General features: G+C 49.0%; 3 protein-coding genes across 4 annotated transcripts; all 3 read right to left on the bottom strand.

Moving 5' to 3' along the window:
* Nucleotides 1-2,406: 2,406 nt before the first annotated feature.
* Nucleotides 2,407-18,437, bottom strand: LOC144948772 (cysteinyl leukotriene receptor 1-like). Its single transcript, XM_078878420.1, has 3 exons — nt 18,401-18,437; nt 16,700-17,661; nt 2,407-2,627 (listed from the first exon to the last, which is right to left on the bottom strand). The coding sequence occupies exons 2-3, from the start codon at nt 17,623-17,625 to the stop codon at nt 2,462-2,464; spliced, it is 1,092 nt and encodes a 363-aa protein (XP_078734546.1). The 5' UTR covers nt 17,626-17,661; nt 18,401-18,437; the 3' UTR covers nt 2,407-2,461.
* A 6,960-nt stretch (nt 18,438-25,397) lies between these two features.
* LOC144948771 (cysteinyl leukotriene receptor 1-like) lies at nt 25,398-29,146 on the bottom strand. Of its 2 annotated transcripts, XM_078878419.1 has the most exons (3): nt 29,103-29,146; nt 27,432-28,396; nt 25,398-25,548 (listed from the first exon to the last, which is right to left on the bottom strand). In XM_078878419.1, exons 2-3 carry the CDS (start codon nt 28,358-28,360, stop codon nt 25,398-25,400), a joined length of 1,080 nt encoding a protein of 359 aa, XP_078734545.1. In that variant the 5' UTR covers nt 28,361-28,396; nt 29,103-29,146. The 2 variants fall into 2 exon arrangements, with proteins under 2 accessions (XP_078734545.1, XP_078734544.1); XM_078878418.1 differs by lacking the exon at nt 29,103-29,146 and having other exon boundaries at nt 27,432-28,443.
* Nucleotides 29,147-36,641: 7,495 nt separating this feature from the next.
* Nucleotides 36,642-69,695, bottom strand: LOC144948829 (uncharacterized). The gene is made up of 7 exons (XM_078878480.1): nt 69,464-69,695; nt 59,958-62,430; nt 51,487-51,596; nt 51,021-51,082; nt 40,750-41,519; nt 39,523-39,746; nt 36,642-37,537 (listed from the first exon to the last, which is right to left on the bottom strand). Exons 2-7 carry the CDS (start codon nt 61,092-61,094, stop codon nt 37,387-37,389), a joined length of 2,454 nt encoding a protein of 817 aa, XP_078734606.1. The 5' UTR covers nt 61,095-62,430; nt 69,464-69,695; the 3' UTR covers nt 36,642-37,386.
* Between the last annotated feature and the right edge of the window lie 1,837 nt (nt 69,696-71,532).

Below are 71,532 nucleotides of genomic sequence, written 5' to 3'. Positions count from 1 at the left end.
CGCAACTTGAGTACATCACTGAAACTGCGCACACTGAAATGCTACATCTGGTCAATTTTGCTGTACGGAGTAGAGACGTGGACACTGACAACAACAGTAACAAAAAGGCTCGAAGCTTTCGAAATGTGGCTGTATCTAAGAATGCTGAAAATCCCATGGACAGCCAAAACCACCAATACACAAGTTGTGCAAGATATGGGCACTGACAGGCAACTGCTGAAGACCATCATTAGCAGGAAGTGTTACTACCTAGGCCACATTGCCCGAAACGACCACAAATACCAGCTATTAAAGCAAATCCTGAAAGGAAAAATCGAAGGGAAAAAACGACCAGGACGGCCAAAAACGACATGGCTCAGTAACATCAAAACATGGCTACAATTAACAACAGCACAAACTCTACACGCCGTGCTAGACCGGGACCAATATCATCGTGAAGTCGCACACGCCGTTAGGCAGCACTAAAGAAGAAGTGTTTATATTTATTTAAAGTTGCGCATTTTGATGTGACGTCACATTTCTCACCACCCCCCCCCCCCGTCACACATCGTCACAAATGTCTGACCCCCCCCCCCCCCTGGGTGCTGGGTGCGTTACGTCATTTATGGACGGCCCCTCACGCCACTGGCTGGCGGAAGGCGCTCCACGAGAAGGAGCTTCAGAACCCCCCCACCCAAGAGGGAATATTTTCGCCGATTCCCCACACTCCACTTGAACACACGCCTGGTGTACCCATTGTATGCTTCTGGGTGAACAGTAGGCAGACGGGGGGGTGGGGGTGGGTTGGAGATCACCTTCACAACCACCGCGCTGGAAGAACGAATCAACCGACGCCGGTAATTGCTGGATTGCAGGCACATTGTGATCACCTTTTGCACTACGGCAGCATCCCCGAGTTCATACGATGGAGGTTTAAAAATATTGCTCATTTTTGTATTGTATTATTGGGCTTTCTGGACCGCAACGTCCATTATTATTTATATTGCTACTCAAAGGGTGCGTTTGGTTGTGGTCGTGCGAGACTGCCCCCACCCCCTAGCCCCCCTCGACACCACCCACCCCGACTACGACTGCTGCTCCTCCGCCACTCCCACAACACCCACCCCAACTTTATTTGTTATTTTATTTGAACCTATCTACGTGACTTTACCGAAAGACCCAAAGAATACCCATCCCAATCCTAATCAGAAAACAATGGGGGGGGGCCTAAATGATAAGGGACGTGGTCTAAATATGAGGGGGCGGGGCTTAAGCGATAAGAAGGCGGGGCCTGAAGAGGAAAGGCGCAGAGCGGAAAAGGGAAGAGACGGAGCCTAACTACAAAGGCCCAGGGACCTTAAAGGGGAAGGAGGAAGAGCAGAAAATCAAATATGTGCAGGAGGCAGCAGCAGCATTATCTTTAGTGTCGCAGATGCGGCCACAAGTCAAGTAGATTGAAATGAGTGCGCGTGGAGCTTGCGTTGATGACTACGTGTAGATGTGCAGAGCAACGCATTTCAATGTGAGCATGGGGCGGGGGGGGGAAATGTTGCTTGCACGTGGTGACGTGTGCATGCCTTAAACATCTATCGTGTTTTTAAATCGAAGCCCTTGTCACGCCTTTGTTGGCCGTAGGGGGTTTCTTGATCTCGCGTCACCACGCTGGCGGGTGCAGACCGGTTCGGATGTCGCCAACCACTGATTGTTATTGTCGTGGCCGAGAATCGGAAGGCGGATCGCAGGCTTCTCATTTCGCGTGCTGATTTCATAGATTTTTGCTATAGAAGGTTGCGACGTGAACGTTTGCTAAATTGCATTAAATTCGTAGATGATGCTTGCGTGATAGAGTGGAATGGCGCAATGGTTGGTGAGGTGCATTGTGAAACTAGCGACCCGAATTCAATTCGCGGCCACGGCTAAGATCAGTGAGTGATATCAAAACTGGTCCTGGGCACAACCCCATTCACCAGTTCCTGCTCCCACGTTGATGCTCACCGCTGTCACCAACCTGCACTGACCAGCGTGGTGAAGTATGGTTAAACGACCTGCACGGCATGGGGGAGGCAATCATCCAGAAAATTGACAAAAAAGGCTGTACACATGCAAGTGTACAACAGTAAACCTTCGTACAGCAATACAAAACAGCGACCCATATTTATTGAGTTCAATATTAAAAACAGTCAAGGATTCAGCATTAAGACGGCAATCGTTGCGTATATGCTCGTATGTGCTAGGTTCGCCGAGGAGATGCAGCGATGAAACCTGCTCCTGTGCATGTGTTATGTGGATAGGATGCCGAGATTATTACATAGCAGGATGGCTTGGGGAGCGCCTTCATCCAGCAGTGGATTGATCAAGGCTGCACGGTACAACAATCGACGCACGCCTGATATCGATGCGGTAAAACGCAATCATTCGTATCTATCGTTTCCCCAGCCAGCGTTGGGTATCCAGTCGCTGAACCCTGGCCGCGTGCGGAGTCTCACTCAGACGTCTGTCGCTCGTCGGTCTCCTCTTGCGGCTCCTCCTTCTGTTGAGGATCGCCCTCGAGTGGCTGCATGTGAAGCTTGGCGCCATCCCTGGCCGTGCTTCTGGCGAGGGGATCTTTGGAGCGGACGGAGCTGGTGGCGGAGCTGATTCGCGCGCGCCTGGTTGGTTCAGAGGGGGGGGGGGGGACATTTTTCCACGCATGAGCATGCGAGGGACACTCCATCCATCCGTTCATCCATCGGCCAACACAAGCAAGAGAGGGCACGGCGAGGTCATCATAAACATCATCGTAGAATATAGAAGTTAAGTCCTGCGCACGTGAGCATTGAGGCAGCGCGCATCACTCATTTTACGGTCCTATGCCAGCGGTGGCAATTCTACATTGATAGGGTGGTGGTGGGGCGGGGGGCGAGTCGATCGAGGGGTCAATCATTGTTGACTTCCCTGTTTTTTACGATCAGAGGAAACAAGAAGATGCTCGGTGTAGTCGGCACTCTGCTTCGTTCATCATTTCTTTTTTAAAAATCCTTTATATTAAGTTCACTTGCTTGCTTGCTTGCGTGCTTGCGTGCTTGCTTGCTTACGACCGTGCAAATCTTTCGGTCGTTTTTTAACCCACTTCCCGTGATCCAATCGAGCTGACATTTTGCACACAGACTCGTTGTGCGTGACAATTAATTTTCGTGAAAAAATGTTTCCAAAATTTTACACTGTTTAGGGAATTTTTTTAAAATATTTAATTACCAATTGCTTAATGGTGGCAGACAATCATCTGACCCATAGGTGGCAGCCATCTCAAGCCAGAGGACGAGAGGACTCTAGCCGCCCGTTTCAAAGACCAATGTGGGCTGGGTTGTGGCCCATTGAACACGCATATAAAGGATTTATAATGAAAAACTTTGTTTTTACGGGTTAATTTTTTAAAGCTTTCCTTTATGTACCCCCCCTCTCGCTCACTCTTGCTCACTCTCTCTCGTTCTCCCTCTCGCTCTCTTTTTTTTATAAACTACGACAAGTGCTGCATCTGCACGCAGCCCTTCTCGCAGTCCAACGGCCTCTGACGGGTAGCTCATATCTGCATGCAGAGCTCTCCGTCATCTGCCACCGAGCACACGGCCTCCTCCAGCGCCCACAACGCGGTACTTGGATGTATCGACCCCGGTGTGATGATGGGCCGAGTCGATTCCCAAGCAGGATTTCAACTCGCGGCATTCCGATTGTGAGCCACTGAGCCGCCTGGCCGGGCAATAATATATATATTTTTTCAAAGATACATTGGCCTCGTATTAACGTGGGCGGATACATCTTGATCCCACGTTTCGGGGTAGAACTCCAAAAAAGTGACATTGCACTCTCGAAGCTCGAGCAGAGAACAGCGTGCAAAGCGCGAGCGTTGGCTTTTTGCTAAACAAATGAGTTGGCGATGCTGCGTTGGCAGTGACGTAGAAACACGATACACAAATAACTTCAACACATTCGTCAACAACACTGCCTTCGTTGGAACGCAATACACGAAGGGGCTAAGTTTCACCGATTATCCATCTTATTCCCCCCCCCCCCCTCTCTGTAGAGTTGTTATTTGGCTTGCTGCTATAGCTGCTGCGTCTCTACGCTGCACGCTAACATCAGAATATGTATTTATCCGATGAACTATCCAAGCAGCCCCCAGTTGAGTCGCTACACAGTGACCACTGCGGTGTCCTGTAGCTACACAGTGACTACTGCAGTGTCCTGTAGCTACACGGTGACTACCGCAGCGTTGGATTGTTAATTCCAGAATTGCCCTTCAGAATACAAGTGGGTTTTTTGTTTAGTGGCGGTTTAAAATATGTATTTCGTCACGTTTTGTTGACCTGACAAACCTTACTTATTGGCTATGTGGTGGCGGGTTTAACGACACATATATTTACACAAGCTAACCCCCAAATAAACTCGTTAATTTTTTTTTTAAACAACGGTTTTATTAACAACTTTGTTTAGCTCACGGTCGAGAAGTACGTCAATTGCGCCTGAGACACGCGGCGCCTGCTTTTTGTGCAAGACGATTCCACAGTTTAGGGACCGTGGCGTTTTTGGCCTACACAAATATATATATATAAATAATAAGGATTCATACTCTTTGGTTCTTTTGGTAAAATCACATAGGTGAAAAAAATAGAAATAAATAAATTACGATGTTTCGATTGCAACGCGAGCAATCATCAGGTGTGACAACCTAAAATCGGTACTAGCCAGAGGGTTGAATTTTTCTGTCACCCCCAAACATATCCCAGTGGATGATATAATTTTCCAGGTTGATGTAGCCCAAAAAGGATTGGGACACATCCCGACAGATGTTGCTAAAGCTGAAATTTCTACCATCCTTAAAAATGCTAATAAACCCGTTAGTAATATCACCAAAGACGAACGCTTGGAACTGGCAAAATTGAAAAAGAGGGATGACATAGTCATCCTCTCAGCCGACAAGGGCAATGCCACTGTCATCATCGATAAAACCACATACAACAACAAAATCCAGGACCTTCTTATTGATGGTAGCTACTCCAAAATCAACAAAGATCCCACTAACAGCATGACGACAAAAAACAACAATATAATTACTAGTTCGACCTCTCTAATTGAACCAGCTAAACGGCTCTCCCTAAAACCTTCTGCTGCCAGACCACCATGATTCTATGGTCGTCCTAAGATCCATAAAGAAGGCACACCACTTCGGCCCATCATTTCCACTATCAACTCACCTACCTACAAGCTAGCCCGTTTTCTGTATGACACCTTGCTTCCATTCACTGGCAAGACTACCTCAGCAGTACTTAATTCAGCTCACCTTGTCTCTCTAATCAAGGGCATCTCATTGTCCCCAGATGATCTTCTAGTCAGCTTTGATGTGGTTTCTATGTTCACTAAATTTCCAGTGCCTGACACCTTAGCAATAATTGAAGATTTAGTCCAACATGGACTGAATCCTGATGTTCCTACTCCTGTTAGGCACTGCCTTACCAACACTTACTTCACCTGGAATGGTACTTTCTACAAACAAAATAAAGGTACACCCATAGGTTCCCCCTTATCTCCAGTGATAGCGAATGTTTTCATGAGGAAATTTGAAACTGATGCCATCCAGACATTCACCCAACGTCCTTCCTTGTGGAAGATATATGTAGATGACACTTTCGTCATTTGGCCACATGGCCTAACAGCACTGAACCAATTCCTCAACCACATCAATTCCGAACACCCATCCATCAAATTCACCATGGAAGTGAAGGATCGTAAGCTACCATTCCTGGATGTTTTGTTTGAGAAGAAGCTTGATGGCTCCTTGGGACATCCTTTCTACAGGAAGCCACCCACACAGATTCCTATCTTAAACCTGTATCCCACCACCATCCGGCACAGAAGATATTCCCTCATTAAAACCCTGCACCATAGGGCCCACTGCATTTATGACCAACACCACCTAACCAGTGAACTGGAATACGTACACCAGGCCCTCAAGATGAATGGATACTCGGACCATATTATCCGCAATGCTGTCTCTCCAACCATGGAGAAACAACCCCCTGAGACTCCGATCAAAACCATCACGTTACCATACATAGGCGTTACCAAAAAGATTGCCAAAATCTTAAACAAACACAAGATCCAGGCCCGATTCAGTACAGTACACAAAATCCGTGATCTAATCCCATCTGTAAAGGATGTCATTCCTGACTTGCAATTCCCTGGAGTCTACAAACTAAGTTGTATCTGTGGTGATTGTTACATTGGGGAAACGAAACGTCATTTCTCTGACCGAATCCGCGAGCACAAGTCAGATCTGAAACACGGCAGAACTAATTCCTCAGTCGTTGCTGATCATTGCTATGACGCTGTGGGCTCCCATGATATTGTTCTGCAAGCCGTCTGGCTACCATCAAAGATTTGTTCATGAAGCCATCCAGATATATAAAAATAGACGTAACTTCAACCGAGAGGACGGATATAAATTGAGCAATCATTGGAAAGATGTTATTAACCAAGTAAAATTTAACGTTTCATAGTTGTTCCATCTTAATTACCAGGTACTGGTCTATTTTACCGAGTTAATTGCATCCTCAGCACTATAAGACCTCCTTTACCAGTGGCAAATATAGTAATAGGTTTTAACCCTTTCAACTGGTACAAAAACTGACACCTTTATACAAGGCATCATGTTTGCAAAAACCACAACACAAGCAGTCAAAAAGCAAACAAAATGAAACAACTCTGATAATGATATGTGTCTTGCCTCACGGCAGATGGGGAGCGTACGTTCACAGGAAGTTCCTGTTTTTTGATGCTAATGTTGGTCACGTGACCAGGAAGTGACGATGTTAGATTTCCACTGTACCACGCGGGCGTCAGCCATTACACAGATAAGTTAAGATGGCGGCACGCATCGCATCTCAGTGAGACCACAGCCGCACTTGTCCATTGTGGGAGCTTAAGAAGCATTATCTGTAAGTTGTTTATATTCCTATAATATTGGAAATGTTGTTGTAATGTTGGAATGACCGTTATAGCAATGTAAATGCCTTTATGGTGCCGTTAAGTTGTTGTAGTAAATACGAGGCCTAGTTAGTAACGAAGCCTGTGACTTTCCTTATTGTGGATGTTACTTGTGATTTAGTAGGTCGAGTCAGACTTGTGCCTATGTTGTGATCCTGAGAGTGATGACGAAGTATCTCATCCACAGTTTAGTGTTAAGTGTAATGCTGTACATTTGGGGTGCAGTGGGATGAATACACTGTGTCTGTATGCAACGCACCAGCTTGTGCCTTTGTCTAGTTGTTCAGGCGTAATGTGGGGGCCTGGTCCTTCCAGGATCTATTGTTATCCGAGACAATGTTCTGATGCTGTGGTGTTCATTGTGTGGGTGTTTCCGAATTATAACAGATGCTGTATCTGTGTTTTCTCACCAGTTTTACCTGTTACAATCAATAAATGACGATCGGAGTTGGACGGTCATGCTGGCTCCGAGGGTTTATTGAACACATGGTTATCTACTCGACTAGCGGTGCAACGCAGCGCACGGCGAGGCCGAGATAGTAAAAATATACTCTTCTTAAAGCTCCCAAGAAGTCCTGCAGCCAGCTCTGCAGCCAGCTCTGCAGTCAGCTCTGCAGCCAGCTCTGCAGCCAGCTCTGCAACCAGCCCTGCAGCCAGCTCTGCAGTCAGCTCTGCAGTCAGCCCTGCAGCCAGCCCTGCAACCAGCTCTGCAGCCAGCTCTGCAGTCAGCTCTGCAGCCAGCCCTGCAGCCAGCTCTGCAGTCAGCTCTGCAGCCAGCCCTGCAGTCAACTCTGCAGCCAGCTCTGCAGCCAGCCCTGCAGTCAGCCTGCAACAAGCAAGGAGCTCTGCAACGAGTCTACATTAAAATCGTGCTGCAAGCATCGCAGCATGGAAAGCCACAATTCAGCAGGGAGAGATGCTGAAGAAGGTGAACCAAGCAATCCAGGATCTCCCATCCTGCCTCAAGAGGACCAAGGGAGTTCAAGGCCCCAGAGGGAGGTCAGGTTGACGCAACGGGCCTTGGAAAGCTATGAGGCTGAGAAACAGGACCTGGATGCCAGGATACAACGGGCATGGGACCGGGTCGAAGCAGATTTATCTGAAGCTTCAAACGCCTCAGACACAGTGGTCTCAATTCAGCGGGCCATCCAGCGAGTGGAGGTGAGCAGCTCAAGCTACAAGCTCCTGGCAAATAAATACATATCCCTCCTGACGAAGATGAAAACAGATGAGGGCATTGAGGGAGTGCGCACGCAGGAGCACTTCCTCGAACTGCTCGATGATAATGTGCAGGCAGTGATACAAGATGCAATGGACCGTGTGGATGGCTTAAGAGAGACAGGATCTCAGCACTCCGTCTCATCCAGGTCCACCACAAGATCTAAAGCCTCAGCACACTCAAAGACATCATCTATTAGTATGGCAGCAGCTCAGGCACGCACAGCAGCAGAAGCAGCAAACGCCCGTATTGCCTACATGGCTGAAGAGGAAGCCATGCTAATTGAAAAGGCTCGCATACAAGAAGAAGAGAGTACATTAGCAGCTACTGCCACACGGAAGAAAATTGAGCTGGATGCTAAGTTAAGCACCCTACAACTCAAAAGGGAAGCAGCTGCTGCAAGGGCCCAGGCAGAGGTGCTCGAAGCAGCAGCCAACCTGGATAAGGAAGAGAATTGGAGTGAGTTTGGCATGCAGATACCTGTCAAGGACCGTGATCAACTCACCAGAAAAAATATTTTGGACTGGTCTGAACAATGCATCAATGCTCCTCCACCAAACCATACTGAACAAAGGGTGGACGTTCAGGCATCGCCATCTCCACACCGAATGAACATGAATGCTGTCTACAGGAATGGTGGAAATGCATATCCCGCTCTGGCAGTTAGTCGCCAACTCATCGTCGCGCACGTGGGGTCAGACGTGGATGCACCAAGTCAGACCCACATTCCAGACAGTCACATAAGGGGATCCAACCAACGTGATCGAAACCCTTTGGGCCCACAGTCCAACGCCATCGCAAATGACGGCATGCTAGGCAATACAGCCAATAATGCCGCCTCACAAGCGCCAGTATGGACACACCCTGGATCAGCAGGACTAGGAGACTTTGCTAGGTACCTGGCTCACCGCGAACTAATCAACACAGGACTCGTTAAGTTTGATGACCACTCTGAGAACTATCGAGCCTGGAGATCTACCTTCAGGAATGCAATCCGAAATGCAGACATCTCTGCAAGTGAAGAACTCGACCTGTTGGTGAAATGGTTAGGAAATGAATCTGCAGAGTACGCAAAGAGGATCCGGTCAGCAAACATTGACGACCCCGCCTCAAGCCTGCATGCGGTGTGGGAGAGGCTCGAGGAGTGCTATGGTAGCCCAGAAACCATTGAGAAGGCTCTCTTCAAGAAGTTGCAGAACTTTCCAAAAATCTCTGGTCGAGACAATAAAAGGTTACGGGAGCTTGGAGATCTTTTGATGGAGCTTGAATCAGCCCAGGCTGATCCCTACTTACCAGGTCTCATTTTCTTGAATACCTACCATGGCGTGAACCCCATCGTAGAGAAATTGCCATTTGACGTGCAGGAAAAATGGAGAACAGCGGGTTCAAGATACAAGTCAGAACATCAGGTTGCATTCCCCCCATTCTCTTTTTTCTCAAAGTTTACCCGCAACCTGGCTAAGACTAGAAATGACCCGAGTTTCATGTTTGGCACCACGGGGATTTCCAGTCCAGATCTCCCAAAAATGGAAAGGACAACGGCGAAACGAGGAACAGCGAGAGTGCCAATTTCCGTACACAAGACTGAGGTCTCTCCTTCGACATTTGCAAACTCCGTCCAGGCAACCGCCACAAAGAAAAAGATAGAGGATCCAGAGAAGCAATGCCCATTGCATGATAAACCTCACTCCCTCCAGAAATGCCGTGAGTTCAGGAGGAAGCCATTGGAAGAGCGGAAGAACATGCTGAAAGGATTTGGAGTGTGCTTCAAATGCTGTGCTTCTACAAACCACCTTGCAAGGAATTGCAAGGCAGATATCAAGTGTGAGGAATGTGGCAGCGACAAACACGCAACTGCTCTGCACACATTTTACTCGAAACCCAGTAGCACTAAGGCTTCCGATCCCGAAGCAGAGCACGGCGGGGAGCAAGGCGAGACCGCCGCACTCACTTCGTCAATCACAACCAAATGCACAGAAGTCTGTGGAGAAGGCTTCAAAGGAAGATCTTGCTCAAAGATATGCCTCGTCCGAGTCTATCCCAAAGGACATCCTGAAAGGGCAGTAAGGATGTACGCCATAATGGACGACCAGAGCAACAGGTCTTTGGCAAGGTCAGAGTTCTTTGATCAGCTAAGTGTAGGTGGGAATTCCTTTCCATACACGCTCAGAACATGCTCAGGACTGATGGAGACAGCGGGAAGAAGAGCGAGCGGCCTCATGGTGGAAACCATAGATAGCACCATGAAGCTAGCCCTTCCTACGGTGACAGAGTGCAATGAGATACCGGACGACAGGAGTGAGATTCCCACGCCCGAAGTTGCACGTCACCACCCACACCTGAAACCCATAGCAGAGTTCATCCCGCCATTGGATCACGCGGCACAGATTTTACTTCTGCTCGGCAGGGACATGCTGAGAGTCCACAAGGTTCGTAATCAACGCAATGGACCTCACGACGCTCCCTATGCCCAGAGACTCGACCTAGGATGGGTCATCGTAGGTGACGTTTGTCTGAAGGGAATACACAAACCAGACCACATTAGCACATTCAGAACGAGTGTGCTCACGAATGGACGCACGTCGCTCTTCAAACCGTGCCCCAACCACTTCACGCTGAAAGAGGAACTCGGCGAGAGAAGTCAAGGCTGTACCGTGCAGACTTACGAAGAAACCACCATGACTTCGCTTGTGCATCCACCGTCTTCGTTGGAGTTTGTTCCTCCACGTTTCTCCAAGCCAGTCCTGACGGACGGGAAGAAGACTAAGGTGAAGCCGCTGCTTGTCGCTCTGCTGGTGGTCGTGGCGGTGGTCGCTGTGACCGTGGCCTCTCCGTTCCTCGACTCGGAGCTATCGTCCGAGTGGGAATTCTGGAAGGAGTTCCACGGCAAGGCCCCACAACCGGACCATACCATCCCAAGGCTTGAGCTGTGTGGAGCGGTTCTTGCTACAGAGGTGGCGGAACTGATCTTAGACGAATTTGACGTCAAACTGGACGCGGTCAAGTTCTACACGGACAGTAAGGTCGTACTAGGCTACATAAACAACCAAACCAGAAGGTTCTACACCTACATCAGCAACCGGGTGGAGCGCATCAGGAGATCGACGCAGCCGGAGCAATGGAATTACGTTCCAACTGACCAGAATCCAGCAGATCTCGCAACTAGGTCCGTCCCTGCATTTCTGCTGAATCAAACCATCTGGCTGACGGGTCCAGCGTTCCTGTTACGACGTGACGTTGGCCCATGTACTACCAAGGAGACCTTTGGACTCTTAGAGCCCGAGTCCGACAAGGAGATTCGTCCTCTAGTGACAACTTTCGTAACAAATGTGCGACCGAGAAGTCCACTGAGTCCACACCATTTTGAACATTTCTCGAAATGGACGACGCTCGTGCGAGCGATAGCACATTTAACGCATGTCGCAGACTGCTTCCATCGCCCGATGAGAGGCACCACTGGTAGCTGCAATGGATGGCATTACTGCACAGTGCCACGCACTGAAGACGAGCTTTCCAGAGCAAGGAAATCAATCTTCCGCTGTGTGCAACAGGCAGCTTATGCAAGTGAGATCAAGGCCATTAACAAGGGAGAAGACCTTCCTAGGGTCAGCACCCTCAGGAAGCTAAACCCCGGGATGGACAAAGACGACTTGCTCAGGATCGGTGGTCGGCTAGGGAATGCAAAATTAGATGAGAATGAACGAAACCCCCTCATAATCCCAATCCAGAGCCACATCGCAATCTTACTCGTGCGCCACTACCACGAGAAGGTCAAGCACCAAGGTCGGCACTTCACAGAAGGAGCAATCCGATCTGCAGGGCTGTGGATCGTTGGAGCAAAGAAGTGCATCGCCAGCACAATCCACAAGTGTATCCGGTGTCGCAAGCTACGTGGAAAACAGGAAGACTCAGTGTGGAACCTCCCTTCACCTCTGTAGGGATTGACGTGTTCGGACCGTGGACAGTCATCTCCCGCCGCACCAGAGGAGGGCTTGCGAACAGCAAACGTTGGGCAGTGCTGTTCACCTGTATGAGTACACGAGCAGTGCACATCGAAGTCATCGAGTCCATGGACTCTTCGAGCTTTATAAATGCACTCCGGAGGTTCTTCGCCATCAGAGGGCCAGCCAAGCAACTCCGTTCTGATTGTGGAACCAATTTCATAGGAGCATGTAAAGAGCTTAAGATCAATACGGAGAATGTCGAAGATTATTCTGTCAGGAAATACCTTAGTGACCAAGGCTGCACATGGATCTTCAATCCTCCCCACTCTTCGCACATGGGTGGAGCCTGGGAACGCATGATCGGGATTGCTCGACGCATTCTCGACTCCATGCTATGTGATGTCGGGTCCACACGGCTCTCTCACGAGGTCTTGACCACTCTCATGGCCGAGGTCTCAGCCATGATTAACTCAAGACCCCTGATCCCCGTCTCAACCGACCCGGAGTCACCATTCATCTTGACTCCTGCTACACTTCTTACCCAGAAGACAGATGTGCTCACAGCACCTACCGAGGAGGCCAGCACTGCAGACCTCTACAGACGTCAATGGAGACAAGTGCAGAGCTTCGCGAACACGTTCTGGCGTCGCTGGAAAAACGAGTACCTTACGACACTCCAAGTGCGCAACAAGTGTCAGTCTAATAGACCAGACATCCAAGAAGGCGACCTCGTCCTACTGAAGGACAACCAAGCCAAACGGAATGAGTAGCCAATGGGCCGCATCCTCAAGTCGATTCCAAGTGCCGATGGAAAAGTTCGAAAGGTCGAGGTTATGATTGCAAAGCAAGGAGTCGCAAGAACTTTCATCAGGCCCATAGTCGAGATAGTACTACTTCTCTCTCGCAAAGATATGGACAAATAAGTCGACCCGTTGAAGTTGTTATACACTTGTTTATGAGATAGGAAATAAATGGTGGTATCTCCTAGATACCAGACGGGGAGTGTCTTGCCACACGGCGGATGGGGAGCGTACGTTCACAGGAAGTTCCTGTTTTTTTATGCTAATGTTGGTCACGTGACCAGGAAGTGACGATGTTAGATTTCCACTGTACCACGCGGGCGTCAGCCATTACACAGATAAGTTAAGATGGCGGCACGCATCGCATCTCAGTGAGACCACAGCCGCACTTGTCCATTGTGGGAGCTTAAGAAGCATTATCTGTAAGTTGTTTATATTCCTATAATATTGGAAATGCTGTTGTAATGTTGGAATGACCGTTATAGCAATGTAAATGCCTTTATGGTGCCGTTAAGTTGTTGTAGTAAATACGAGGCCTAGTTAGTAACGAAGCCTGTGACTTTCCTTATTGTGGATGTTACTTGTGATTTAGTAGGTCGAGTCAGACTTGTGCCTATGTTGCGATCCTGAGAGTGATGACGAAGTATCTCATCCAGAGTTTAGTGTTAAGTGTAATGCTGTACATTTTGGGTGCAGTGGGATGAATACACTATGTGCCTGTATGCAACGCACCAGCTTGTGCCTTTGTCTAGTTGTTCAGGGGTAATGTGGGGGCCTGGTCCTTCCAGGATCTATTGTTATCTGAGACAATGTTCTGATGCTGTGGTGTTCATTGTGTGGGTGTTTCCGAATTATAACAGATGCTGTATCTGTGTTTTCTCACCAGTTTTACCTGTTACAATCAATAAATGACGATCGGAGTTGGACGGTCATCCTGGCTCCGAGGGTTTATTGAACACATGGTTATCTACTCGACTAGCGGTGCAACGCAGCGCATGGCGAGGCCGAGATAATATGCACTGTCCTTGAATTTGATTGGTCCACACCCGAGACAGCTTTTCTTAGAGCCTAGTCTCCATTGGTGTTTGAGTTGTACGCCTTTTGGCGTCATCTGGTCCAACACCAATGGAGACTAGGCTCTAAGAAAAGCTGTTCTAGGTGTGGACCAATCAACTTCAAGGACAGTGCATATCATTATCATTATCAGAGTTGTTTCTTTTTGTTTGCTTTTTGACTGCTTGTGTTGTGGTTTTTGCAAACATGATGCCTTGTATAAAGGTGTCAGTTTTTGTACCAGTTGAAAGGGTTAAAACCTATTACTTCATCCTCAGCGTTTAGCAGTGCGGCAATTTTGCTTTGGACGCCATCATCTATCTTGGCAGTAATCATGTTGCTGATTTGCTCTCAGCATCCATGCAGTGCTCGCACTCCTCTCCCCATCCACCCCCACCCTCCCCCTCTGACTTATTTAACTGCCCGAATCCTGGCATCTCTCCCACTTCAGTAAAAATGTCCTTGCTGTCGTTGTCACACCTGATGATGATTGCTTGTATTGCAATCGAAACGTCGTGATATATTTATTTCTTATTTTTCACCTACCTGACTTTACCGAAAGAACCAAAAAGTATGGATCCTTACAGTCACGAAAACTTCAAATCTAGAAAAAATAATAGGGCGTACATGCAAAATGTAAATTGCTTTAAAGTAGCGAATTAATTGATTAAATTATGCCGATTTTGATACAGGCATGCATTGTCACCGGATCTGAGTACGTGTGCAAAATTTGGAGTTGATTGGACAACGGGAAGTGGACGAAATTTGTATTACAAGATTTGACCCAGATAAACAGAGGAATCAAGTTAAGTAAAACCGTTGAAAAACCTCGACAGTTTTGTGAACCTTTCTTTAAATGTTTCCTTTTCTTTTCCCCACACTCTTGTAAAAAGCTCCTTTTTGCGGCAATTCTCTCACGCAGAGTGAACTACTCTGCGATACTTAGAATGGATGTTTAGTCTCGTGGTGTAATGCCGATGGCACAATTCAAATACATTGGGGGTGGGGGGAGAAGTAAACAAAAAACAAACCAAGAGACAATTCTGTTATGCACTCAAACGGGGTAATGTAATACATTAAACTGGTTGACAAACTCTGCACGATTGCTGCTGCTATGTCAACATTTCCCAGAAGGAAGCGTAATGCTGAGTTAAATATTTGCCAATCGCCTAGGCCCGAGTGCAATTTGCCCTTCCGGGAATAATAAAAGAAGGGAATTGCAGAGAACGAGAGGGACAGGACATTCATTATAAGAGCATGGGTGCTGAGTCGCACGCAATCGGACCAATTCACACGCTCACACGAAGACCACGTCCTGCTAAGAACTAAACTAAGCTAAATTTATTTAAAAACAGGTAAGGCCCACTGAGCTACATAGCTATTTTGCAGAGGCGACCTGGTCACAATTGAAAGCTCTAGGAAGTTGGCCTACCTTGTGGCAATGTATAGCAGCCAAATACTCTTAAACGCATGTTTCTAAAATGTGAAGGGGGAAAACCGAAGGACCCAGAAAAAAATCCACGCGACCAAGAGACACCGTATATAGGCGTCAGGGTCGAGATCGAACTCAGCGACTTCCTGCGCACTAGGCGAGGCAGTTGACATTTCTCCACCGTGGTGCCACCACCACCGACACACAACTTCCATCCCTTTCACCCAAGATGACACGCACACAACCTACCACTATGAACCTGGCACCCCGAGTTCGATTCACTGCCACGGCCAACATCAGTGGCGAGCGAAATCAGAACAGGTCCTGGGACTCCCTCCCTAGGTCTACCTAGCCTTACATGAGTACCCGGTGCAATGTTTAAATATGAGCACTGGAAAGACAAAGGTGGTTAGCAGATTTGTCTTGCCACACCACCTTCTCAATAGGTGCTCGAAATGTGTTTTTTTGCAGGGTTCCGCTACATGATAGGTGACGAACCGTTGGGTTAACTTTCCTCAGAGGTGGTTATAGAGAGGGGGGCCGTCCCACGTTTTTTATTGTTCAAACATAAATAATAATAAAATATTCACGTGTCTTCTATGGCAGGGGTCCCCAACCCCCAGGCCACGGACCGGTACCGGTCCGTGGCCTGTTAGGAACCGGGACGCACAGCAGGAGGTGAGAGCGTTGATTCCGCGCGTGGCCCGCCCCCATTATTTTATTATTTACCACTTCCGTCCGCGCCTCTTTCCCGCACTGCGCACTCGTCTCAGTCACAGTTTTGGTAAGCCCACAAGCTGTAACCCCTAGTAGCCAAAATGAGCAAAAAACAAACGTTGCTGGAGAGCTTCTTTGAAAAGAGAAAAAGACCCAATGATGACCCTCCCTCCCCCCCGGTCCGTGAAAAAATTGTCTTCAACAAAACCGGTCCCTGGTGCCAAAAAGGTTGGGGAGCGCTGTTCTATGGTATATAATAATAAAGCACCAGGTAGGGGGGGGGCACCAATTATCCCAAAATGACCCCTATTCCACCACTTTTAAGGCCACGTCTACAGCAGCATTCAAGGCCCCGTCCATTTTTGGCCCACTCCCATCAACTGAAACTGGATACTCAGTTCCTAAAGCAGCTCTCGGTACGTGGGGTGAAACGTCAGGGCATTATGCCGAAGGAAAAAAAAAACCTGAAAACACATTGGAGAGAGCTGTGCAGCGCCACCTCGAAAAACTTAGCAAGCCCAATTCTCGTCCATACCTCCGCACGGCGCTCATGAACCGGTCGCGGAATTTCTCGCCGACAAAGAAGTAGATGAGAGGGTCGAGGCAGCTGTTGAAGGCGGCGAAGCAGACGGTGGCCACCACCGACTTCTGCAGGTAGAGCTTCGTGTCGCAGCTGCTGTGGCGGCTGACCAGGTGGTGCAGCAGCAGCGTGCGCTGCACGTGGTACGGGATGAAACAGACCACGAACACCGTGAGCACCAGCACGATCATGCGCACCGCGCGCTTCCGCACGTTCGAGTCCCTGCGCTGGCCTTCCGGGATCTTCATCAGCGTCCGGGCGATGGCCGCGTAGCAGACGACGATGATCACGAACGGGATGAGGACTCCGACCACCAGGGCGAGGTAGTTCATGGCAAAAATCTTGTTCAGGCTGCCGCCCGAGCTCTCGAAGCACAGGGTCCTCCCGCTCGACGTGACGTGCTGACCGCTGAGAAGGAATGGGGAGGTGACCAGGGTCACGAAGACCCAGATGGACACGCAGGCGATGACCGCATGCCTCGCCGTGACGGCCTTGAGCGAGCGCACGGGGTGAACCACGGCCAGGTAGCGCGTCACGCTGAGGCCGGTGAGGAAGAAGATGCTGCTGTACAGGTTGGCGTAGAAGGCGAACGAGCTGATGCGGCACATCGCGTCCCCGAACGGCCAGTCGCCGTCGCGCACGTAGTAGACGACGCGCAGCGGCAGCGTCAGCACGAAGAACATGTCAGCGAGGGCCAGGTTGATGAGGTAGATGGTGCTGGCACTCTTGGTCCGCGTGAGGCACAGGAAGACGTAGAGCGCGATGGCGTTGCCCATCATCCCGATGATGCAGACGATGCCGTAGACCGCCGAGTAGATGGGGTACTTGTAGGAGTCGTCCGGGCAGGGATCGGTACCATTGCGAGCTGCGCTGGAGTTCATCGTCGCGATGCCTGCGCTTCTCTACCAGTTACACAGCTGAACAAACAATGCGGTGATGGATTATCAATGTGCTTATGGTCGCATTAGCAACTTTAGCAAATGTTTCGGTTTATATCACTCATTCCAACTCATGTGTTGAGGACTGAGTCTAATAGACTGTTACAACTCATCTGCACTGTGTTCAACCACCATGCTGCAGGCCACATAATCTCTCTGCTTCTTACATCGCACTGCTCCAACTATTTTCCCAATTTATTTTTTTATTTAACTTTTTGCTTAAACTATGTTCGACGGATAATCACATTAGAGGTAACTTGATGTTGCATATGCACGTTTGATAATTGAACATGTTCACTACTCGTACACTGCACAGTTTAATGTTGTCAATAATTCAGGACATATCAAATACGGTATTCAATTTTGCCGATAATTGAGGATTTCTTACATAAAGTTTTAAAACATAGTCGTAGATCTAACATATATAAGCGAACATAGCGGCAAATATGCCATGAAGGGCTGCATATTATACTGGTCTTGTACATTGTAACGCGTAAAAACAGGAACAATGACAGCCTGTCATGAGGAAGAATCAGGAGGCTGCTTTAAGAATGCACCGAGGAGGCTGTCGGCTGTGAAATAGCTTGGCGCGTCGAGGAAAAGGAAGCGATTGCGAGGTGCGATTGCATCGGAGACTCTGACAAGTCACTGCTTAATAGTCTTGAAGTGATTCTCTTGAAAAGCCATAAAATCATTCACCTGTGCTGCAAGCGCTTACCTTGTGAGAAGGCAGCACTCTGGGTCGGTCGGCTTGCATCTTCAGTGTGCATCGACTTGAGTGTCGAAACGGTAAATATATGTTGAGTGATTTATGGTGCAACCGGCGAAGAGGAAACGCATCTGTTTAAAGGAATGCCTGCCAAGTTGGCTCCTGCATGGAAATCGGCGCAGTGCGTGGATGTAAGTCAAAGATTGGGCCATGCAATTCCTCGCTCACGCCATTGCTGGTGGAATGGCCTTCACGAGGATGTCTAGAGCAGTATATTTCTTGAACTTTGTTTGGCCCACGGACCACCCAGCCCCCTGTCATAGTGTTGGGTCCATCAGCATCTGACGGAACCTCTTGTCAACCCCTCGTGAAGTAGTCCAGCCCACCTGAGCTGCCAGCGTACAGCCACTGCTCAGGGCAGCCCGACCGACATGAAGAACCACCAGACTCTTAGGAATAAAAATGTAGCAAAACGAAACGCAACTAAACAATCATACTCATAGCCTCCGTACTCGGCGGTACTGTAGACGTCGAACGCCCAAGGATTTTGTCTTCCAGAAATAATTTGTGCCTTGGGGACTCCCAATCTCCGTCATCGGCAGGGCTGTAGATGTCGTACGTCCAACACAGGTTGCAGAAATTTGGAGGCCTGGGAGGTTCATCAACAGTGAACTCCTCCTCCTGGAAGGCGCAAGATGGAGGCGGGACACGACCACCACCCAGACACGGAAAACCTGGCCATGCACTTACTGGATCAAACACTCTGCCTGTATGACTGAAACCCGTTCATACACTTCCTGTGTCACAATCTACCTGAATACTCAGCCCTAGGACTCTCTCTCTGCTTGAAGGACTCTGAAACGATCTATAAATATATTTTCTTCTGCCTGACAACTGAAATATGAAATAGGATCACACAAAATTATCCAGTAATGTACATTTACCATTAACATCCTCAGAAATCATGTATCTAAGACCTGTTGAAATTTGAAAAACACCCTAAAATAGTTAACCAAATTACCTGAAATATCACTCGTGCAAAGTAACTCTCTGCCCTGAAGTTGCATGTAATGAAATGCATTCAATGGCTATGGCCCCAAATCATGGCTCACGTGCACACCTGCATTACTCAATGAAGATGTTTTAAGCCTGCTCCTGGGTCCTTGTTTTTGTGTCCAAAATATCTGGAAACTTTATTCCACCTAAGCATAAAGACGACTTGGACGCACTTGTTCTTGAGATGTTGTCTTTATTAGGGAGCATGTGCTCACACTCTGACAGGCGGAGACCCCACTTCAGCAGCCCCGAGTCTCCCGCCTCTTCCCCTTATATACGGTGCATAGCCACGCCCCTGTCCCGTGGCCACAGCCCTATTCTCGAACCTTCTCGCTGGCCCTAGACCACTCGTTCTACTACTGTCCTCTTAATTCACCTGGCCATGCCCCTATTCTCGATAATTCTGGTGGCCACCGGTCCATTCGCACTGAAAGCTGACTCCCCTGTCATTACCTCCCATGGCCACTAGTACACTCACACCGTAGGTTGACTCCACTGTCATTACATCACTCCCCCCCTTTACAAATGTAGCTGTCACGGCTAATACTAAGAACTGCACAAATATATACAATTAGGGCAGAATGACAAAACACACGTGCATCCAAAAAAAATCCGCTGCGCGACTACAGCAATTGAACAACAACAACACAACTTCGTGGTTTGGAGAGCCTTCAACGCAGTTGTACACTTCTCGACCGGGTCCTTGACCCAAGTCCATCGCACGTAGCAGACTCAGAGGGTGGCAGTCTTTGGGCGGCACAATGCATTTTTCGGGTCGCACAGTTACTTTGGGCGGCTGCCCTACCACGTCGGACACTCCAGACCCCGGCCACCGGTCCATTCGCACTGAAAGCTGACTCCCCTGTCATTACCTCCCATGGCCACTAGTACACTCACACCGTAGGTTGACTCCACTGTCATTACATCACTCCCCCCCTTTACAAATGTAGCTGTCACGGCTAATACTAAGAACTGCACAAATATATACAATTAGGGCAGAATGACAAAACACACGTGCATCCAAAAAAAATCCGCTGCGCGACTACAGCAATTGAACAACAACAACACAACTTCGTGGTTTGGAGAGCCTTCAACGCAGTTGTACACTTCTCGACCGGGTCCTTGACCCAAGTCCATCGCACGTAGCAGACTCAGAGGGTGGCAGTCTTTGGGCGGCACAATGCATTTTTCGGGTCGCACAGTTACTTTGGGCGGCTGCCCTACCACGTCGGACACTCCAGACCCCGGCCGTACAGGACATGGAGATGAGATGTTTGGGCGAGGATGGACGTATGGTTTGAGGCGCGATGGGTGAATGAACCAACGGTGACGCCCCACCTGTACTCGTACGCACTGTGGCCAATTCACCTCTACAATCTCGACCGGCAATCACAACGGAGTTTAGGCGAGGTACGCAATGGCACCTGGAGGCATTGCAGCCATGCCTTATCGCGATGCCCTATGTTTCTCTCATGAGCAGGCTTGTGGCCTGGTGGTATTTTCCTTCGCCGCCGCATGTGCTTCCGTCACCCGCTTGAGCGTAACCTGCAGCGGCACGGTATTGGAGGCTTTACCCAGTTGAGCCTCTATGGGGGACTCCTGCTCCTGCTCGTACATCATAATAAACGAGGAGAACCCCGTAGAGGCGTGTGGAGTCATCCTATATGCCGCCAAAACCCATGGGACATGCAGGTTCCAAACCGTTTCGTTTGTGCCTCATTTACCACTTGACATAGCATGGATGATATCGTTCTGTTCAACCATTTTACCATTTTCTCTTCTTGGTTCTTTCGGTAATGTCACGTAGAAGGGAAATGATAAAATAATAATAAAACATAATAAAATAATTCTCACGACGTTTTGGCCACAACGCAAGCAGCCGTCATCAGGTGAAGAACAGGTCTGTCGGGAAGACAGCGTCATTTTACCATTCCTTCTGTCTGAGGATGGTATGTGGATGTCCTAACTTTATTAGGACCTTGGCCACTGAGCTGCTCTGGGGCACCCTTGTCCAAGACGTAACCGTGCAGGAACTGTTGTGTATATCCCCCCTTTTCCAAAATTTATATTAAGATAAATTCTGCCGATTTTTATTTAGTTGTAATAATCGATCGGGGTGTCGCTTGGCGCACAAATGGGGGTGATGGGAACCCCCTCCCCTCAAACAGCAGCTGCCTATCACAAGCCACACCAGGCAAGGAAGTAGCCATAAAAGGAAATTTAAAAAAACCCGGTGCAAAAGGGGGGGAGGGGGGGGGTTGCTAATTAGTGTCGGGGGAAATCTCTATCGGGCTTCAAAGGCTGCCACAAAACACGTACAAGCTGCAAGCGCCACGATTCTTCCCGGGCGGTGAGAACCGAACAGACAACTTTTTTTTGGTTTATTTTAGTACAACAGTAAAAGTTCGAAGCTTGGCTATGAGAATAAGTCGACATTATAGACTGCACTCAGATTAAGAACCAGGCTACAATCTACATTTAGTGGGTTATTATTTCTCGTATATTATTTTAATATTAATATTATTCACCTTTTTTTTTATTATTATTCTATCTACGCGACTTTACCGAAAGAACCGCTGACAACATGGGGAGTGCGGAATAACACCTCTACACTAAGATAAGGGGTGGGAAATAATGTTTCTTTTTCTCTTAACTTACAACCCATAAGAATGAATGGAAAATATGGTAACGGGAGGTCACACTTCAAGAGACGGCGCCCCTCTTTGTGAGCGACAAGAAAATGTCACACCTCCAACCGGCAGGGAAGAAGAGAACGCAGCCGGACAAAAGGAATCTCTCCTCCTTACAGATTAATTATTGCAGGAAGTTGAAAAACTAGTTAAACACACTTAGGGGCAATTGAAAGCATCTGTTTCCCCGGATGGCGAGATGGCTTGAGGAAGGGTACAGGAACCAGGCCTTGAGGTCAGTGCGGACCATAAAGTCCCTGCCGTAAAGGTAGGGCCTGTCCTGCTGCATGAAGCAGACCATTTCCAGCAGCTCCCGCCGGGTAACACAATATCGCTGCTCTGATTGTGACAAAGAAGCAACTACTATAGGCAATAACTACTTCGATCCCGTTATTCACCGTCTCTTGATCTCTCCCTCCTCTCTCCCGGCCCCTCCCCTACTGTCACTCTTCCCGGGGGCTCCTCCCTCTCCTGTGATTCTCCCCGTCCTGCCCATGAGACACCTCCCCCAACACTCAACACCAAACCGAGAGAGGGGCGGAACGAGGTGGGGGAGCTCGCAAGGGCTGCTACACCCGAAACCCCTTACCGACACAACGCAATCACTTATCTCGAAATGGCAGCACTTAATACAAAATTATTCATTTTATCGGAACATAAAAAGCACATTTTTTACACAACTATAGTGTGCTTTTTTTGCTGGAGGGTCATTTATATCTCAGGGTTAGGGTAGTTTAATCAGGGTAGTTTACCGAACTTTTTTTGTAATAAAATGCAAGTAAAACATAAATTAACGTCCGAAACAAAAGGCTTATCATTAATTACGGAACAGCCTGCACTTATTTCACTGCCCGCGGACCACCTGGAGGACAGTGGTGGACCACTCACTGGTGGTTCGCTTACCGAGCAATTTTCATGGAACCTATCTCACTCGTTAAGCGAGACACGCCCGTACTACACTGGTTAGCTGGTCCACTGTGTTTATATAGATACAGTATAGGTACATAGATTACAATTACCAATGAAAGGCCATTGAGTCAACTGTATTTTGATCAGCTTTTATTTAAATGTACATCTTTATTCTAGATTCATAATGTTTATTGGATTACATATTTAAATGTACACCGATGCCTATTCTATTGGGGGTCATATTGGCACGTAAAAATATAGATTTTTTGTTTTAGATACACAAAAGCAGTACAACAAATGTTTAAAGTAAAATTTAAATTTTCTCCTCACAGAAATCGTATTTGAAACGTAGAAAAGCGCGCAGTAATGCAAATGATTAAAAAGCTAAGTTTTTATTTTTGCAAAATACATACACTGTACAATCCATGCCATGGAGTCCACACGAGTTGTCTTGGTAAGGGGAATTTATAGTTTCAGTAACGTACACTAAGAATGTATCAGATGAAGATGTTGGTGAAATGCCCTTTATGTTAGGAAAATTGATGGAATGATGCATGAGCAGAGATGGGCAGGGATAAAACCAAATCTAAAAGCAGCGAATTGATCAAATATGCCACGACGAACATTCGTGGTGAGTGATATCAGAATTGGTCATGGGTACACACAATTTACCAATCCACACTCCCACGTCTATGATCACCACTGTCACCAACCTGCACTGATCAGCGTGGGGAAGTATGGTAAAACGATCCGCACGACCCGAACGACGTACAGAGGAAATCATCCAGATGTGGATTGACAAGACTGTCCACATGGACGCAAGAAATGTACAATAGAATACATTTGTACAGCAATAGAAAATGGTCACCCATATTTATTAAGTTCAATATAAAAAAGTCAGGGGTTCAGCTTTAAGACATTAATCCTTTAATAAGGAGATGGAGCGATGAAATCAGCTCTTGTGCGGGTGCTATGTGGATCATTATATCGCAGCATGCTGAGAGTTAGCAGTGGCTTGGGGAGCGCCTTCATCCAGCAGTATAATACCGTATTGTCCCGCATATAACCCGCGGGGTATACCACTTTTTACAAACAAAACAAGATCCTGCAGGGTATATGGAGGTGCGGGCTATCCCAAACATATTTTACACGTTTTGTGACATGTCATGACTCGTTTTATTTTTTCATGGTAGGACTATCCACTATGCAACACTTACCTTTGACTAAAGCACTGTTGAATAAACCACTCACACTAAAATTGTTATCACGTTTTATATTATTCGAATTGTTTGTACAATTAAACGACAATGTTTGAAGTGGGCGCACTTTGTTTACCGGCGACGGGAGAGATGGGGGGAGAGAGAGGTGGGGGGGGCGAAGCAACGGCGTTACCATAGTGCTGCTATTGTCTGCGCTGTGCGCAATCTACCAGTGCAAAAACTGTACTTATCTACCAGTTGTGTTACTTTTAGTCTTTTTCGGTAAAGCCACGTAGGTAAAAAAATAGAAATCACGACGTTTAGAAGCAACACAAGCCTCCGTCATCAGGTGTACAGCAATTTTACTGGAGCAGTTACACCTGATGACGGAGGCTTGTGTTGCTTCCGAAACGTCGTGATTTAATTTATTTTAATTTTTTACCTACGTGACTTTACCGAAAAAACGAAAGAGTATGAATCCTTGCAGTCACGAAAACTTCAAATCTATAATTATGTGTTACTTATTTATTGGATATTTACTTGTGGTGGTGATCTCTGTGGTGGTGACGTGAGAGCTGGGGGGAGAGAGAGGTGGGGGGGGGCGAGGCAACGGCGTTACTGTAGTGCCGCTATTGTCTGCGCAGTGCTCAAATTATAAGTGCTAAAAATGTACTTACTTATCTACCAGTTATGTGTTACTTATTTATTGGATATTTACTTTTGTTAGTTATTTACTGTTTTAAGTTCACTCGTTTATGGTTAGTTTGTTTTCTTTGTGCACGTTATTATTTTAATGTTAACAATTTATAGTGGAATGTATTACAAATGTAAACTTCGTATTAATATGATGGAATTAAGCTGCGGTAACGACGTTAAAGATATGAATGCATGCGGGGTAAATGGAGGTGCAAGGGCTATCTGAAATTTGTTTTACGCAAAACGCTATTTTTGCCCGGTATATGCGTCTGTGGGTTCTATGCATATGCGGGCTATATGCGAGAAAATACGGTAATCATAGCTGCACGGTACAAAAATCATCACACGCGTGGTATCGATATGGTAAAAGACAATTATCATCCATTGTTTCCCCAGCCAGCGTTGGGCATCCATCGCTAAACACTCGTCTGGTGCGGAGTCTCACTTAGACGCCTATCACTCGTCGGTCTCCTCTTGCGGCTCCTCCTTCTGTAGAGGATCGCCCTCGAGTGGCTGCATGTGAAGCTTGGTGGCATCCCTGGTCGTGCTTCTGGCGAGGGATTCTTTGGTGCGGATGGAGCTGGTGGCGGAGGAGATTCGTGAGCGCCTGTGGGAGGGAAATATTTTTCACGCGCGAACATGGGAGGGACACTCCATCCATCCATCCATCAGCAATACAAGCAATGGAAGGCGTGAAGAGGGCATGATGATACTATTATATGTAAAAAAAAAGTTTGGCTGGCTGGCCATGCGCTGCACAGCATGCAGAGAGGAGGGAGACACCCGAATGGCCGGCACGTTGGTGCTGCTCCTTTCCCAGAAGACTTTGCAACTCGGGGCAAAAGCAACGTTGACTTGAGTGAGAGACATCGTGAGTGGGAAGCAGATGAACTCGGCATCCTTATTTCGATTCACCGCTATGGCTAATTTCAGTGGCGAGTGATATCAGAACAGGTGTTGATCCTCTCTTCCTATGTCAACCTAGCTTTACATGAGTACCCGGTGCAGTGATTAACAGAACTAGGAAGATAAAGGTGGTTGGGCAAGGTATTGGCCACACCACCTCCGCAATGTGTCCAATGTGTGTGTATTTTTTGCAGGAATCTGCCGCATGATGTCAAATAAAACGTGGTGACCATTCCTCAGAGATAGATCTCCAAACTTCCTAGGGATGGGTAGAAAGGAAGGGTTGGTCCTTAAATGTCAAACTTTTTAAATAGGGCCCTATTTAACGTTATTTGATGGCTGGATTCCTGCCTGCGTAGCCAAATTCCTTGCGTGCGGTGGTTGAAGTCACCACACACATCTGGAACAAAGAGGAGAGCGGTGGGGAGAGAGTGAAAGGGCATGAATCGGAGAGGAAAGAGAGATAGAAATGGGAAGGGGAGAGCAAGGGAAAGCGACAAGCAGTGGGAGGAAAGGGAGAGGTGGGAATAAGGAGAGCAAGGGTGAGAGGTGAGAGAAACAGGGAGATAGGGGGAGGGAAGCCCTGCGGTGGCGAGATGTTAACTACATCGCCTGGTATGCAGGAGGTTTTGAGTTTGATCCCGACCCTGACACACATATTTGGAGTTTGCGTGCTCTCCCTGTGGTTGCGTGGATTTTTCTCCGTGTTCTCTGGTTTTTTCCTCCACATCTAGAATCAATATGCGTTGAAGAATATTTTGGCTGCTATAAATTTTCACGTGATAAACCACTTCGTTGAGCTATCATTTGTGGCCAGGTCGCTTGTGAAAAACGAGCTATATAGCTCAGTGGCCCTTACCTGCTAAAATAAAATAAGTCATATTAAAAAAAAACTTTTTTTAAAACACGCTTTAATGAAATTTATCGTACTAGCAATGGGATAACTCCACGACTCCAGAAAGTGGCCCCGAAGCTTGGCATAACGTAAGGGGCCGTCGTGATTTACAGCCAACGTCAGTTGAGCGTGGACAAGTTGCAGTCGATACCACATTGGGAAATGGGTTAAAATTGAGTTACAAGATTTGAGGAAACAACAGACAGAGTGAGTTAATAAAAAGCGTGTAAAAAAAGTTTGAGTTCATAGTTTAAGTAGGTCAAATAGAGTGGACGGAGAAGAGCGAGGGAGAGGTAGAAGAGGGTACAAAGGAATAGACTGATGGTCATGGACAAATGACGTGTGGGTTGCTAGTTATACAATAAACGGCATCTGGTAAATTTCAACAAAATTCCAATGTTCTGGTCTCAAGGGAGAGAGGAGATACCATATGTCATGCTATGACCCCCACGGCGCCACTTTCAACGTCACGCCCAAAGCAGCATTCTAGCCCCCGTCCACTTTTGAGGCCACTCCATCAGTCCAACTCAAACTAGATACTCAGTTACTGGAGCAGCTCTCGGCACGTGCAATGAAACATCGCGGTATTATTCGGAAGGACAAAAAAGAAACGCGACAACACATGGGAGAGAGCTGTGCAGCACGCCACCTCCAAAAACACCCGAGCAAGTCCAAATCTCGTTGCGTACCTCCGCACGGCGCTCATGAACCGTTCGCGGAACTTCTCGCCGACGAAGAAGTAGATGAGCGGGTCGAGACAGCTGTTGAAGGCGGCGAAGCAGACGGTGGCCACCACCGACTTCTGCAGGTAGAGCTTCGTGTCGCAGCTGCTGTGGCGGTTGATGAGCTTGTGAAGCAGCAGTGTGCGCTGCACGTGGTACGGGATGAAGCAGACCACGAACACCGTGAGCACCAGCACGATCATGCGCACCGCGCGCTTCCGCATGTTCGAGTCCCTGCGCTGGCCTTCCGGGGTCTTCATCAGCGTCCGGGCAATGGCCGCGTAGCAGACGACGATGATCACGAACGGGATGAGGACTCCGACCACCAGGGCGAGGTAGTTCATGGCAAAAATCATTTTCAGGCTGCTGCCCGAGCTCTCGAAGCACAGGGTCCTCCCGCTCGATAAGACGTTCTGGCCGCTGAGAAGGAATGGTGAGGTGATCAGGGTCACGAAGACCCAAATGGACACGCAGGCAATGACCGCATGCCTCGCCGTGACGGCCTTGAGCGAGCGCACGGGGTGAACCACGGCCAGGTAGCGTGTCACGCTGAGGCCGGTGAGGAAGAAGATGCTGCTGTACAGGTTGGCGTAGAAGGTGAACGAGCTGATGCGGCACATCGCGTCCCCGAACGGCCAGTCGCCGTCGCGCACATAGTAGACGACGCGCAGCGGCAGCGTCAGCACGAAGAACATGTCGGCGAGGGCCAGGTTGATGAGGTAGATGGTGCTGGCACTCTTGGTCCGCGTGAGACACAGGAAGACGTAGAGCGCGATGGCGTTGCCCATCATCCCGATGATGCAGACGATGCCGTAGACCGCCGAGTAGATGGGGTACTTGTAGGAGTCATCCATTGAGCAGGAACCTGACCCATTGGGAGCTGCGCTTGGGTTCATCGTCACGATCGTCGGGCTTCTCTACCAGTTGCACAGCTGAACAAACAATGCGGTGATGGGTTATCAATGTGCTTATGGTCGCATTAGCAACTTTAGCAAATGTTTCGGTTTATATCACTCATTCCAACTCATGTGTTGAGGACTGAGTCTAACAGACTGTTACAACTCATCTGCACTGTGTTCAACCACCATGCTGCAGGCTACAGCATCTCTCTGCTTCTTCCATTGCAGTGCTCCAAATTTGTATTCCCTCCACTTGTCTATTTACCCAAGTTCTTTTTTTTTTTCATTAAACTATGTTGTATAAATAATCACTTAAAATTGAACTTATTGTGGCATATGTAAATGTTTGATAATGGAACGTATCAACTACCCGTACACCATACGGTTTAATTTCAGTTATTGAGGATTCATAACATTAGTTTTTTAAACATATTGTCGGAGATCTAACATATATAATCAAACAAAGCGACAGATATTGTCATATGATAGTTTTGTACATTGTTACGTGTCAAAACGGGATTAATGACAGCCGAACATTAGGAACAATCGGGAAATTGGAGGCTGCTTTAAGAACGCAACGAGGAGGCTGTCGGCTGTGAAATAGCTTGGTGCGTCGAGGAAAAGGAAGCGATTGCGAGGTGCGATTGCATCGGAGACTCTGGCAAGTCACTGCTTAATAGTCTTAAAGTGCTTCTCTTGAAAAGCAATCAAATCATTCACCTGTGATACAAGTGCTTACCTTGTGAGAAGACAGCACTCTGGGTCGGTCGGCTTGCGTCTTCCGTGTGCGTCGACTTGAGTGTTGAAACAGTAAATATATGCCGAGTAATTTATGGTGCAACCGGCAAAGAGGAAACACGTAGTTGAACCTACCCACCTTGGTCATCTGTTCAAAGGAATGCCTGCCAAGTTGGCTCCTGCGCGGATTAGGAAAGCAGCACAGTAAGCGGATGTCAGTCAAATATTGGGCCATGCAGTTCCTCGCTCACGCCATTGCTGGTGGAATGGCCTTCACGATAATGTCTAGAGCAGTATATTTCTTGAACTTTGTTGGCCCACGGACCACCCAGCCACCTGTCATAGTGTTGGGTCCATCAGCGTCTGAAATAACCTCTTTTCAACCCCTCGTGAAGCAGTCCAGCCCACCCAGCTGCCAGGGTACAGCCACTGCTCAGCGCAGCCCGACCGAAATGAACACCGGACTTTTAGGAATGGAAATGTAGCAAAACGAAACACAACTAAACATTCACAAAACAATCAACCCACTCGCGTCTCCCCAGAAAAGTCACCCCCACCACACATTGGGGGTCTCAACTCTAGAAACTCCTCCGGGGCCTCGTGCCAGATCAGGTTACTGCCTCGGACTCCTGAGCTCTGATGTAGGAGCCGCTTGCAGCCTCAAACTCCCGGGCTCTGATTCAGTGAGAACACGTCTGTCACTAGTTGCAGCAGCGTGAATGCCTGTGAGACTCATAGCCTCCGTTCTCGGCGGTACTGTAGAAGTCGAACTCCCAAGGATTTCGTCTTCCAGAAATCATTCGTGCCTTCGGGACTCCCAACCTCCGTCATCGGCAGGGCTGTAGATGTCGTACGCCCATTGGTCACAGGTTGCAGCAATGTGGAGTCCGGGGAGGTTCATCAACGGTGAACTCTCCCTCCTGGAAGGCACACAATGAAAGCGGGGTACGACCATCACCCAGAGACACGGCATTTTGGGTGACCACGCAGTTGTGCCACAGGGCCGCATCACGGTGCCACTGACCGCCCATCGGCCACTTCCCTCCTGTCACTCTCCACGGGGCTCCTCCCCCTCCCGTGAGTCTCCCGTTCTGCCCATGAGACACCTCCCCCAACACTCAGCACCGAACCGAGAAAGGGGCGGAAAGAGTTGGGGGAGCTCGCAAGGGCCGCTACAGCCGCAACCCCTTACCGACACAACGCAATCACTTATCTCTAAATGGCCGCACTTATTGTATTTTCCTGCATATACCCCGCATACGCATATACCCCGCAAAAATTGCCTTTTGTGTAAAACAAATTTCAGATAACCCGCACCTCCATATATCCCGCATGCATTCATATATTTAATGTCGTTACCGCAGCTTAATTCCATCATATTAATACGAAGTTTACATTTGTAATACATTCCACTATCAATTGTTAACATTAAAATCATAACGTGCACAAAGAAAACAAACTAACTGGAAACGAGTGAACTTAAAACAGTAAATAAGTAACAAAAGTAAATATCCAATAAATAAGTAACACATAACTGGTATATAAGTAAACATGAAAACATTTAACGAGTCATGAAATGTCACACGTGTAAAATACTTTTGGGATAGCCCGCACTTCCATATACCCCGCAGGGTCTTGTTTTGTTTGTTAAAAGTGGTATACCCTGCGGGTTATATGCGGGAAAATACGGTGATACAAAATTATTCATATTACCGTAACATGAAGAAAAAAAAATTACGCAGCTATAATGTGTTAATTTATATCTCATGTTCTTAAGTTTTTTCGGTAAAGTCACGTACGTAAAAAAATAAAATTAATGAAAGTAAAATAAAAATAAAATAAAAATCACGACGTTTCGGAGGCAACACAAGCTTCCGTCTTCAGGTGGAACCGTCACAGCACGATAGCTGTATCAAGTGAGAGAAATTGCAAGAACGCAGTATTTGTATATATACTGGTTGAGGGTGGGCGGAGCCAAGTTAGGCCCTGAATATTATTTTTGTGAGGTTCGGTGCGGCTGAAACATGCTGTTAGGAATGGGCCTTTGTTGTGTAAACTAGGTGCGGATGATGTAAAGGTGCGTGTAAAAGGGACTGAGCCTTTTTTGTTATGTAGAGATGATGCGGCTCAAATCTCTGCCAGGAAATGAGTCTTTGTTGTGTAGAATGGTTGACTGAGCCTATTATTATGTAGAGGTGGTGCGGCTTAACTCGCTGTCAGGAAATGAGTCTTTGTTGTGTAGAATGGTTGACTGAGCCTATTATTATGTAGAGGTGGTGCGGCTTAACTCGCTGCCAAGAAATGAGTCTTTGTTGTGTAGAATGGTTGACTGAGCCTATTATTATGTAGGGGTGGTGCGGCTGAAATCGCTGCCAGGAATGCTCCAAATGTGTAGTTAAATCTTTTTTGCATGATTAATAACATATTTCCAATGATTACTAAGTTTGTACCCATCATCATGGTTGAAATGATGTCTGTGTTTGTATATTTGGATGGCATCGTGTAGAAACCTTTGATGGTAGCCAGGAGGCTTGCAGAGCACCTTAGCCAGGAGGCGTGCTCTACTTGAAAAATCTACCAAGGAGCCTCAACAAACATGAAAAATTGACAACTCACATTCAAAGCCAAATTGCTTTAAGACTTTTGGAACTTCAAGGACAGATCTGGCTTTGAATGAACAGCGGATATTAAATATTAGCATCCACAATGCTAAAGTAAAGGAAAACCGTGAGATTTTAAAAGACCTTCGTGTTGCGATCGAAACATCGTGATCTATTAATTTTCTATCTACGTTACTTTACCGAAAGAGCCAAAGAATATGGATTCCTGCAGTCATGAAAGCTTTAAATGAAGATTTAAAAGACCTTATTAATGCAACCTGCTTCCTCGCCAAACAGGAATTAGCATTTCGTGGTAACGATGAGAGGTGCAAGCTCTTCTAATCGTGGCAACTATGTGGAGCTATTACATGCTTTTGCTGAGAAAGATTCAAAGTTAGCTCGACATTTGGAGACATCCACTGTGTTTTCTGGCTTATCAAACAGAATACAGAACTATTTAATCGAAGCAATCGGTGATGCAATTAGAAATGATAACAAAGAGGAGATTAATGCAGCCCCATTTGTTGCATCCGAAGTAGACGAGACAACGGATGTCACAAACAAAGCCCAGGTCTCTGTAATGTTGCGTTATGTGGATAAAAGTGAGGTGACTTGTGAGGTGAGGGAAGCGTTCTTGGGATTTAATAATGTGAGTGATGACAGACGAGCACCGGCTATTGCTGATTATGTTTTGGGAGTGTTTGGGAAACACAATTGCGTTGAAAAGTTGGTAGCTCAGACTTATGGCGGAGCCTCAGTGATGGCATCAGATCTTAATGCGGTGCAGGCCAAGATTAAAGAAAAGGTACACGAAGCCACGTGTATGCACACAAATTGAACCTGGTGCTCTCGCATTCAGCAAAATGTATGCTTGAGTGTAAAAGTTTTTTTAAACAGTTGAGGGACTTGCGACGTTTTTCAATAAGTCGACCATCACACCCACCTACTGGATGATGTTGTGAAGCAACATTTACTAAGAGCAGCGTCCACAAGATGGAGCTCAAATTCTGTACACGTGCAGATGATCAGCGTGTACCAATCTGATCTGCGTGCTGTGTTCCGAATTATGAGCGAAAATCCCGATGATTGGGACAATGACACTCTGATGATGGCCGCCGGATATGATCTCTGGCTGTCAAAAGCATCAACCTGCTTCCTTGGAATGGCATATGAGGGCATTGTCAATGAAACCGATGCACTTTTTCGTGTGCTGCAGAATAAAGTAATGGACATCGGATTCTGCTGTGCGCGAATCTGCGACAATGGGAGTTGTGGAACGCCAGATACAATAATAATGCAATTCATAACGTGCGCAAATTTGCGGACGTAACGGCCACAACTCAGACGCGGAGCCAAGCTCAGAGTCGCTCGAAAGCATGGTTATAGAGGTGAGTTTTTAAGTCTCTCTTGAAGGAGGCGATTGAGGTGATGCTGCGAATGTGCAGAGGGGTGATAGCGTTCCAGACTGTTGGGGCTGCCACCGAGAAGCGGCACATAGATATGACCATCCTGGATCTTGGTATCAAGAGGAGGTCGTGAGGCGCGCTGCGCAGGCATCTGCCGTGTGCTGAGCTGCAAGTTGTCAATAATGAAGAAAGGTACGGCGGGCAGTCAGATGTGAAGGCATTGTGGCAGAGGCAGGCGATCTTGTATATGACCCTACTGGAGATGGGTAGCCAGTTGAGGGCACGGAGACAGGCAAGTGAGTCGAGACGGGGATGAGTGTGGCCAATGACGACGCGTGCTAGGTTGTTTTGTAGTCTTTGAAGTTTTTTTAGGTTGCCAGTGGAGGTCCGGACTAAGACGGAGTTGCAATAGTCAAGGCAAAACCAAACTATGCAACATGCCAATGTGTTGGCAATTTCAGTGGAGATGAAAGGATGTAGGTGTCTGAGAGCCTTCAGGTGAAAGTTACATGAACTGATGATATGGTTGGTTTGGCGGTCAAAGTATAAAGTTGAATCTACACAAAAAAGCACCGTACACCAACACTAAGTTAACAGCCGATCAGAGATGAGAGGAAAATAATGTTTTATAACATTCTGGACAATATCAGTGTTCAAATGTGTCTCGGCCTCGCTGTGCGCTGCGTTGCACCGCTAGCTGAGTAGTTAACCTCGCGTCCAATAAACCCTCAGAGCCAGGATGAACGTCCGACTGCAAACGTCATTTATTGAATTTAACGAGGTAAAGCTGGTGAGAAAACAGCACAGATACAGCATCTGTTATAACCCGGAAACACTAACACAATGAATGAACACCACAGCATCAGAACATTGTCTTAGATAACATGTTTCTCAACAATAGACCCTGGATGGACCAGGCCCCTACATTACTACTGAATAACTATACAAGAGCATAAGCTGCTGTGTTACATAAAGGCACATCGTATATTCATCACACTGCACCCCAAATGTACAGTATTACACAAAACACTCAATTGTGGATGAGATATTTCGTCATCCTTGCTCTCAGGATCGCAATATAGTTACTTGGGTACAAGTTTGACTCGACTTATTAAATTACAAGTAACATTCACAATAAGGAAAGTAGCAGGCTTCGTTGTTAACTTGGCCTCGTATTTATCATAACAATTTAACAACGTTATAAAGGCATTTACATCATTATAACGGTCATTCTAACATTATAACAGCATTGCCAATATTATAAGAACATAAACGAACTTACAGACAATGCTTCTTAAAGTCCCACAATGGACAATTGCGGCTGGCGATGTGTGCCGCCATCTTGAATTATGTAATGGCCGACGCCCGCGTGGTTGAGCGGGAATCTTAAATCGAAACTTCCTGGTCGCGTGACCAAAATTAGCATCATTAACAGGAAATTCCTGTGTACATACGCCCCCCCCATCTGCCGTGAGGCAAAACTCCTGCCGTGAGGCAGAACAAAATGAAAGCTAGGTTTGATCATTTCGGTGAGCTAACTTTCCTTGGTTTGGTCGATTGCACGAAATTTTATGAAATGTCACAACATTTCGATGACACCAAACTGCAGAGCCTATCACAATATGCAAGGTACTTTGACTTTGTTAGACGAAAGGCTGACCTCATCGGATTGTATAGTTCACAAATGGTGAGGAACGAATGCAAATCACCCGGACATCTCCTCAGCTTTTTAGCCCAGAATGATCTGATGCCGACGGTTCCCGATGCGACAGAGTTACTCCAACTGGTGGTGCTCACTATACCAGCTACAACAGCGTCCATTGAAAGGTCGTTCTCTGCTTTGAAACAACTCGAAACATACAGTCGGAATTGGACTGACCAAAGACGACTTTCATCCCTGGCAATCATCTCTATTGAGACAGGGATGACATCTTTGTCCAAAGGAAGGGTGAATGGACTTCATTAACAAGTAAAGGTAAAACCATGCAATATATATTTGTAAATCCTTTATATTAAGTTCGCTTGCTTGCTTGCGTGCTTGCTTGCTTGCTTACGACCGTGCAAATCTTTCGGTCGTTTTTTAACCCAATTCCCGTGATCCAATCGAGCTGACATTTTCCACACAGACTCGTTGTGCCAGACAATTAATGTTCGTGAAAAAGAATTCCCAAAATGTTACACATTTTAGGCAAAAAAAATATATTTTACATATATTCAAATAGAACTCATTCATGGATTTGGCTGAACATCACAGTGTAAGAGCCCAGAGCGTAACCCCTCCACAGGCCGTGGCGGAGTAGCGCAGTTGGTAGCGCCCTCGCTTCCCATGCCAAAGGTCGCGGGATCGATCCCCGCGTCCTCCACAGGCGAATATAGTTTTAAATCCTTTATTAAATCCTTTATATTAAGTTCGCTTGCTTGCTTAGGACCGTGCAAATATTTCGGTCGTTTTTTAACCCACTTCCCGTGATCCAATCTAGCTGACATTTTGCACACAGACTCGTTGTGCGTGACAATTAATTTTCGTGAAAATGTTTTGTTCCAAAGTTTTACACTGTTTAGGGAAATTTTTTTAAATATTTAATTACCAATTGTTTAATGCTGCCAGAGGACGAGAGGACTCGCCGCCCCGATGCCACGCATATAAAGGATTTATAGTGAAAAACTTCACTACGGGTTTACTTGTTATTTGTGTTGACTGAGTATGAATAGTGGAACTGCATTTGCCTATTAAACGTGAATCCAATATGTAACTTCCCTGTATGCGTGTGTTGTAAAGAATGCTGATATTAAATATGAAACTTGGGGTCGCCTAACCAATAGTCATTGTGCAACCTGCCAATTGAATGGGGAATTCAAACTACCTCTATCGGGTTCATGTGTGTAAATCTGGCTCTGATACTAGCCAGTGACTCCCCAGCCATTGACCTCACCGCACATCACTGATGCCTACTCTATTGAGGGCCATATTGGCATGTAAATGAGTAATATTTTAAAACTTTTTTTTAAACATTCTTTAATGAAATGTACCCTACTAGTAATGGAAGAACTCCACGACTCCAGGAAGTGACCCCGAAGCTTGCCATAACGTAAGGGACTGTGGTGATTTACAGCCAACGTCAGTTGAGCGTGGACAATTAGACCCAAGTCGAAACATAACATATAAAAAGGATTGTTTTAAAATATTTTCATTAATTTTTTTTGGATATAATATAGTATTGTCATCATTATGACATAAGTATACCAAGTTTTCAGTCGATACCACATTGGGAAGTGGGTTAAAATTGAGTTACAAGATTTGAGGATACGACAACAACAACAGACAGAGTAAGTTAATAGAAAGCGTGTAAAAAATATCGATTATTATAGACACACAAAAGCAGTACAACAAATGTTTTAGGTAAAATGCTAATTTTATCCTCACAGAAACGTATTTGAAACATAAAGAATGCACAGTAATACAAATGATAAAAAGCTAGGGTTTTTTTCTTGCAAAATACATACACTGTACAGTACATGCCATGGAGTCCACGCGAGTTTTCTTGGTAAGGGGACTTTATAGTTTCAGTAACGTACACTAAGAATGTATCAGATGAAGATGTTGGTGAAATGTCCATCATGTTACGAAAATTGATGGAACAATGCATGAGCAGAGATGGGCACGGGTAAAACCAAATCGAAAAGCAGCAAATTGATCAGCTAGGCCACGACTAACTTTCGTGGTGAGTGATATCAGAACTGGTCATGGGTACACACAATTTACCAATCCCAACTCCCACGTCTATGACCACCACTGTCACCAACTTGCACTGATCAGCGTGGGGAAGTATGGTCAAACGATCCGCACGACCCGAACGACGTAGAGAGGAAATCATCCAGATGTGAAATGACAAGACTGTCCACATGGACACAAGCAAATGTTCAACAGTATACATTTGTACAGCAATACAAAACGGCCACCAATATGTATAAAATTCAATATAAAAAAGTTAGGGGTTCAGCGTTAAGACATTAATCCTTGAGTCAGGAGATGGAGCGATGAAAGCAGCTCTTGTGCGAGTGCTATGTGGATCATTACATCGCAGGATGCCGAGAGTTAGCAGTGGCTTGGGGAGCGCCTTCATCCAGCAGTGGAATAATCATAGCTGCACGGTACAACAATCATCACACGCGTGGTATCGATATGGTAAAAGACAATCGTCATTCATTGTTTCCTCAGCCAGCGTTGGGCATCCATCGCTAAACACTCGTCTGGTGCGGAGTCTCACTCAGACGCCTATCACTCGTCGGTCTCCTCTTGCGGCTCCTCCTTCTGTAGAGGATCGCCCTCGAGTGGCTGCATGTGAAGCTTGGCGGCATCCCTGGTCGTGCTTCTGGCGAGGGGATCTTTGGGGCGGACGGAGCTGGTGGCGGAGGTGATTCGTGAGCGCCTGTGGGAGGGGAACATTTTTTGTGTGTGAACATGGGAGGGACACTCCATCTATCAGCAATACAAGCAAGGGAGGGTGTGAAGAGGGCATGATGGTACTCTATCTTATATATAAATTGGCTGGCTGGCCATGCACTGCACAGCACGCAGAGAGGAGGGAGACACCCGAATATCCGGCACGTGGGTGCTGCTCTTCTCCCAGAAGACTTTGCAACTATGGGCAAAAGCAACGTTGACTTGAGTGAGAAACATTGTGAGTGGGAAACAGATGAACTCGGCATCCTTATTTCGATTCACCGCTATGGCTAACTTCAGTGGCGAGCGATATCAGAACAGGTGCTGGGCCTTTCTTCCTAGGTCAACCTAGCTTTACATGAGCACCCGGTGCAGTGATTAACAGCACTAGGAAGATAAAGGTGGTTGGGCAAGGTATTGGCCACACCACCTCCGCAATGTGTCCAATGTGTGTGTATTTTTTGCAGGAATCTGCCGCATGATGTCAGATTAAACGTGGTGTACATTCCTCAGAGATTGATTTCGAAACTTCCCAGGGAGGGGTAGAAAGGAAGGGTTGGTCCCTAAATGTAAAACGTTTTAAATAGGGCCCTATTTAACGTTATTTGATGGCTGGATTCCTGCCTGTATAGCCAGATTCCTTGCGTGCGGTGGTTGAAGTTATCACACACATCTGTAACAAAGAGGAGAGCGATGGAGAGAGAGCGAAAGGGCATGAATCGTAGAGGAAAGCGAGAGAGAGAGAGAGAAATGGGTAGGGGAGAGCAAGGGAAAGCGACAAGCAGTGGGAGGAAAGGAGGAAAGGGAGAGGAGAGCAAGGGTGAGAGGTGAGAGAAACAGGGAGATAGGGGGAGGGAAGCCCTGCGGTGGTGAGATGTTAACTCCCTTGCCTGGAGGCTTTGTGTTTGACCCTGACACCTGTATATTTGGAGATTTGCGTGTCACTCTTCCCGTCATCCTGTGGATTTTTCTCCGGGTCTTCCGGTTTCCCCCTCTACATATTTGGCTGATATCAATGTCCACGTGATAAGCCACTTCGTCGAGCTATCATTTGTGGCAAGGTCGCTTGTTAAAAAATAGCTATGAGGCTCAGTGGGCCTTACCTGATAAAATACAAAATGTAGTTCACAATTTAAGTGGGTGAGTGGAGGGGGGAAGAGAGAGGGAAGGAGAGGTAGACGGAGGGTGGAAAGGAATAGAGACACAAAGATAAAAAATAGACAACACAATAAATTGTGATGTACAGAAGGCAAGAGAAATGTGGGGAGAAACAGGGCTTGACATAAGATTTTTTGGCTGGGAAGGATGGACAGACACGGCCAAAGAACGTGTATGGGTTGCTAGTCTTATACAATACAGTTTACCCAGCATTTTACAACAAAATACCAAATGTTCTGGCCTCCAGGGGGAGAGGAGGCACCAATTGTTCCGCTATGACCCCTCTTGCACCACTTTGAAGGTCGCGTCTACAGCAGCATCTTAGTCCCCAGTTCACTTTTGGGCAACTCCATCAATCAAACTGAGAACAGATACTCAGTTCCTAAAACAGCTCTCCGGCACGTGAGGTCAACGTCAGGGCATTATGCACCGAAGGGACACATTCCTGCGGAGGGAGCTGGTAGGAATGTTGGGTTGCTCGGTCAATGGTCAGGGTCAACGACGGCATGGTGTATTCCGCAAATATACCCGACTGTGAGGGCGGGCACAAGCCGGCGTGAGTAGGTTAAACGTTGAGTTTTATAAGGGCACCACGGGGTGACCAGCCCCTCCCCAGCCAGCCCCACCCTCCCCTCCCCACCCAGCCCCTCCCTCCCCACCCAGCCCCTCCCTGAACGACGGACACAATAATCCCCTGTGGGCTGGTGTAACCAGGAGGTTCCTACCAGTATAAAACGCGACAACACATGGGAGAGAGCTGTGCAGCGCGCCACCTCGAAAAACACCCGAGCAAGTCCAAATCTCGTTGCGTACCTCCGCACGGCGCTCATGAACCGTTCGCGGAATTTCTCGCCGACGAAGAAGTAGATGAGCGGGTCGAGGCAGCTGTTGAAGGCGGCGAAGCAGACGGTGGCCACCACCGACTTCTGCAGGTAGAGCTTCGTGTCGCAGCTGCTGTGGCGGTTGATGAGCTTGTGGAGCAGCAGCGTGCGCTGCACGTGGTACGGGATGAAGCAGACCACGAACACGGCCAGCACCTGCAGCACGAATCCAACATCGTTGTCATTGCGATCGCCACCGGCATGGAATCATTCCACGTTTTGATACAAACCGAACGAGCCGTCTGTCGCATTGAGGTGCGTGTAACGACGTGATTGTTTTTGTTTTGTTTTAAGATCACGCCCAATGAATGATTTCACACCGTGAAGTTCGTGTAACAACAAAATGCGGATTGAGCAAGGCGGGTCTAAATGCGACCGCATGTCGTGACGCTCTCTGGAAACAGTGGGCGCATTCATATTGTAGAGGGAGGTGGTGGGGGCGGGGTGCAGAGGGGGTTGGGCTATTCCCAAAGCCTGGACAGAGTTACAAGCTTTGGGAACAGTAGAGGAGAATGAACAACCTCCCACTGAAAGAACATCTGTGAAGCTACTGGACATTTGTGAAAAAGAGCTTTAAAGCTTATCGTATTCCTCCAATATGAATACAGATTTTGATTTTGAGATTAACTGAGGACTTTGGCAGAAAGTTTTGAATATCAGAGCAGAGAGTGTGCAGAGGGGAATAGAGCGAGATGAGATGGGAGAGGTAGGAGAGTGGTGAGGGGGAAGAGAGTGAAATGAGAGGAGAGAGGTAGGGGAGTGCACAGAGGGAAACAGAGTGAGATGAGACAATAAAGGTCGGTAGAGGTGTCCACAGAGAATCTTGAAGATTGTCATTTTGTGGTATTTAAATTCATCCGTCATTGGATTGGGAGACAGTGGAGCGATCAGAGAATTGGGTGATATAGGATAAAGGTGCCAGCTGTTGCTTGTTGCAGATAGTGGTTCGCCGTTCGATCCTAGCGGCCACCCTGGTTAACACTGCGTGGTATTTTAATCGTTACATTTGTGACGTTATACGAAAAAAAAAATCGGCCACGTGCGCCGACGTCACTGTGAATCACAGCGCCTGCCTCCATGGTAACGTAGCACTCGTGAGAATGGTGCAGCACACCAGGTTCGCGCTCAGTTATCATCGGTTCGCACGTCGAATACGTACCAGCACGATCATCCGCACGGCGCGCTTGCACGCGTTTGAATCTCTGCGTTGTGCCATCGGGGAGTTCATCAGGGTGCGCGCGATGGCCACGTAGCAGGCGACGATGGTCGCGAACGGGACGAGGACTCCGATCACCAGGGCGATGTAGTTCATGGCCAATATCATCACCAGGCTGCCGCCACTCTTACTCTCGAAGCAGAGCGTCCTCCCGCTCGACGCGTCGTGATGCTGGCCGTTGAGCAGGAACGGGGAGGTGAGCAGCGCCACGACGACCCAGATGGACACGCAGGCGATGACCGCGCGCCGCGCCGTGACGGCCTTGAGCGAGCGCACGGGGTGAACCACGGCCAGGTAGCGCGTCACGCTGAGGCCGGTGAGGAAGAAGATGCTGCCGTAGAGGTTGACGTAGAAGGCGAACGAGCTGATGCGGCACATCACGTCCCCGAAAGGCCAGTCGCCGTCGCGCACGTAGTAGACGACGCGCAGCGGCAGAATGAGCACGAAAAACATGTCTGCGAGGGCCAGGTTGATGAAGTAGATGGTGCTGGCCAGTTTCGTCCTCGTCAGGTGCAGGAAGACGTAGAGCGCGATCGAGTTGCCCGTGATCCCGATTATGAAGACGATGCCGTAGACGGCCGAGTAGACGGGGTATTTGTAGGAGTCGTCTGTTGGGCAGAGGCTGCCGCCGCTGATGCTGCTGTTCATTTTGGGAGCTTCGCTCGAGTCCATGGTTGGCGCGGCAGCTCCCGTGGTCGGCTTCGCTGCTGCTCCTGCTCGGGGTAGAGTTGGACACGCGTGTAGAGAGTGGGTATATTTATTGCTGTGGAAATCTCGCAATCACAATTGGTAAACAGGAAGTATATCTCATTCCCATATCTGTTGCTCCACATTTGAAGAAAAAAACATGTGTTTTGTATACATAAATCATAAGGCATCCTGGGAGTGCATAATTCGAGCAGCATTTGGTTCAACGCAAGCAGCCGTCTGGAACACTCTTCGGATATTAGGAAGCCACTGTAGCTAAGCACTTTAATCGCCTGGCAACAACACAAACAGTCTAGACAGAAAAAACAATAATATAAGGAGGCCAAATCGGAAGTACAAACTAAAATCCGGGAGCTGAAGAACAACTGGTTCAGAAACAAAGCAGAAGAAATACAACATCTTACAGATTCCAATAACCCACATTAATTTTTTTAAAATAACCAGTCTTATATGGACCATCAAAACAGGGCCTTGCACCACTTCAGTCTAAGGATGGGACAGAAATTTTCAAAGACAAAAATGCCATCATCTTCCGCTGGCAGGAACACTTCAGCACTTTTGCAACGCTTTTGTAGACGCTTCTATATTATGTGAGATTCCGCAACACTCTATCCCTGAGAATTTAGCTGGAGAACCAACGATGCTTGAAGTGGCTAAAGCTGTCAAGCAGATGAAAGAGAACAAAGCTAGTGGGCTAGACCAGATTCCTGCTGAGATTTACAAACATGGAGGACAACACCTACTAGAACACCTGCACTCCCTCATGGCCAGGGTCTGGAATGATGAAGACCTTCCCAACGAACTGAAAGATGCCATCATTGTCACCGTCATCAAAAAAGGTGACAAGTCAGACTGTAACAACTACAGAGGAATCTCTGTTCTTGCCACCACTGGAAAAATACTGACAAGAATCCTACTTAACAGACTTCTACTACTCCTTCCTGAATCGCAGAGTGTCTTTCGACCTGGCAGGGGAACCTCAGATATGATCTTCTCAGCCCGTCAACTCCAAGAGCAGTGCTAGGAGCAGAGACTACCACTGTACATGGCCTTCTTTGATTTGACTAAAGCTATCGATTCTGTTAATCGTGATGCACTATGGAGAAACCTTCCAAGATATGGCTGCCCAACAAAATTTGTTAAAGTCATCCGTCTGTTGCATGACGGTATGAAGGCTGTCATCCTCTCTGATGGTGAAATTTCAGAGCCAATTGAAGTAAGGACTGGTGTGATGCAAGGCTGTGTTATTGTGTAATGTAGTAACTCCACGGGAGACGACTTCACGGGTAACACACTCTTTATTTTATCAAACTTGGTTACAGGTGACTAACACCTACTTTGTATCTCGGGTGACAAACACCCACTTAGCTACTTGGCGACTAACGCCCACTGAGCTACTCGGATGACCAACATCCACTTAGTACTCGGGTGACAAACACCCACTTAGCTACTTGGCGACTAACGCCCACTGAGTTACTCGGATGACCAACATCCACTTAGTACTCGGGTGACAAACACCCACTTAGCTACTTGGCGACTAACGCCCACTGAGCTACTCGGATGACCAACATCCTCTTAGCTACTTGGCGACTAACGCCACTGAGCTACTCGGATGACCAACATCCACTTAGTACTCGGGTGACAAACACCCACTTAGCTACTTGGCGACTAACGCCCACTGAGCTACTCGGATGACCAACATCCACTTAGCTACTCGGCGACTAACGCCACTGAGCTACTCGGATGACCAACATCCACTTAGCTACTCGGCGACTAACGCCACTGAGCTACTCGGCTTCACTAGGTCTTCAGCTCCGTCTTCGGGTCTTCAACTCGGTAACTCTCCCCGAGTGCTCTCGCGCGTCCCCCTTTATACCCCACCTGCGGACGTCGCTGCGAGCACCCACTTATTCGACCAATCGCCGGGTGCTGGCTACGATCCTCTTTTCCCACATCTCATCGTGCCTCACCACTCACTCCGCGCCGCCTCGTCATCTGTCACTCCCGGCGCGCGCGTCCACACCACGCCCACAACGCGTGCCCAACCCCGCACCCCGCGCCGCCCCGTGATCCATCACTGTCACAGTCGGCGCACGTCAATACCACCACTACAATTGCACCAACTTTCTTCTCCATCTTCCTGGCGGGAATGTGTCATCTGACAGAGAACAGACTTCCCAGAGGCATAAATATCACATATAGGACAGACGGGGACATATTCAACATCAACTGTTTCAGAGCCAAGTCGAAAACATCAGTCACATCCGTTTTTGAATTCCAACATGCTGGTGATGTCCAAGTCAGTGCCTGCTCAGAAGCTGACCTTCAGGTCATCGTCAACATATTTACAGATGCTTACAGCAGGATGGGTCGAACATTGAATACCAGCAACACAAAGATCATTTTTCAACAAGCTTTGGGAGGACACCGACCACCCCCTACAATCATTACCAACAATGCAATACTAGAAAACGTTCCCAGTTTCCCATACTTAGGCAGCCATCTCTCTAGCAATGTCTTAATTGATTATGAAATCTAACATCGGATTGCCCGAGCTGGTGCTGCCTTTAGCAAACTTAAGAACAGAGTCTTTGAAGACCACGACATTACCACCAACACCTAAGTGACTGTGAATAATGCTGTGATCATTCCAACCCTCTTATATGGTGCAGAAACCTGGACCACTTACCGTAAACACGTAAAATCTCTCGAAATGTTTCATCAACGCTGTCTTAGAAAAATATTAAACATCACCTGGGAAGAAAGACAAACTAATATCTGTGTTCTGGAGTGATCCAACTCATCCAGCATTGAGGCCATCACGATGAAGCATCAACTCAGATGGGCAGATCACCTTGTGAGAATGAATGACTCGAGGCTTCCTAAGCAAATATTCTATTCCCAGCTCAGCGATGGATCACGTGCCCCCGGAGGTCAAAGGAAGCGTTTCCGTGACAACCTTAAAATGCACCTCAAGCGAAGCCACATAGATCCAAACAACTGGGAAATCTATGCTCTTGATAGACCATCATGGAGGGCCAAAAGAAACAATGGAACTCAGCATTTTGAGGCCGAGTGAAGAGAGTTGAGAGCCAGGAAAAGAGCACGCCGCAAAACATACACACACACATACCAGAGACAGAGACAACGAGCCATGGTCAGTCAGGTCCACCTCACAACACAGACAAGTGACACCTGGAGGGAAATCATACTCGACTACGAGACATCCCAGAAGAAGAAGAAGCGCTTTAAAATATCGATTTAAATATAGATTTTCTTTAGAACTGCTCTACGTGCTTAGTTTGTTGCCCCCCCCCGCACCTCCGATGAGCACGGTTGGCTAGAAGTTCGGTGCGAAAGAAGTTCAACACACATTGTAACAAAGTGGACCTTGTTTCAACTGCCGCGCCGGGAGATCGAACCGGCCATCTCTGGATTACTGTAAACTTAGAATCACAACGTAATTATGACGTCATTTTGACATTTAATGCTGGCCCCGAACAAACTCGCACCGCTACAATCATTCGCCACGTCGGCGCTCGGCGATGGAACAAAGTGAAACTCGAATACAACCACAACATCTCAACGGTTTGACGAGGATCGTAGCGTCGCATGAATGATATGTAAATTCCTTTGTCAAGGCGCTCTCCTCCTCTAACTCCTGCTTAAATATACGCTGCCAAGCTTGGTGGTGTTCATTAGGACGCTGTCTTTCCAACAGCCCTGTTCTTCACCTGAGGACGGCTGCTTGCATTGTGGCCGAAACGTCGTGAAAATTGTATTTTATTATGTTTTATTTATTTTATTTTCTTATTTTCCTTCTACGTGACTTTACCGAAAGAACCAAGAAGATTACAAAGTGCCCTTAAACAATCGTTTGCAATGGCGCTGTGCTTAGAAAAGAGGAAATAGTTTAACATAAACCAAGGAAAGAAGAAGCGAGAAAGACGTTTGAAAATAACTAAAGAGAGAACGCCATTTTAAACTTTTGTATTTTCAGCCGAGATTTGAGGATTTGTCGTGTCGTGGAAGTCCTGACCTCGAAGGGGCAATGAGTCCCAGAGTTTAGGTGCCGCAATTGCAAAGTCACGATCAACCCCAAGTGCGAAGCCTCGACCGTGGGACAGTGGGCACCCTCAACAGGTTCAGGACTGGTCACTGCCCATGCCTTGCCAACCTCCACCGATGGGGCATGAGAGCGAGCCCTCGATGTGCCTATGGGGTGGAGCAAACCGTGCACCACATCTTATAAGTCTGTCCAATCCACAAACTCTGTGGAGCACTGCTCACCCTCAAGACAACAGGACCGGAAGCAACCGCTTGTCTTAGGGACTTTATATCTTCTTTCTTCTTATTATCTTCTCTTATATATAAAAGTCTCCATGCGCTCGCGCTTGCGGGGGATTTGGCTCTCGGACGGTGGGGTTTAAGACCGAAATAATTTGCCAGGCAGCACGCCCTAAGCCCCGTGGTGGGAATAGGCTATTCCGTTTTCCCGTCCCTAAATTTTAAAGTAGTTTAATTAACACATTTGTGCCGTTTCTATTATTCATTATTTACTTATTGCACGACATCGACGGTACCAAGTGACGCCAATTGCGTGTGGCGTGGGGGGGGCGGACCCTACCAAGTCATGCGCGTTCGCTCGAGCTCACGGGAGACATTTTCTTTTACGCGGTTTACAGTCAACACATACACACATCACGCTGCGGATATTTATTCACAGTGTCATGTCCTCTTCGCACCCCCCCAACACGATGCGTTCAGTTTATACTACAGACTCCGTAGACAATAATATTCTGCTTACATACCATTATTCTTGCACGGACAGCGGATGTTGGGGGGGGCGGGTAGCGGCCCAGCCCCTAGCCTGGCAACCTGCCAACTCCGCGCCTCGCCAATCTAGGCCAGGACGGGGGCTACGCATCGCACAAGGCCTCAACACGCCTATGCTAAGTACAAATTTCCTTGCTTCTTACGCTAGCAACTCAGGTACATTGTTTATTATTGTTAAATACATTAGATGATAAACATTACAATAAGGTTTGTGTGCAGATAAAAACTCTGCTTCATTGTTTTCCATTATGAAACAAGTTCACAGATGTTACAATAATTATGTTTGCGTGAAGATAACAACTCAGATTCATTGTTTACCATTATGAAACGAGTTGACATGTTACAATAAATATGTTTGTGTACAAAAAACTCTTTTTGGATTTTTGGGTTGCTCAATTTCCCCTTTTTTTGCTGCGTTTTTATAACGCTGCCACGGTCTACTGCCAGTCTGTGATTTCTGCTTATTTCTTAATTGCATTTCTATTGTTTCCATCGCTCACGTCACGCTATTTACTCGTACGTAGTACTGCAATACTGATAGCTGTGCCATCATCGGGGAATGCTGTGCCCGTCGATGTGTGTGTGTGAGTCCATGTGTGTGTCTTTGAGTCCATATGTGTGTGCGTGTAGAGCCATGCGTGTCTTTAACTCCATGTGGGTGTCTTTTTCGAACGGACAACGTCAACGTGTTTTTGTGTCTGTGTTAGTCCATGTGTGTGTGTCAGTCGATCTGTGTGCATGTACGTCGATGTGTATGTCAGTCCATATGTGTGTGTGTTAGTCCACATGTGTGTGTAAGTCTATACATGTGTGTGTCACTCGATGTGTGTGTGTAAGTCAATGCGTCTGTGTGTGAGTCCATATGTGTGTTAATCCATGTCTGTGTATCTAAAGTAGATATCTGTGTGTCACAGTCCATATGTGTGTGTGTAGGGCTATGTGTGTGTCAGTCTATGTATGTGTAAGTTCATGTGTGTGTGTCTTAGTCCATATGTGTGTGTGTAAGTACATGTGTGTTTACGTCAATGTGTGTTTTAGTCGGTGTGTGTGAGTCGCTGTATGTGTGTACGTCCATATATGTGCGTGCAACGCCACGTGTGTATATCTCAAGTGGATGTCTGTGTGACAGTCCACATGTGTATGTGTGTGTACGGCAATGTGTGTGTCACTCTATGTATGTGTGTGTGTCACTGTACGTGTGTACGTCGATATATGTGTGTAACTCCATGTGTGCGTATCTCAAGTGCATGTCTATGTGTGTGTGAGTCCATATGTGTGTGTGTGTCTGTAAGTCGATGTGTTTGTGTGTGTCAGTCCATATGTGTGTGTGTGTGTCTCAGTCCATGTGCGTGTGTGTTAGTCGCTGTGTGTGCATGCCTCCATGTTAGTGTAACTCCATTTCTTTGTGTGTCTGTAGGTCCATGTGTGCATCTTAGTCCATGCGTGTGCTTTATTGACCTGCTCAAGGCCTATGATACCATCAGTAGGCATGGCCTCTGGGCTGCTCTTCGTGCTTTCCGAGTCCTGAACCCACTCATCACCCTCCTTAAGGACCTTCATGATGGTGAGCGGCCCCGCGTCTTAACTACGTGCCCCGTGAGTCAGAGCCATTCCCTGTACACCTTGGGGTGCAACAGGGATGTCCTCTGGCTCCAACATTGGACCACGTAGTTCGTCGAGTCTTCAATGCCTGTACCGGAAGAATTCCCATCTGCTACAGATACAATGGGAGGCTGATCGATGCCCGGGTGCGGTCAAGGGATGGCTCCCTGTTGCTCAACCACGTTATGTATGCCGATGATCTGCTAATGGCTGCTCACTCAGAGGAGGAGTTCGAGGTGCTGCTGCTGAACCTGGAGCTTGCCACCAACAGGTGGGGCCTTACCATCAGCCCAACCAAAGCTAAGCACCTGCCTGGCTATTTTGTACCATCGGACACTCCATCCCCACAACTCCCAATTGGTGATGGGGCAGTTGTGGAGACAGTGGAGACTTTCTCTGGGCAGTGTGCTAATGACCGGCTCCAGGTTTAACAGCAGAGGTCTCACTCCGAATCAGTCGAGCTGCAGTATCTTTTCATTGGCTGCGTAACGCTGTGTGGAAGCTACCTGCTCTATCACTCCGTACGAAGCTTCAGGTCTTCTCGGCCACGGTCATTCCCTCCCTTCTCTACGCTTGCGAAACTTGGACCCCTCTAATGGAACATCTTCGCCGGTTAGAAACATTTAGGCTGGCCTGCCTACGATCCATCCTGGGTTTAACCAGGCTGCATTGTGTGAGGAGCTCACAAATCCTTGAAAGATGTGGACAAAGTCCCATCGGTGACCTCCGGCAGGCAAGGCTGCGTTGCTTGAGTCATGTAGCCCGCATGGCCAGCCACCGCATGCCTAAACAGCTTTTGTTCCGCCGGATCGAGGGGGCTAAACGGGCGCGGCACGGGCTGGAGAAGACATGGAGTGATGTGCTACAGGAGGACTTGGAGTTGAGTCCACTTGCGGATGAGTGGTACCAGCCGTGTCAAGATCGGCCACTGTGGAGGAGGCTCCTGAAGGACGCTACTGGCCAGTTGGAGGCAGTCACCCTCCAACAACAACGGAGGGCGGAGGAGTGACGGTCACAACAACGAGCGGAGCGCCAGGTGGCTAAAGCACAGAAAGTTGCCACAGTAGGGGCCACAGGTGGTGCATCAGCCAGTCGTCTCAGTCAGTCGACCTGTGCCATCTGGGTTTGCCCCGTGACCTCTTTCCAGCGGGCGTTCGACACTTCACCTGGCCTCAAGGTGCACATAGCTTGGCACAAGCATTGTTGTGACATCACCGCCATTTAGTGGCGAATGGCGATTGTTGTTGTTCAGTCTATGTATGTATGTGTGAGTCCATTTGTGCGTGTAACTCTACGTGTGTGTATTAATGGATTTGCGTGTGTAACTACATGTGTCTGCCTTTTTCGCCCGGGCAACGCCGGATACTAACCGCTAGTTCGCTAAATAAATACATAGTGAGCAATGCACAATCTGAGGATCTTAATGACCTTGATGGAATATGCGGCCGAAGGTGGTCATGCATGTAGGGAGGAGCAAGTTCGTTTAAGGCCTTGGATACCAGCAAGAGAATCTTAAAATCAATACGGGTATGGATAGGGAGCCAGTGAAGGGACAAGACCACAGGTATGACGTCATCCTTACAGGGCTGTGTACCAGTTAGATGTTCATCATCCCATGATGTAATTAGTAAGAGTGTGCCAATGTGTGCTAGAGTCACGGTCTAAATTTGTATTTTTTTAAATAATTTAAACGCAAATCACTCAATTGGATGTATACACATCAATCATCGCCTACTCCTGTCAAACACTTGGCAGGACCCTCCTGAAGAAGACTCAATGTTGGGTTCTGGGTAGACAGGAAAGCATCACTCTCTATTTTTCATTTGTCCCTTAAAACTCACTTATTTTCCCTCGGCTGACCCACAAACTCCCTTTCTCCCTCGCGTCCCCATCACTTTCTCCAACCCTCTTGCCAACTTCACTGTGGCCTACCCATTTGTACTGCCAGGCAGGCAGGAGAGAGGACTTTTACGTCTAGATTGAACGCGCAATTCTAGGGAATTCTAGGGAATTGCGCTTTTGTGTTCAGTTTGTTGTTCTTCATCCCGCACCTCCGATTAGCGCGATTGGCTAGTACCTACAGTTGTGCGAAATAATTTCAACACACATGTAAACAAGTGCGCCTTGTTTCAAATGCCGCGCCGGGAGGTCGAACCAACAGGCGACCTCTGGAGTACTTGAACCCTCACGATCACCAGGTCATTATAACACAATTTTGACGTTTAACACTGGCCCTTCAAGATTCGCACAGTCAAAGTCATCCGCCACATCGGAGCTGAAAAAAGTTTAACTCGAATTCAACAGCCTAAATCTCGTTCGCCCCTTAAAACAGTCACTCATTTCCCCCTCGGCTTACCCCCAAACTCCCCTTCTTCCTCCCGTCGCCATCACTAACTCCAATCCCTTTTCACCAGCTTACCTTATCATTCATAGTGACACTCGATAATCATCATCATCATTGACCACTCACTGCCACTCTCATCATCGTTTACTTCATCCATCATCGTCATATTCATCGAGCACTACCACCGTTCTCGTCCTCAGCTCATTTCATCGCACAAATACTTTGTTCAGCGCCTTAGCTAAGGCGCGATATGAATTAAAATAAGGTTGGAGAAATACCTGCACTAGACGCAGCTCTAGAGAGCTGCCTATATCTGGGATGAACTCTTCCACACTGGCAAGAATTGTGAGCAGAGGTGAGAGGGTACAAACGTTACCCCTCCACACACGACCTCCCGATCGACTAACTGTGAACGTGCAACGGTCCATTACGCATATCAATAAATTACCGGGCAGTTAGAGCCGTCAGCCGCCGATTACAACAACAAAAACATTCAAGTACAACCATTCGGCTTTCGCGATGCAAAACTTCCGATCGGCACGGTTGGCTACGTACGGCGCGAACGTTTGTTTTTATATCCAACACGTACACACAAACATGCACGCGTGCAAAACACGTAACGGAGGAAACAATCATGGAAAACCTACGTGGTCAGAAAACGTCCGAGTGGCAGCCTGGAGACCAGGAGTTCTCGCAGGGGGGGCCGCAACCCGTCCTCTCGCACTGAGCGCGATGGATCTTTGGATTCGAGACTTCGGCGTGAAGAGGAAGTCGGCGAGACCGACTCTTTTGGGGCGGGGGTGTGGGGGAATGCGTCTTTGTTGCTGACGACACCGCTCGAGGCCGAGTGCGGTGAGTTCCTCTCAGTTGCGTGCGCACGCGAGCTCCATTTCACGACTCTTCCTCTTCGCGCTGGGGCACACGCTGTGTGGTCATGGGGTTGGAAATGCTCTTCGCCGTCGACGATGCGAGTTCAACTGCCCGAAGAAGCTTGGAGAGAGCTGAATTGAGTTCAAAATAACTCACAAACACCCGACGCAGACGATCCCCTGGTTTAGATTTAACCACCAAACTCATGGTCCACCCTTAACCGCATCTGCACAAACCATGGCAGATGCGGAGACCTGATGCACAAATGTGCGACTGCGGTCATCCAGAACAGACCGTACAGCATCTAACGATGCACTGACCGATCCACAGATACGAAGGAGACCTCACAGCGATACACTCCGCTGCTCCTGACGCGGTTATCCGGGCTTGGCCGCTTGAATGTGAAATCGTAGTTGGTGTTGCTCTGCATCTACACCGGCAGCAGCCATACGGAAGAAAAGGAAGTGACATTTTGTAACGTCCAGTGACACATTCAACGCGTTGTGAAATCAATGCAGGTTAAGAAGATGCAGCCAACGACCAAATCACCCGCACCTGGTCTCGTCAGCTCTCGGAAGCTAAGCAGGCTTTGAACCTGGACGGTGCATGGATGGGTAGCCACGATTGGCGCAGAAGGCGCAGCCCTGCAATGTCCCGTTCAGGCCACTGCTGGCTGAACGGACTTCATTTCGCTTACGGGCAAACTCGAGAGGGTATTCCGGCCTTACTCATCCACTCTTGCCAGACGTCTTGGAAGAGGTGTGACTACCCACACTTTACCCCCACCCACCACACGTTGAGCTACCGATCGACTGCGCTCCACCCATTTGTTCTGCTGCTGGGTGGACAGTGGCGGGCGGGGAGTGGATTTGAGAAACTCGCCCCCGTTGTTTCATCTGCCACGCCGGGAGATAGAACCGGCGACCTCTGGATTGTCGAGTCCAGTGTACCAACCATTCCCCGGGGCAGCATGTACGTACAGTTGAACTTCTTTCGCACCGTACGTAGGCACCCGTGCTAATCGGAGGTGCGAAAGCGTCCAGACGATCACTTAATAATAGGGCAGAATAACAGAATAACATCAGGGTTTATTTTTTTTTGTCCTATGGTGGAGAGAAGTCATATCGATATTATCATTATATGTACCTCACGGTAACACAGACAATGTATTCGTGACTATTCTGCTGGTGGGGTGGTTTTGTCTTCTGTTTGTTATCGGCCCGGTGTCACGGGGAATGGAAAATCACCGATTCACGAACCCGGGACGTGACGGACAGATATCGCTGCTTGGAGAACCCGCGTCACGCGGAAGAGGGCGCACACTTGTGTGGAAACATCGTTTTGTGTTTCTATAGAGATTAGAAAACACTAACAATAAAAAAAATAATGAGAGCCGAGCACAGACGTAACCGCAATAACCACAAACGTCACACCGGTGTCTTCAACCCATCGGAAATGTTTGCATAACAGCAGCAACAAATACAACAACCGTATTCCATCACCTCCCATTGGCACGGTGGGCTACGTACGGTGTTAAAGAAGTTCAACACACGTACATACAACAACGTGTCTTTGCAGATGATGCTACTGTTGCGTTGGCAGTGATGCACCAGCATAAACAACATTAACACTCAACGAATTCATCAATAACAGTGTGTGTGTGGCCTTCACGGAAACTATTTCCCCGAACGTCACCTGTTATAGATATAGTTTCCTTGTAAGGACACAGGGTTATCAACAAACACAAGTTCTTTGTGTCCAGGAACGAGCTGCGTGAACAAGGCAGCCGCATCAACTCTGCCGCGGGCTCCAGAGGCTGCAGCCCCGGGGGAGGATTTTGATCTTAAGGGCCCCCCCCCCCCAAATAATGATCTCCGAGTGCTCTACCATGGTTCACGTGCAGCGGCGGTGCAGTACGGCCGACAGCTGAAGGTAATCTTTAAAGTCTCGGCATCGCTGTGTGTGTTTTATACTACCAGTTGCGTTCTGAAATAATAATACAAATACATTTTGATTTAAAGCTTTCGTGACTGCAGGGATTCATATTCTTGGTTCTTTCGGTAAATACTTTTTTTAATTTAATTTTTTTACCTACGTGACTTTACCAAAAAAAAATCTAAGAATATGAATCCTTGCAGTCACGAAAGCTTCAAATCTAGAATCTTTCGGTAAAGTCACGTAGAAGGGGAATAATACAATAATAAAAATATACAACATTACAAATTCTCACGACGTTTCGACTGCAACACAAGCACCTGATGATGATTGCTTGTGTTGCAGTCGAAACGTCGTGAGAATTTTTATTTTTTGTTTTTATTATTTTATTATTTCCCTTCTACGTAGCTTTACCGAAAGAACCAAGAATAATAACACAAATAGTTTGTTTCAACTTAAATGTAGTGTAACGGTTAGTGTGTCCACGTTTAAAAAAATAACAGTGAAGGGAAGGAATTGAAGATGCAAAGAGGGGCTTCCCAAAATCTATAACAGCGCCGGTCACCCATCAATTTGATTTCGTCCGCGTCAATTGGCGTGAAACGGTGGAGCGGTGGCCCAGTGGTCAATGCCCTTGCACTCCAAAGCAGGCAACCAGGATTCGATTCCCTGGACGAAGTCATCGTACCCCGCACCTGCCACCGGTCACCAACCCGCACTCACCCGCGGGACCCGCCCACCCTGCCACGACCCCCGCACACACGGCGCGTAGCGGGGACCCGCACGCGGCAGCGGTGGATTTCCGCAAGAGGCCGCGCGCTATCCGCCGCGCGTCCATAGCTCGCGCGTGGCTTGGTGAAGTAACGTGCGTTGGCTTGGTGAAGTAACGGGCGTGGCTTGGTGAAGTAATCGGCGTGGCGCGGTGAAGTAACGCGAGTAATCTTATCGAATCGGAAAAGCCCACCCTCCCCCGCGGCATCGTTTTCAACAAGGACTGTGTTGTTTACTTTGGCGTTTCATAGATACAGCGACATGTACAGTCCACGCATTTTAAATATATAATGATGACAACACAAAGAGAGATGATGCCGGGTGGCCTCGTGGTCAGAGCGCTAAGTTGGCACTGACTACCGAGATCCTGGCTTCGGCTCGGTTATGATGAATGACTGCACACAACAACAACAACAAATCCGCACCAGTAACTCAACGAGCGTGGGGGGCAGGGGGTGCCTTGTCCCACCCCCCCCCCCTGATGGCCAAAGCCACGGTTTGGGGCAATGGCGGAGCCAGGATTTTCAGGTAGGGGGGGCAACCCCTCCAGAAATGACAAATGATAGAGGCGTTGTTAGTAAGTAAGGACTTGTCCCTTGCTTTTTATTCGACGCGTGTGCGGCGATGGCGCAGCCATCGATCGAGGGTCGAATTCAAACCACGTTGTGTGATCGGCATCGTGCTCGCTGAAGGTGTTTGCCTTCAGGGAAGTCGTGTACTGTATACGCAAATGCGCACAATTCTGAGTCACTTATAACTGCGTTGCCGTTACTTATTGCAAATTATGGACTCAGACTATTGTCCTATAATCTCATAGAGTCCCTGGTACGTTATTATATGCTACACAGTGGCAGTGGGGGTCGCAAAATGCCGATTTATTACTTATAAACCCAAATGATCCGATCGATATTAGAGATTTAGATCGGATCATTGGGGAGGCACGTGCCACCCCCCCCCCTGGCTCCGCCAGTAGTTTGGGGCCCCCTAGACAACCACCATGAGAGATCCACCATGAGATATGTTTCCAACGACAGTGTAAAAGAATAACAACGACAACACGTATTTAAATCGGAGCGCGCCTTCAGCGTTACACATTCTAGACCGTGAGCATAACGATGATGCGATTAGAGCGATAGGAGCCGCGATATAGAATAGCCTCTGGGTGCCACCGTGCCAAGAGACCGATTGCCACTGAAAACGCAGTCGCCAGTAAGCGAAGTGAAGGCCGTTCAGCCAGCAGTGGCCTGAACGAGACATTGCATGGCTGCGCCTTCACCTCTTTGCGTTGTCACCTTTAGTCCGATTCTAAAGGTTCGCAGAATCAGAAACCTTCCCGCTTATCTCGACGTGCAGTCATTCCACCGCTCGACCGGAGCCCTTCCACGCCGTAGAAGGTCATATAGACCATACTTCACCACGCTGTCAATGCGGGTTGGTGATAGCAGGGAGCATAGACACGCACCGCAACGATGCAGTGCTTTGCACCGATCTCTGCTGCCCCCAACACGTAGACCCGCAAGCCACCGCTGTATTTATGTTGAACTTCTTTCGCACCGTACGTGGCCAAGCGGTCCGAAGGATGTGAGGTGAACATCGCTCTCTGTGGCAGGGGCGGGTGACAAAGCACTGCCCCTTTCCCTACCCTCCCTCCCTCCCACTGTGTGGACCAAAGGTCACTGGACGGGACCTCAGAGGTAGCTCCGTGGTGTCCACTTCCGTGGGCCCTCCGATGGGTTGCGCCGCTGCGCGAGAGAGCTCGGAATGGATTCCTGTGTCTCCAGACCACCGCCGATGACGCCGATAGAGAAACCGGGATAGAATTGGGTGGGGAAAGACGAAAGGTCACCAGGAGACGGCAGTCCAGCAATTGATTCTTGATTTTATTGTATTTATTTGTGCGGAGCTGTGCCACCCCCAACTCCCCCCCCCGTCATATGCGTGGTGGGTTTTCTCCGGCCTCTGCCCACACGAAGCCAAACACTCACACAGGGAGTCGGTCGAACGTTCCGATGCAGGACCCTCCTGAAAAAAAAGGAGTATAGACACTCAATGGGCATCTGCAGGATAAATAAATAGAATCATTATTTATTTATGTATTACTTTTGAAAGATACCACAAATGCGGAACATGGGTTTATCTCAGTAAAATGTGCATCCTTTTACACAAAGTGTCCATTGTTTTGATTGGCGGTTTGCGGATCACGCAGGGATGGATCCCTATAACACAAACCTCCTCAGCAACGAGGCATCAATACGGCATCCTAACCAGGGCGGGAAATGGGAAGAGATTAATGGGGGAATTAATTAATGATTCCCCCCCACCCCCGTCTTGATCTGAGGAGGAGTGGGCTGGGGGGGCTTTGCTCTGTGTGTTGGTCTCTGAGCGTGTCTGTGGGTCTTTGTGTGTGTTTGTGGGTTTCTGAGTGTGTCTGTGGGTCTCTGTGCATGTCTGTGGGTCTCTGTGCGTGTCTGTGGGTCTTTGTGCGTGTCTGTGGGTCTCTGTGCGTGTCTGTGCGTCTATGTGTGTGTCTGTGGGTCTCTGTGCGTGTCTGTGGGTCTCTGAGCGTGTCTGTGGGTCTCTGTGCGTGTCTGTGGGTCTCTGAATGTGTCTGTGGGTCTCTGAGTGTGTCTGTGGGTCTCTGTGCATGTCTGTGGGTCTCTGAATGTGTCTGTGGGTCTTTCTGTGTGTCTGTGGGTCTCTGTGCATGTCTGTGGGTCTCTGTGCATGTCTGTGGGTCTCTGTGCGTGTCTGTGGGTCTTTGTGCGTGTCTGTGGGTCTCTGTGCGTGTCTGTGCGTCTATGTGTGTGTCTGTGGGTCTCTGTGCGTGTCTGTGGGTCTCTGAGCGTGTCTGTGGGTCTCTGTGCGTGTCTGTGGGTCTCTGTGTGTGTCTGTGGGTTTCTGTGTGTGTCTGTGGGTCTCTGAGTGTGTGTGTGGGGGTCTCTGTGCGTGTCTGTGGGTCTCTGTGCGTGTCCGTGGGTCTCTATGCGTGTCTGTGGGTCTCTGAATGTGTCTGTGGGTCTCTGTGCATGTCTGTGGGTCTCTGAAGGTGTCTGTGGGTCTCTGTGTGTGTCTGTGGGTCTCTGTGCGTGTCTGTGGGTCTCTATGCGTGTCTGTGGGTCTCTGTGCGTGTCTGTGGGTCTCTATGCGTGTCTGTGGGTCTTTGAATGTGTCTGTGGGTCTCTGTGCATGTCTGTGGGTCTCTGAATGTGTCTGTGGGTCTCTGTGTGTGTCTGTGGGTCTCTGTGCGTGTCTGTGGGTCTCTATGCGTGTCTGTGGGTCTCTGTGCGTGTCTGTGGGTCTCTATGCGTGTCTGTGGGTCTCTGCATGTGTCTGTGGGTCTCTGTGTGTGTCTGTGGGTCTCTGTGCGTGTCTGTGGGTCTCTGAGTGTGTGTGTGTGGGGGTCTCTGTGCGTGTCTGTGGGTCTCTGTGCGTGTCTGTGGGTCTCTCAGTGTGTCTGTGGGTCTCTGTGTGTGTCTATGGGTCTTTGTGTGTGTCTGTGGGTCTCTCAGAGTGTCTGTGGGTTTCTGTGCGTGTCTGTGGGTCTCTGTGCGTGTCTGTGGGTCTCTGAGTGTTTCTGTGGGTCTCTGAGTGTGTCTGTGGGTCTCTGAGTGTGTCTGTGGGTCTCTGTGTGTCTGTGGGTCTCTGTGTGTGTTTGGGGGTCTCTGTGTGCGTATGTGGGTCTCTGCGCGTGTCTGTGGGTCTCTGTATGTGTCTGTGGGTCTCAGTGTGTGTTTGAGGGTTTGAGTGTGTGTCTGTGGGTCTCTGGGCGTGTCTGTGGGTCTCTGTGTGTGTTTGTGGGTCTCTGAGCGTGTCTGTGGGTCTCTGGGCGTGTCTGTGGGTCTCTGTGTGTGTTTGTGTGTCTCTGTGTGTGTCTGTGTGTCACTGTGTGTGTATGTGGGTCTCTGTGCGTGTCTGTGGGTCTCTGTGTGTGTCTGTGGATCTCTGTGTGTGTCTTTGTGTCTTTGTGTGTGTCTGTGGGTCTCTGTGTCTGTGGGTCTCTGTGCGTGTCTGTGGGTCTCTGTGAGTGTCTGTGGAAATCTGTGTGTATTTGTGTCTCTGTGCGTGTCTGTGGGTCTCTGTGCGTGTCTGTGGGTCTCTGCGCGTGTCTGTGGGTCTCTGTATGTCTGTGGGTCTCAGTGTGTGTTTGAGGGTTTTAGTGTGTGTCTGTGGGTCTCTGGGCGTGTCTGTGGGTCTCTGTGTGTGTATGTGGGTCTCTGAGCGTGTCTGTGGGTCTCTGGGCGTGTCTGTGGGTCTCTGTGTGTCTGTGGGTCTCTGTGTGTGTCTGTGTGTCACTGTGTGTGTATGTGGGTCTCTGTGCGTGTCTGTGGGTCTCTGTGCGTGTCTGTGGGTCTATGTGCGTGTCTGTGGGTCTTTGCGTTTGTCGGTGGCTCTTTGTACATGTCTGTGTCTCTCTCTGTTCGTCTAGGGGGTATATCTCTGAGTTAAATAAAAAAAAAGACGAATCCTGGATTCCTTCAGGAACGCAGTCGGGTTCAATATGTGTATGTATGTATGTATGTTGAACTTCTTTCGCACCCTACGTAGCTAACCGTGCTAATCCACCACCGAGTTCCGGGGCGTTGCGGCCCATTTCCACCACTGATCCTAACAGGCTGCCGGTGCGGGCTCGGGAGCGTTCTTCTCTTGAATGAGTTTGGATGTTCTCCTCGGTTTGGGTTCCTGACACGTGGAATACCACCAATCCTGTAAAATCTTGGAACACTCATTGAGTCGTCTTGCCTGCATACAGGTTTCAACATGCGGACACAATACGCAGCGTCCACAATGACTCCATCGGCAGGTCAGGAGTGGGGTGAAGTGTGCGTACTCTCACCGCCGTGTACCTGTCCCCTTGTTTAGCGCAGTGTCGTTAATGGAATGTGTTGAGTGTTTTTACGTGACAGGGCAAACGCCCTGGTCAGACACGGGAACAGAGAGCATTAGTGCCCCCTGTAGACAGAGAGAGGGACACGGGTTGTATTGCGACGTCTGCATTTTATTATAGGGTTGTTATGTTGTCGGCAGAGGGCGATATAGCAACATTCACTTGCGTACTGCGATAGGATCCAGCGTCTATGCATTTCGCCTTCAACCTGGACAGGACCAGCAGTGGTGAAGTATGGTCAAAACAATACCGATGACCGGCATGGCCTCAACAGGCCTTCAATCTTACAATGGATTGATGAAGGGGCTTGACATTCTTATTCAGCACCACTCAAGGTACGTACAGGGTTTGAGCAGACGCTAAGTCCAAGCATTTGCAGTGTCCCTATAAACACCCATTGATGTATCATTCACTTGCAGTCAACCAGCTGCCCCCTCGTCCCTCTATTAGCGCTACTACCACAGTCGTTGTACGCGTGACATTGACGCCGTGACACCTCTGCCAGATGTCCCTGTGTAATCCGGCAGTATGTTCAACCGTCATTGTTCGGAAAGTCAAGTAGCATTCCATTTTTTTTTATCACACTTTAGAACTCCCTTTGTCATCTCTCTGCCTAGCTTCCTAGAACCTCGCTCGCTCCAGGACAAGTGAAAGTCCATGCCTGCCGAGTTCTCTCTGTCGTTGGCTTTGGAGCCCCCTTCCCTGTCGCCTCTCTTCCCAAGTTCACGCAAATCCCTCTGCTCGGTTCAAGCTGCTGCACCGTCAGCACGTTTTAGTTCAATGTCGCCCTTGACAAACACGATATGCGGTGTAGAGGATATGTGATCGTATTACATTTTTTAGTTGGTACTTCCCCGAGCCGTATTGCTTCTTGAACGATGTAAAATTTAGCCACATCGGGGTTGTGCCAAGCAAGCCGGGCGCGTCTCCATAGCCGGCCAGGTTGTTTTTCCACTGCGTGAAGACGAGCCGTGCCGTCGATATCACGCGCAATAAACACGAAGATTAACTGCGGCCCTGGCCCTGCTTGACCCTAAACCGAACTCAGTTATCTCGTGAGTCCAGCGCATCACGGTTTGGTTCTGGCTTGGCACGAAACATATCCAGTGGAAAAACCATATACACCATGCTGGCGCGGTTTGAATGTGCCAGTGGAAAATGGTTGTTATTTGTGGACACGGTTCCTGGACTACACTATGCCCTGCGCCGCGGCGCGCAGCATCGTGCGAACATCTGGCGGAGCTCCCTGCGGAAGGAGCTGGCGGTGCAGTAATAAACCACGGGGTCCAGGGCGGCGTTAGTGACGCTGAGCGCCAGAGCCACGCGGTGCGCGATGGTCGCCACCGTCAGCAGACGGCAGTGCCCATCCAGCGACGGGTCCCCCGCGTAGCGCACGAGCAGCTCCATCACGCGGGTGGCGTGGAAGGGGACGTAGCAGAGCACGAACACGGCCATGGTGAGTCGCACGGATCGCAGCGAGCGCTCGCGCGTGTGCGTTCGCGCCGGGCTTGTGCCGCCGCTGCCGCTAAGGCTGCCGCCGAGCGTCGCGAGCTCGCCCGGCTGCCCCGGTCCTCCGCCGCGGAGACGGAGCGCGATGCACGCGTAGCAATAGATGAGCACGGCGAGCGGAGCCACGAAGGAGACGGCGTATCCGAGCAGGCTGGCGTACACCACCTCGCGTGAGTGGCTCTCGAAGCACGCGGTGCGCCAGCCCCGCTGATCCTGCAGCTGCTGGAACGCGGAGTCGTGGCGCAGGGAGCGGAACGACGACCTCGGGGGAACGCGCGCCGTGTGCTCCATGGCGAGCACGCGCGCCGCGCCGCACGCGTGCACGAGCCAGAGCAGCGCGCAGACGATCCGCGCGTTTCGCGGCCGCCGCGCGGAGCCGCGCCGCCGCGTCGGGTGCAGGACGGCGTGGTAACGCTCCACGCCGACGAGGGCGAGCGACGTGACCGACACGTACATGCTGCCGAAGAAGAGGACGCCCGCGACTCGGCACGCCGCCTCGCCGAACACCCAGTGCCCGCCCAGCGCGTGGTACGCGCTGTGGAACGGCAGCGTCAGCACCAGGAGCAGGTCGGACGCGGCCAGGTTGGCCATGTAGACGGTGGCGGCGCTCCGTGCGCGCGTGCGGAAGGCGAACACCCAGAGGGCGGCCGCGTTGCCCGCCAGCCCCACCAGGAACACGGCGCCGTAGACCGCCGGGTAGGCGACCGTCCGGAAGTCCCAAGGCTCCGCGCACGTTGCGGCGCCCGCCGTGATGTTGAGCTGCGGCGAGGAGGGGACGTGGGAGGCCGCGGCGTAGGACGAGTTGGGGGGCATCCCTCGCCAGTCCATGGTCGTGGCTTCTGGTGGTTGCGGTGGCGCTAGTTGGTGTGGTGATGGTCCCGGTGGTGGCGTTGGCTGTGGCGGTGGTGGTAGTGATAGTGATGGTGGTGATGTTGGTTGTGGCGGTGGTGGTAGTGATAGTTGTGGTGGTGATGTTGGTTGTGGCGGTGGTGGTAGCGATGGTTGTGGTGGTGGTTGCGGTGGTAGTGGTGTCGGTGGTGATTATAATAATAATGATGAGTGGGTGACGGCGGTGGTGTGGTTTCTTACGCAGTCATCGTGACCGGCTTGAGACCATCAACCGGAGTGGAGAGGCCAGTTTATCCATGGGTGGATCTTTAGCTCGGTTTTCTCTGACCCTTGAGACAACTCTCCACCACCTCGGATCGTGGCCGTCACCGTGCCAATGGTAACAGTGGTGGTGGTTAGTGGTGTGGGTGGTGCTGGTGGTTGAGGAATATCGTGACGGTCATGTACCCACCCCCCTCCTCCCCCGGAGTGGGGCGCACAGACGCGTGGCGTGAATGGCCACTTGCGATCAGGGACGGGTGGTTGGTGGTGGTCGTGGTGGTGTTGGTGGGGAGCGGTGGTGTAGCGGTTAGCGCGCTGGCATCCCAAGTTCGTTTTCCACTCACGGACAACACCGGTGACGATTATCTGAACCGGTCATGGGCCTCCCCTAGGTCGACTCTGCCTCGAATGAGTACCTGGTGCAGTGTGTAAACGTTGCCACTAGGGAGACAAAGGCGGCCGGAGGTGGTGCCGGCCACCCACCCCCTTGTGTACCATACCGGCATTCATTAGGTGCTAGCTAACAGCACTTTCCCCAACAGTCTGTTAAGGCTATATGGGGGATCTTTGTCTGTAGTGGTGGTGCAGGTGGTGGTTGGTTGGTGGTTGGTGGTGTGGGTGGGTGGTGGTGGTGGTGCTGGTGGTTGTTGGTGTAGGTGGTGTGGGTGGGTGGTGGTGCTGGTGAGTAGTGGTGGTTTGTGGTGCTGCTGCTGGTGGTGGTTGGTGGTGCTGGTGGGAGGTGGTGGTTGGTGGGTGGTGGTGGTGGGTGGTGGTGGATGGTGGTGGGTTGTGATTGGTGGTGTTGGTGGTGGTGCTTGGTGGTGTTGGTGGTGGTGCTTGGTGGTGCTGGTGGCTGGTGGTGGTGGGTGGTGGTGGTGGTTGGTGGTGCTGGTTGGTGGTGCTGGTGGGTGGTGGTGGTTGGTGGTGGTGGTGGTTGGTGGTGGTGATGGTTGATGGTGGTGGTTGGTGGTGTTGGGCCATCAGCCCTGAGGCCGCCTCCTCGCTCCACTTCTCGCCCAGGCCGCGGACATCGCTGCTGAAGGTTTTTTTCCACCTGCGTAGAAAACGCACAAAGAAACAGGGAATAGTACGAAAAAATAAAAAAAGGTTTTACCCTTTGTGGCAATAAAACAGGAAGTGTTAAGATGTTCAAACACCAAATAGAAACCTTTTGCAACGAATCAAGTCTGCATTAACCACACGTGCTTGTGGTGAACATGCAAACAAACATGCTCTGATAATATATGGGCATTGTCTTTGAAACTGATTGGCCTACTTCATGGCCTCGTCTCATCAGTGTCAGACCAGAGAACAACGCCAAAAGTGGAACAGCGCAATGACTTATCAGATCATTTATAGCTCAGTGCGAGCAGCTACATCATGGCATACCTTTTTACTATTATCAAAGTATGAAAAAATAATAATAGGTTTTACCCTTTCTGGCAATAAAGGAAATAGTATCCGTGATGAAAACGAATTTATAATAATAATAAGCGAACAATTGGTTCAGGGGTCGGAAACCAGCACGCGGCTCTTTAAGGAACTGCTGCTCCGTTGTGGTTATTTATTGAGGACCACCGCCGTCTCGTATTCACCGCAACGCAATGTGGCAGCTCTTAGAAAATACTGAGTTGTGGGTTTTTTTTAACGAATTTGAAAAAATATTTTGTCTTGTTATTGTGGCTGCCGACCGCTGGATCAGTTGAACATAGAGCGTCGTCGTTCGTACAAAATTCCATCTCACAATCGCCGAGAAGCAACAGCCAAGCTTGGAAGGCCGTCAGTTCTGCGTATATATTCAGATGAAGCGCTTTGAATAAGGGCCATGGCCCGAAACGTCGCCTATTATATGTCTCCTTTTAAGGCCACGGTGGCTATTGACGAACGTGTTGAGTTTCTGTTACTTGCGCGCCACTGTCATCGAAGAAGCAGCAGCAGCAGCACCAAATACAGCTTTGTTTAACTTGGCGCAGTGACTGCAAGGAGCGATTTGCGGACAACCGCACGCGAGACGCGGCTACTTCACACGCGGGGCCATTGAATGCGTGCTCACGTAGATTTTGCATGTTTGTATGTCCTGTATGTTGAACATATTTCGCACCGGGACGTGGTCAACCCGTGCTAATCGAATGTGCGGGGGGAAAGGACAACAAACCAAACGCAAAAAAACTAGCAGTTATAAATAAATGACTTCTCAATCTAGCTGATTTAAAAGTGCATGGCTCCCAGTGGCTTCCTCATATCGGGAGGGAGGAGCGTTTCAGACGGCCGCAGAAGTGCGTCTGAAAGCGCGCGATGGGCGGTGACCCGTCGACTGTTCGATGGCCAGTCGTGATCGGAGTTCGCGTGATGGTAAACTTGGGCCAGGCACTGTTGGTTACCGCCCACAGATGTGTGTCAAACAAGGGCGACCGTGATAACTAACCCACGTTGTGCGGACGCGCGGGCGATGATGATGATAATGATGTCGTAATGCAGCAATAACGGAGCTTTTTTAATCGCACGGAAGCTCGCGAATTGTCAAGCGCTTTGAAGTCTCCGACTGTTGATTATACCGACGTCCCGAACTGCTCGTGTTCACTGATCAATCGAAAACAGAAGCTGCGCGTAATATAGGATGCACGTCTCGGCTATTTAAGAGACGAGGAAGAAAAACCACGCGTACGCCACGGATTCTGCAAGCCTCTGATGAATGTGGCCGATTCCCAAGCAGGTAAACCTCTAGTAGCAACATAACTACACACGAAAGTTTCGTTCACATTGGATGTTTTTGTTTTACAAGAGTTATGAGACACTGAGGCTAACAGAGTTAACGCACCGACGCGATGCACGGTAAATCGCAATGGGTCACTCGTGGTGGTGCAGAGAAATCCAATCTTGCGCTGCACTTCTATGCCTGCACGTCCGTGCTCCCCGCCTTCGCAAACCGGCACTGACCAGCGTGGTGAAGTATATTCCAATAAACCCCGACGACCCAGAACGGCGTCGGGAAGCCCATTGTCATCCAGCAGTGGCTGAATGTCGTCGTTGGGATATAAATCTATTGGTGGAGTGTTTGACAAAGTCATCAACACCGGTGCAGCGCATTCAGCATCACAGCCGGACCCGTGGTGTGTCATACCGAGCGCCCTTACATCCAGAGATCACGACGCGGCAGCTGAAACAATGGGCGAGTTCTCTAAATCACACCCCCCCCCCCCCGCGTCTGTCTATCCAGCAGTAGAACATTTATTCATTAGTTAGTGTAGTTGAGGTCGTGGCGGGGCAATTTGAGTGCTTTCACCTGTTACTTTGTATTTATTTATCCAGTCGTCCTGACGAGCAAGCTCCACACCCACGGGAGGGTTGCCCTCTAAGAGCTCCCGCGAGCCGGAGGCACCTTCCGCCAGCGGCGACGTGAGCGAGTGAGTTGTAGGGCTGAGCACCTTTTATTCATATTTTGCATGCGTCAAAAGAAAACAAAACGCCGAATCCTTCGTAGAAAGGGTTCGTCGCCAACTGTGCAAACAAAACCTTTGTCCTGGAGCCTGGCGGTGGTGTCTACGCACGTTGCCTGTAATCCAGCGCTGTGGGGGCAGCAGCGAGGGTCGGTGGATCACAACAAATGTGTGGAGTTCCACGGGGAACACTCACCGTGCATACGAAGGGGAGACACTCAAGCTCTGTACGGATAGGTTCCAGAATCAATGGGTGCGATGCGATCTCTTGGTTAACCGCGGTAACACCACTGCACTGTCTTGTCACTTCCCTCAAGTGCTATTGCGATTGTTGTGCTAATCAGCGTCACGTCATGAGATGAACAGTATCGCAGCTCGCCCTTCCTGCTCGAGAATGTCCCTTTTAAAAGTGACATCTGGTCCACACAGTATGGCGCAGAACTTTCCAACTCCCGAATGCACGTCCGAGCAAAGTCCATCGCGAAACAAAGTTTGCGGGACGGTTGTCGTTTTGTTATCAATCCACTGCCGGATGGAGGCCTTTGATTCATGGCCGTTGGGGGCAGGGGGAGGTGGTGCGTTATTGGACCATACATCGCCACACTCGTTCGTACATCGCTCGCCGCCCACGCTCATTAGACGGTTACGGGCGTCGAACTCGGGAAGAAGCCTTTGGTGCATTGCGCTAACCGCTGCGCCACCCACCCCCTCCTCCCCCGGCGCTTTTACGAAGACGACGTTAACGGCGCGTGCTCGCTAACGCCGGTTCCGTGTGGCACAAGGCGCTCGCCTCTCGGCCATAAAGTTCACTTCGGTTTCAGACTTCGGAGGTGATTTAGAGGAGACGGATTTTTTTTTGCATTCTTTTTTTTGTAAACCTTGCACTGGTTTTCTTCGTTCGCCTGGGATGTTCAGGACGCACGCCCCCAAGGCACGCACGCACAAGACGCGTTGGCACTTGGGGCCCCTTCGTATCTCTCGTTTATGATCTCCGCTCAGGAGGGACAGCGCGGGGAGTCGGAGGAGAGGCGTCAGCGGCCGCTCCGCGCTGCGCTGAGCACGAAATTTTAAAAATCTCGGAGCCACGCGTGTCGTCTCGCGTCTGGTGGATGTACACGGGACGTTAAACTTTACTTGTTAGACTCTACAGCCCCTTTATTTCCAACCCACCGCCGGGGGGCCACGGTGGCGAGATGTTAACTACCTCGCCTGGTATACAGGAGGTTCGATCCCGACACTGCTGTATAATTGGAGTTTTCATGTTCTCCCCGTGGTCGCGTAGATTTTTTCTCCGGGTCATCCGGGTTTTCCCTCCACATTTAGAATCAACATCACGCGTTCAGAGTATGTGGCTGGTATACTTCTAAGCCACTTCGTTGAGCTAGCATTTGTGGCCAGGTCGCTTCTGAAAGAGAGCTGTGGGCCTCAGTGGGTCTCACCTGGTGAAAGAAAATGATCGTTACAAGGCCTCACCAGCCCGTGTTGCTCACATGAGGTTGTGACGATCACCCTCCCTTTAATCACCACGCCAGCCAGTGTGGGGAGGGAGCATAGAAGTAGTGCACAATGAATGTGCCACCACTTATCACCGCAGCATATTCTATTCCTTGCGTGTATGATGGGAATACGTTCAGGAGCTGAGTGCCAATGTCGAGGTCCTGCTGCTGCTGGCCGCGACGAGAGGGCTTCAGCACAGCGAGAGTTCGTGTCGTGTCGCTGCTCCCCCCCCCCTCCGTTGAAGGAGCGCAGACCACAGTGGGTTTTACTGTGTGGTGCATAGTTGCATGGCCACACTCTTTAATGTATCTCTATTCATCTCGACGAGCCTATCTGTGTCTACGTGGGTCTCTGTTTATCTACACTTTTATATAGCTGCGGGTTTACAATATGGGTTGCATGGCCACAGTCGCACAAATGCGGCTTGTGTTTATGAAGGAGTTGGTGAGCATCGGCCTGCTGACCGGTGCCGATAATGATCGTACGCGTGGTGGTCGCCCATCCAAGCGCTAACCAGGCCCAACCTCGCTTAGCCTCCCAGATGTGACGAGATCGGGCGCGTTGCTGGTGATTTGCCCACTGGCCTTGTCTGCGTTCAACGCGCTCCACTGAGTTGTGAGGCTATTTCTTTTCAGAAGCGACCTGGCCACCACTGATAGCTCAACAAAGTGGCTTATCACGTGGAAATGTATAGCAGCCAAATACTCGAAATTCACGTTGAGTCTAAATGTGGAGGGGGAAACATCGGAGGACGCGGATACATTTTCACCCGACCATGTGGAGAGAGACACGCAACTCCAAATATCAAAATATACAGCAGGCGTCGGGGTCGGGGTCGAACCCACGACCACCTGCGTACCAGGCGAGGGATTTAACATCGCGCCACCGCGGCTCCCACTGCGTCACGTGGGATTTCAACAGATACGTGTTGATTTCACACGTGACGCTACGCTGCCGTGTGCTGATAGTAATCTGAAGAATTCAACACAGACATGCTCTGATAATGTATGTTTGTATGTTCCACCACAAGTACTTGTGGGTAATGCAGACTTGATTCCTTGAAACAACAACAACAAAAAACCTCCTGTTGTATTGCGAGAAAGGGTAAAACCTATTCTTCATCCTTTGATAATGGAAAAAAGTCCCGCAATATTTTAATATACATATGATTACAGTTTTAAGTCCAACATATATTGTTTTGCTCAGCCTTATTCACGTTGTACTCTCTGTTCATTCAGCGTCCAATTCAGTCTACTTTTAAACGCTTTCGAAAAGCATCCTGTTGCTTTGTCCTCTGCACGTGACCCCAGGCCGCTCTTGCAAAAAAGAGGATGGTGAATGCTTCACGAGTCTCATTTGGGGTTGTTTCAATCGTCTGCTTGGGTGTTTTTCACTCATTTCAGGGGGGGGGGGTCAGTGCCGGATTAACCTCGTAGCAAAAGTAGCTACAAATGCTACGGGCCCCGCACTTTCAAGGGCCCGCGCTAAATGCTTTCAAGCTATAAATTCCGGTTCAGTGATGCTGCACTTGCTCTATTATTATAGTACTATACTGCCTTCAACTTTAACGCACGACCGGGTGTTTAAGGTTAGCGATTTGTCGTATTGTCTCGCTGTATAGAAAATGAAAATACAACGACTTTACTATGCAAGTAAAAAAGATTGTGTTTTAATATTTAAGTGTTTGTTATTTATTTAGGGCCCCTTTATAACATATGCTACAGGCCTCGCACTAGCTTAATCCGGCACTGGGGTGGGTGGGGCACTTTGACCGATAATACACCGTCAGTGTGAGAGGGCCGCCACAGATTTGAAACCATTAGGGGATTGACAGCAGCACGATGATGGTGATGGGGGTGTTTTCATCATTTGTGTAATGTCGCGGGGCCACACTAAAGGCCAACAAAAGGGGGCCCCGCCAGTGGCCTCGTGGTGGCCTTCAAAGGACGAAACACGTGTCTGATTAAGTAAAGGATACACAACACACCTACATTGACGAATAAACGAAACTCTTACCACGCCAGCGCACATTTAGACCGGGAGTTTCTTTTGCTCAAGGGCACCCTGCTAAGTGAGCACGCACGTGACGACCACGCGTCATAAAGGCCGCGCTCATGGCACACGAAGTAGCCCGCCTCAAATGAACCGCGACACCTCGTTGATCTCGACAGGGAGCGTAAAGCATCACCACGCGAACTGCGGCCACATCCTCGCAGCAGCATCATCAGCGTCTTCTCGCTAGCCGTCGAACAAAGGCGGTGGTCACCACATCGCGCGCTTTCAGATGCGCCTCTGCGGCCGTCTGGAACGCTCTTCCGTTCCGATATTAGGAAGCCACTGGAGCTCAGCACTTTCAGATCATGTAGATTGACAAACTCAGTTGTGTTTAGTTTCGTGTCCTTCCCGCGCGCCTCTGATAAGCACGGTTGGCTACGTACGGTGCGGAGGAAATTCAACATACATTCAACATACATACATACAATGCATGCCTCTACGCATTCAAACAATGCACCCTGAAAGACTACCTCCTCGGTGTTAGTAATGTAAAACCATACGTTTCAAAATAATCTGTTTGTAACAATGTTAAGCCTCCCAAACGAGCACGCATAGTTAGTTGACATTTAACTCAGACAGACAAGTCCGCATGCCTGTGACCAAATCAAATCGTCCACTATCGCTCGATCTCGAAAGATAAGCAGGTTATTGATCTTGGGCAGGCCGTAGATGGGCCACCACTACTACCACCATGCATTAACAGGTGCTATAGGTTGCTGCGGGGCCTCGTTGCGGGAATCAAAAGGGTAGTGCAGAAAATCCCACTGGTTCTAATGTACTGTGCTTCCACGTCTATGCCCTCTGCCTTCACCGAACCCCACTGACTAGCGTGGTGAAGTATGGTCAAGAGGACTGTACATGTACACGTTAACGTTCCTGAACAACATTCTTTGCTACGTAGCGCTTAGCCACAAGCATACGTGTACTGTACGTACAAGTTCTAAAATCCACACGTGTTAGGCATGCGCAATATTGCGAACATCAGCCATCACCGCGATCATTCAAATCGACTGAGCAATTCTCAAATTGAGCTTCCAGTGGTAGTCGCGTCAACCGTGCACGTCAGTGCCACGCACAACGCCGAGCCCCATTCCATACCTGCGTCTGTCGGCCGTGCTGCCACAGGGCACGAGACCGCCCCCCGTGTCTGAAGGCGCGCAGCAGAGCCCACGGCGTCACACGATGACGACGACACCAGGCGTTGCGCAACACTCACCACCGCGTCGACCAACTCGCACTTGCTCCTCGCCCAGTGGAGCCCTCTCGCTCCTAATCCAACCCCAGGCAGTCGCGAGCGTGCGCGTGCGTGTGCGTTGTTTATAGGCAACCCGTGCACCACTCGGTCTCCCCCCCCACCTACCCCCGCCCCTCCCCCGCTCCCCCCTACCGCCAGGCACACACAGTGACGCGTGGACACAGTCCAAAACATCAATGCTCTTATCTGTGCCGATACCAAAAGCGCCACCCCCGCCCATGCTGGTATGTTGGCCGATTGGAAAGGGGTGGGATGGGTCCAAAGCAAAGGGTTACAATCCTCATCGTCGTCTTCATCATCGTCATCATCGTATGGTTGATGTTGATGGAGAGCGACGCCGATAATTGAGAGCCGGATAAATTGCGCCCAGGAGTCGCGGAGCGGTGCGTCACTACGATGACGCCTCCTCAGTATTTGCGAATCGGGCATCGAGGCGTTTCACGTCCCATGCCATTTGGTCGGAGCGACCACAGCGTTTGCACACTGCCGGAGAGTATTTATTTTTATTCTCCATTTGTGCATCATCATCATCATCATTGTCGGCGTCGTCAAGTATCCGCATCATCAGCTGCTGCCGCTGCTGCTGCCGTGTTTGGTGCAGCGGATGCGATTCAGGGGGTTGTCGCCGCAGAAGCTTCGCGAAGATGGAAGCCAGGGATCTCCTCTGCGTCCGTCCGGTCTGGCACGAGTCACTTGTTTACGACTTCTTGTCAACTCCGTTCGGCGCCGCGAGGCATCGCGGTTTGAAGTCGCATTGTTGACGCTGAAGCGCGTGGGTCCAAAAGGGCTTGCGACAAGTCAAGCGGCGGTGAAGGGACGCTGTTGAGATCCTGGGTGTGGTTGTATACGAGAGGACGCAAGAGGCGCGTGAAGATTTGTCACCTGGTTAAATCCTCGACATGGCCTGTCTCGTCTGCGAGCGCCGTCAATTGACCAATGGGCATCGACGCACGCAATCGACTCGTTTACAAAACGCACACAGGCGAGACGAGACACGTGGACGAGGGTGATAGTTCTGGAATGAGAGTCGAAAGATACAGATCAGACGGAGATGCGGCGACATGAGGGGTGAAGAAGAGACAGATACAAACGTGGGTGAGAATAGAGCACCGCAGGCATGCATATTGGATGCGAATTATTATTTATTAGGGGTCTGAATTTTAAGGATGCCACGGTAGCGAGATGTTAACTATCTCGCCTGGTATACAGGAGGTCGTGGGTTCCATCTCGACCCTGACGCCTGCTGTATATTTGGAGTTCGCAGGTCTCTCTCCCTGTGGTCGCGTGGATTTTTCTCCGGGTCCTCCCGGTTTTTGCCGCTCCACATTTAAATTCAACATCACGCGTTCAGAGTATCTTGCCGCTATACATTTCCACACGATAAGCCGCCACGTCGTTGGAGCCATCATTCGTGATAGCCAGTTCGCTTCTAAAAAAATAGCTATGGAGCTCAGTGTGGGCTTTAGCTGGTAAAATTAAATAAAATTAGTTTACAAAAAAAGGTGTCAGTTTTGTTGCCAGATAGAAGGGTAAAAACCAATTATCACATTTTTACTGGCAAATGAGGTTCCAATGGTGTAAATGCTTACCCCGAGCTCTCATACTCTGATGGTGCATTGTCTTTGAGTTGTGCGCCTTTTGGCGTCATCTGGTCCAACCCATGTGAGACTAGGCTCTAAGGAAAGCTGTCTCGGGTGTGGACCAATCAACTTCAAGGACAGTGCACATTATCAGAGTTATGTTTTTTGTTTGCATTATGACTGCAGGTTTCGTGGTCTATGTAAACATGACTCCTTGTAAAAAAGGTGTCAGTTTTGTTGCCAGATAGAAGGGTAAAAAAACAATTATCATATTTTTACTGGCAAATGTGGTTCCAATGGTGTAGTTTAGAACTATTTGGTGCATTCCTCGT

This window comes from Lampetra fluviatilis, chromosome 51, assembly GCF_964198595.1.
Source record: "Lampetra fluviatilis chromosome 51, kcLamFluv1.1, whole genome shotgun sequence".
NCBI classification, from domain to species: domain Eukaryota; kingdom Metazoa; phylum Chordata; class Hyperoartia; order Petromyzontiformes; family Petromyzontidae; genus Lampetra; species Lampetra fluviatilis.
Note: the sequence above shows the minus strand (reverse complement) of the source record. Positions and strands in the feature narration are given on the sequence as shown.

Bases quoted from the DNA above. Each gene is read 5' to 3' on its own strand.
- LOC144948772 (XM_078878420.1), bottom strand. From the start codon at position 17,625: ATGAACTCCAGCGCAGCTCGCAATGGTACCGATCCCTGCCCGGACGAC. The intron at 2,628-16,699 runs GTATGGACGAGA...TGAACCAACCAG, and splicing joins TTCATGAGCGCCGTGCGGAG to GCGCGCGCGAATCAGCTCCG.
- LOC144948771 (XM_078878419.1), bottom strand. From the start codon at position 28,360: ATGAACCCAAGCGCAGCTCCCAATGGGTCAGGTTCCTGCTCAATGGAT. The intron at 25,549-27,431 runs GTACGCAACGAG...TCCCTCCCACAG, and splicing joins TTCATGAGCGCCGTGCGGAG to GCGCTCACGAATCTCCTCCG.
- LOC144948829 (XM_078878480.1), bottom strand. From the start codon at position 61,094: ATGGACTGGCGAGGGATGCCCCCCAACTCGTCCTACGCCGCGGCCTCC. The intron at 39,747-40,749 runs GTACGTATTCGA...TTCGTGCTGCAG, and splicing joins CCGTGCGGATGATCGTGCTG to GTGCTGGCCGTGTTCGTGGT. The intron at 37,538-39,522 runs GTACGCAACGAG...CCCCTCCCACAG, and splicing joins TTCATGAGCGCCGTGCGGAG to GCGCTCACGAATCACCTCCG.